The sequence below is a fragment of the Hibiscus syriacus genome, unplaced genomic scaffold (genome assembly GCF_006381635.1).
Source record: "Hibiscus syriacus cultivar Baekdansim isolate YM2019G1 unplaced genomic scaffold, ASM638163v2 tig00116970_pilon, whole genome shotgun sequence".
NCBI classification, from domain to species: Eukaryota; Viridiplantae; Streptophyta; class Magnoliopsida; order Malvales; family Malvaceae; genus Hibiscus; species Hibiscus syriacus.
In genome coordinates, this window is record NW_024063494.1 from 2,221,706 (window position 1) to 2,293,794 (window position 72,089).

Genomic DNA, 72,089 nt, shown 5'->3' on the forward strand with positions numbered 1-72,089 from the left:
TTGGGCTTTAACCATTTAATTATTTCACATAGTATTATTCAATTTATCATTTGTTCACATAAAATATATACTCATAGTATTTCACATAGCATTACCTAAATTTATTATTTATTCACATAGAACAATTACTCATAGCATTTTATATCGTATTACTCAACTTATCATTTATTCACATAGAACATATACTCAATAGTTTTTCATGTAGCATTATTCAAATTATCATTTATTCCCATAGAATATATTCACATAAATAATATACTTATAGTATTTCACATAGAATATATACTCATAGCAATGAAATCAAAACAATGCTTTTAAAATACGATTTAGTTAAACCATTACATAATACAAATCATTTTGTCCAGAAACATTTAAGGTTGGCTCATCGAAAGCCGTCCTCCAATCATGTATAAATTAAGTAAGTAGCACTCACATTTGCCTCACTTAAGTCCTTAAGCAACTTCTTTTCACTTTTACTCTATCTTTATATGTCAATTCGTTCAACGCTTGCTTTCAGTCGAATCTACACGTTAACATGACCATGATGAATATCAGAGCGCAATTAGTTGTTAACCAATCTACATTTACATAACTAAATAAAACACCAAATTCACAGTTTGAGACTGAATATTGGTACTCTAAACCAGTATTGATACTTCCCTTCTATGTTATCGATACCTACCTTAGTATTAATACCCAAATTGCATTCTGGAAGTTCATAATCAATTATAGTATTGATACCATATTGTTGGTATCGATACCCCCAGTATCGATACTACCCCTTTAGTACCGATGATGTTCATCAAATTCATATGGTATCGATGTTGTTTTTCCAGTACCGATACCCTTGCCCAAATTTCACTTATTTTACTTCGAATTTAACCCAATATTCACCTAAATCTCATACGTCTAATTTCATTCATACCCTTAAACTCATTTACACTTATTCCAACAAACTTACATCAATTAAAATACCTTTAACATCTAAAATTCTCCATAAAACAAATAAAACTAAAATTCATACCTAATCATCAACATTGTTCCCAATCATTTCTAACACTTCAAAGATCTTATTTATACATTTGACAAGTCAAATATACCTTTAAGATCTAATTACTAACCAAATTTCATCAACTCCCTTAAAAACTAATTTTACCAAATTATCATTAACTCATCAATCTCATAGTTTTTAGTCATCTTTAAGCTTTCTTAAGCTTTTATACCATCCAAAGATTCAAAACCAATTCAAATTTGAAAGAAACAACCAATTCAAGAATACTTACCTTAGAAATGGAGCTGACAATGGAATAGGAGAAAAGAAGATTAAGAGAATATAAGAGTTTTAGGCATTTCTTTCCTTTTCCTCACATGTTATATAACCTTAAAAATGAATTTTAAATTCATTTCATTCCAAAAGATCATTTTTCCATTCCATTCTTCAATCTTTGATAATTAATCCTAAACAAACATTCCCAAATCAATCCATGAACATTTCAATTTATCAAAATCAAACCACTAAATTTTGAATCCTTACACTTTAGTCATTGACCTGGTGTTTGGGATATTACAATTCTCCCTCTTAAGAAAATTCATCCTCGGATTTTCACTACATAAAAAGATGAGGAACTTTTCTTCTCATGTCCTCTTCACTCTCTCATGTCACCTCTTCTTCTATGTGATATCTCCAATGAACTTTAACTAACGAAATCGGCTTATTCCTTAGTTATTTAGCTTCATGCGCTAAAATCTGCACTAGTACTTCCTCATAGGTTAAGTCAGATTGGACCTCTATCTCTTCCGATGCTATGATGTGAGAAGGACTTGATCTATATCTTCTAAGTATCGAATCATGAAAACATTATGAGTCTTGAATAATCCTCACTTTTTCTTCAACTTCTTTGATTAGATTTGGCCCCACTATGTATAATTATTTCAATTCAAACTAATTTAATGGTGTCCTACACTTTTTTTCCATATAAAATTTCATATGGAATTATCTTGATATTTTACTTTAACTCGCTAACATGTCAACCATTTAAAACAAACTTGATGATAACTCTTTTCATACCTACTTTTAAGCTATTTCATCGTAAAATAAACATTAATCAGACTTAAAGTCTTTAGTTCTCTTTAACTACTTATTCTATGCTTGATAAGCATGAAATTTTCATCTTTTCTCTTAAATCCTTTATTCGATCCAACAACAAATGCTTTAATTTAATTATACAATCAAAACACCATCTTACTTTAAAGAAATCACTTATTCAAAACTCTTAAAGTAGAAATGTCTTTCGGCTTTGTCGAAACAACCACCACACTAACCTTTCATGTTTGCATATGATAAACATGTCATCAATCTCCAAGGAATTCAATTCATTTCCTTTTTTTCTCTCATTCGATACAACACATACTTTTGACTTTTGAGATTCGTATAGATATAATGTCATTCACCATGTAGATAGTGGTGTTCTATTAACAAAGTAACCACAATCATTGTAAATTTGAGATCGCGAGTCAGATGATTTCTTCCATAATTCTTTAATTGCTTTACAGCATAACCAAAACCTTTCCTCTTTTACAATACACATCCCAAACCATTATAAGACGCATTAATATAATTCACATAGTCCTTTCCAGGTTCTAATTATACTGAACTTGGAGCTTATGTCAATATTCTTTTTAACATCTCAAAATTTTATTGGCATTTAATAGTCCAAATAAATAACATGTTTATCCTCAATAAATCGGTCAGAGGGAAAATAATCATTGGAAAATTCTTTATCAACCTTCGATAACAACCAATAAATCCCAAGAACTTTGAAATTCAAAAACATTCTTTGGAATCTATCATTCGACTATATTTTGTGTTTTCTTGATATATATATATATCCTTATCCCCTTAGCTGAGTCTATATGGCCAAATAATATCACCTTAGACAGTCCACATTCACACTTGATCAACTTAGCATGAAATTTTTCTTTCACTCCTTTAATCTTAATCACAAACGCCTTTAGTATAACTTTTAAAATCTGAATAATCTGCTTGGACTAACTATCTGTCTGTATATGGAAAATAATGCTAAAGTTAACTCGAGTTCCTAAGGCCTTGTTCAAAGACTTCCAAACTTTGAAGTAAACCCTAGATCTTTATTAGATACTATTAAGACATATACTTCATGCAGTCAAACAACTTTTTTTATATACATATATAACCCAACGTAATTATCCATAGAATAGTCATCTCAAACTGTAATAAATTGTACTGACTTAACCAATCTACCCACAATCATCCAAATTGAGTCCTTTTTACTGGGTGTTAAAGGCAAACCTGATACAAAGTTTATAGTAACTCTTTTCCTCATTTCCACTGAGAACTGAAAATTGTTTACTTTCATTTCAAATATATTTATTCCCTTAATTTCAATTTACCATCATGCCAAGTTTATAAGTTATACTTGTTTATAACCCTTGTCATACTTGGTCCTCCAAACCATTCATTTTAATTTCTTATTTCATTACTACCTTTGAACATATCCTATAAATCTTAATTTTTTCCTCATTTTCCTGTTCTATCCATAACATGTACATTTATATTCTTCCTTTGTTTAACAAAATAAACTCTAACTTTACCCCTGCATTCATTGTGTTGTCTTCTTCTTTCAAATAAAAATCGACATAACATAACAATTTCGACAACTCTCTTATAATCCTTAGAAAGTCCTATCCTTACTCTTTATTTTGATTTACACCTCTTAATTTGGCCAACACTTCCGTTTTCCTTCTTTAATAAAAAGCTTCCTGATAACATATGTCATCTATTTTTCTTCTTACACCAATACCCTTCTCATACTACTTGTAATAATTATTTATTGCAAATTTTATTGCACTTTTCTAACTTTGGTAGTCTACACTACTAGTAAAGAACAATATTCTTTACTATTCCTTATACTTAAAATTTCTCCACTTGATCCATCAGAAAATAAATTCAAATAAGTATATACATATATAAAGTACTTTTTCCCATTCAACTTGTACAATTTTTGACGGATTTTCCAATCATGTTTACCAAATTTTACTTTGAACAAGACTTGCTATTCTAATTCCTGACTTATAAAAAATTTCCTATCTACACACATATTTCGAAATAATTTTTCTCTTACTTCAAATGAAACTTGCTTGATTTTTCCTCTTTACAACTTTAGAATCATTTTCAAATATCCTCTGTAACATTGCAATTACTTCTCCAACTTACTTCCCAAACTATCAATTTCCAACTAATTTTATTATTACATACCTTGTATTTCCTTGTTTCTTACTAATCCAATTAAATATTGCCTCATTTAATAATAACTTGATTAGTGGAGAGGGGTCATTGAGAGTTTCCAAAAGATTTCGAATTCAGAATAACTTTTCAAAATTCTACTAAATCACTACTCATACATATACTATACTTTTTATAGTTCCACCATTATCTTCCTTCGAAAAGTTTAAACCACTAATCAAAATTCTACTTCATGTCTTTCTTTTATCTTAATCAAATCAAAATATCATTCAGAAAATACAATTATCGTTGACTTTCACGTACGATTGGGAATTCGATTCCATAACACATAAATATTAACGAAACCTAGTTCAACTTCAAAATATTTCGTCAAACTAGCATTTATTTCTTCAAATTCTAATATTCGATCGAAAATTAAAAAGAAATGCTTCTACACTTTTAACTATGAAGCTAGTCAATCCTTATTAAATGATTCTTATCAATACGAATCGTTTTTGCATTCTAATCGTGGAAGTTAATCGTTCGCGATTTTTTCCTATAAAATCTTTCCTTTTCTCAACTCTATTTTTCAATCATCACAATCTTATAAACTTTTATAGTCTTTCTGAATCGTTAACTTTGAACAACTATCTATAAGGGCTAAACAACAAAAATATCTAGTATGTAATTGAACTTATTCTAAATCCTCAATAATGACTTATACACTATTTATCATTGCCTTTATGGCCTAAAAACATTTAACCATCACTCTATATTTGAAATCAATTCTAATTCAAAATTCCTCATCTTCACCCTGTGGCACCTGTTCTTCACTTTACCTAGCTGAGTAAGTGAATTGTTACTACGTCATTAACTCCATCTACAGCTTTACTTCGGGAGCCTTTGTAGTCTGACATCTATTAATATATAATCACCTAACTATACTAGCAAAGAAAACATACTCATTACAATATCATATTAGATATTCTTGTTATTTCGTTGGAATGTACAAACCAGACATCTTTGATAGTCGATCGACCAGTCTATTTAGAAAACTTGACTCAACCTAAACTTTGATACCAACAAATGAACACCCCTGACTCGGACTCAACCTGGATACGAATATGAGGTGTCACATTGACTTTTTAACGCTTTAACTCTTTGAAAATCTGACTAAAATTGACAATAAAAAATACTGAGTATTTTTACATAACTTTAATAAAACGTAGTTACAAAAAACATATCAGAGCCTTTGCTATTTACACATTTATATTACATGCCAACAAAATTTCAAACAACAAAATTCGCATACTATTCAAATAATTCTGATATGATATTCTTCAAATATATATTGTCCCGCCTTTGCTTCCTCTACTTACTCCTCTGAATCTACATGTGAAAACACTCACATGCTAAGTCTTTGACTTAGTAAAGTATAAATGAGTATAATAAAACATTTATGTAAATATTTCATAAGAAACGTTAAAAACATAAACACAATACATTTTATAAATTATAACATATACTATTAAACATTGTTGGGATAATTACCCCAATCGTACATGAACTATACCTTATTCTCATTTCATACATAATGTTTAAAAATTATCGATTTCATACATATGTTTTTTCCATTAACGGATTCACCCACTTCCGTCACGGAAAGTGACATGGAACCCTACAACAACGACAAGTGACACTTTAAAAATATGTTTTTTTTTATTTTTTAGGTAAATTACACCATTCATCACTCTTATTTTAGTCAGTAAAGTTTAAATATTTTTAATTTAATTATTAAACTATAGAATTACTCTTATTTTAATAATTCAAATTTATTTTATCAATAATATTATGAGATGACAATTTATTAATAACTCAAATTTCTTTTATTAATATTTTATTAATAACTTAAATTTATTTTATTAATTTTTTATTAAATTCTAATCCCAATTCCAAACATAATTGATCACTCTTAAACCCCAAACTATCCATTGCACACCCATAAACCCAAATCTCCTACTGCGCTTTATGGTTTTAGAATCAAATATGGAGCGAAAAAAAATTTTACTAACCGTAGACAATCCAATATGAAGAAACTATTTCGATTTAAGTAATCGAATTCCATGGGCAAATGACAGAACCACAAATCCACTACAATTCTATCGATTTACATTAAAAATTTGCAGAGAAAGCAAACACAATAAGGTGAACAAAAACATAGATCTCCAATTCTAGACATTAAAAACTGAGAAACAAACAAATCTAAGCCCTCTCACCTCTAATCCTCCTAGCAAGCTGGATATCATTGGGCATAATCGTAACCCTCTTAGCATGAATGACACATAAGTTAGTATCCTAAAACAGTCCGACGAGATAAGCCTCGGAAACTTCTTGAAGAGCGGCGACGACGTTGCTTTGAAACCTCAAATCGGTCTTGAAATCTTGAGCGATTTCCCTCACAAGCCTCTGGAACAGAAGCTTTCGGATCAAGAGCTCAGTGCTCTTCTGGTATTTCCTGATTTCCCTTAGAGCCACAGTTCCTGGTCTGAAACGGTGAAACTTCTTCACTCCTCCGATCACTGGAGCCGACTTCCTAGCCACCTCCGTGGCTAGCTGCTTGCGTGGAGCACTAACGCCAACAGCTTCCAAGCGCTTCCTCGTCAGTATCACAGGCATGTAAACAAAACAAAGAGAGATGTAAATAAAAATTCAGATTGTAAAATCCTGTAAGCTTTCGTTTACATGGATGATTATAAAATAGCAAAAAAATCATGTAAAAGGAACCCTTACATTTCTTTTCGACAGAGAATAATACAAGGATTTTCACCATTTTTCTTTGAAATCAGAGGCAACACAAAATCTCATTTGTTTTTTAAATGTATTTTTTAGATATGGTTTAGAATTAAAAGATATCAATTTTTATTTTGATTATTTAAACAAAAGCACAATAGAGTGAAAAGAGTAAGGGTTTTGAGGGTTTACCTGCACAGCGTTGAGATTCGTGTGTGAGGTCCCTTTATTTTTTAGTGACCATCAAGGGAGCAGTCGAGAGGTTAGATGCTTGCATGTCATTTTTAGGTTCCGTCTCGAGTGTGTAGGGGGTATTCTTGTGCTCTTTAAGCTTTCGGAATAATTGGAATGCCAAGAGTCGAGGGTACTCTAGGTTTCAATTGGAAAGAAAAGAGGAGTTTAGATCAGATTTTGAAGTGTTGTTTGTTTTAGGACCGTTTAGGGCCATCATCAGTAGGTGTAGTCGACAATCGAAGCAAGAGACGCCATCCATGATTGGTGGCCGGTGGCGTTAGTGATCATATGAGCCTTTGAACGTGAGAAAGAAGATGGGTTTGGGAGAAAAAGGGGGGACGAACGTTTTCTCTGGTTAAGAGTTAGTATAGTTTAATAATTAAATTAATAAATTTAAACTTTAGTGACTAAAATAAAAGTGAGAAGATAGTCGAGTGATGTGTATAATTTACCCAAAAAAATAAAAACATGTTTTTTTAAAGTGTCACGTATCATTTTATTAGTGGTCGTAAGTTTCCACGTCACTTTCCGTAACAGAAGTTGATGAATCCGTTAAAGACAAAATAATCATGTATGAAATCGAAAATATTTAAACCTTATGTATGAAACTAAGAATCATGTATAATTCATGTATTAATGGGGTAATTAACCCAACATTGTTTGATTCATATCCATTTGTTTTAATTAGCCTAACGTATATCACTGAGAACTCAAGGTATGTGAGTACTTTGAGGTTGTGCACTATAATTGCAGTCGAAACTGCCGCGTAGAATTTGCATTGAAGTGCCACGTAGAATAAGCATCGAAGTGTCACATAGATTTGTCCTGAAGGACCGCGTAGAATTGTTCCGAAGGACCACATAGAATTGTCTCGAAGGACCGCGTAGAACCCTCGACTCTTGGCATTCCAATTATACCTCTAATTCTCATAGCACATACTTTGGGCTTTAACCATTTAATTATTTCACATAGTATTATTCAATTTATCATTTGTTCACATAAAACATGTACTCATATTATTTCACATAGCATTATCTAAATTTATTATTTATTCACATAGAACAATTACTCATAGGATTTTATATCGCATTACTCAATTTATCATTTATTCACATAGAACATATACTCATAGTTTTTCATATAGCATTATTCAAATTATCATTTATTCCCATAGAACATATTCACATAAATCATATACTTATAGTATTTCATATAGAATATATACTCATAGAAAAGAAATCAAAACAGTGCTTTTAAAATGCAATTTAGCTAAACCATAACATAATACAAATAATTTTGTCCAAAAACATTTGAGGTTAGCTCATCGTAAGCCTTCCTCCAATCGTGTATAAATTAAGTAAGTAACACTCACCTTTGCCTCACTTAAGTTCTTAAGCAACTCCTTTTGACTTTCACTTTATCTTTATACATCAATTCGTTCAGCACCTCCTTTCAATCGAATCAACACGTTAACATGACCACGATGAATATCGGAGCTCAATTAATTGTTAACCAATCAACATTTACATAACTAAATAAAACACAAAATTCATAGTTTGAGACTGAACAATATCGATACTCTACACCCAATACCGATACTTCCCTTCTATGGTATCGATACCTACCTTAGTATTGATATCCAAATTGCATTATGGAATTTCATATTTAATTACAGTATTGATACCATACTATTGGTATCGATACTACCTCTTCAGTATCGATGTTGTTCATCTAATTCATATGGTATTGATGTTGTTCTTCCAGTACCGATACTCTTGCCCATATTTCACTTATATTACTTCGAATTTAACCCAATATTCACCTAAATCTCATACTTCTAACTCTATTCATGCCCTTAAACTCATTTACACTTATTCCAACAGACTTACATCAATTAAAATCCCTTTAACATCTAAAATTCTACATAGAACACTTAAAACTAAAAATCATACCTAAACTTCAACATTGTTCCCAATCCTTTCTAACACTTCAAACATCTTATTTATACCTTTGACAAGTCAAATATACCTTTAAAATCCAATTACTAACCAAATTTCATCAACTCCCTTGAAAACCCATTTTACAAATTATCATTAACTCATCAATCTCATAGTTTTTAGTCATCTTTAAGCTTTCTTAAGCTTCTATACTATCCAAAGATCCAAAACCAATTCAAAATCTAAAGAAACAACCAACTTCAAGAATATTTACCTTAGCAATGGAGCTCACGGTGGAAGATGAGAAAAAAATATGAAGAGAAGAGTTTTAGGCCTTTCTTTCCTTTTCCTCACATGATATATAACCTTAAAATGAATTTTAAATTCATTTCATGCCAAAAGATTATTTTTCCCTTCCATCCTTCAATCTTTGATAATTAATCTTAAACAAACATTCCCAAATCAATCCTTGAATATTATCAAAATCAAACCACTAAATTTTGAATCCTTACACTTTAGTCATTGACCCGGTGTTTGGGATATTACAATATGCCATCAGCCCAAAATAACTTCTCTAAGGTTCCAAATTCATCCCTCATGTGGCTCAAAAAAAACAAAAGGATCAAATTCTTGCTTCCCATTTAAATACGCAATCACCGTTTCAATATCACCATCTTGCACTTTTTCTCGTTTGAATCTAGATAGATAGTTGTACAAATCCTTCGGAAGAAATCCAACATTCTCAATTGAGCCATCTTCAGTCACGAAATTTCGCATCATCTTACTTGGACCAATTCCAGAGTTGTGCATGCTCTTAATCTTAACTTGGTCTAACACACTAATTCTTCGGAATGACCTACAAAATGAAGCATTAAATAACATTATATATATATATATATATATAGAAGTTGGGTAAACATTTAGTTTTGGATACAAAACATACCTGATGTAAGCAACTTGTGTTGGCTGAACCATTTCATGGTTATGTTCTGCATGAAATTTATCAACTTTTCAATATTGATACCATTCATCCAATTTAAATCTAATAAATGCTTCACATCCAACTCGGACGATCGTTCGTTGTTATCAATTTCTATTTAGATTGTTATTCCACCTATCATCTCTACATCCCTCCTTGCGTCAAACCATTTTCTTTACAATTATGTAACCACCATTTCGACTTTTCACTGTCTGACCGACTCGAACTCCAAACTTTTTTACCTTGGCATAGGTATGATAAAATTCAACGCAATCATCTAAAGTCTTCCACTTCAGCATATTCATATCATTCTCATTGTAATCTTTTAATTCCTTCTCAATCTTATCCCATATTTTTTCGTCAATAAAGTTGTCAATTGTCTTCTCATCAGCTATATGTTTGTCATCATCAATATGATCATCAATTTGTTCTTCTTCAGTATGGGTGTTACAATCGAATTCACTGTCCAATTTGTAACTTGAATTTTGGTTTCTTCATTAGCAGCCATCTCGAAAAAATCTGTATTTTCATAAACATAAACAAAATGAACATTAATAAGATGGTAAATGACAGTATGATTGAAATAACATAGCACAAAGCACGAAATAGACACCCGTACCGATACTCCTATATGGAGTACCGATACACGTATTCAATATCAAAACAGTATACATATATCATAGCAGTACGCATAGGGTACCGATATTGGCATACACGTATATTGATACGAATGAACCAATATACTGGTACGGACGATGGGATAACAATTGGGAAATCAGTATTGGATTTACCAAATACTGCTCAAACGTAAAAATTAGGCTTCGATTGTTCTAATTTGAGTTGTAATTTAGTAAATATGATACTTAATTCGATTATTAGGGTTTTTAAGTACACTAATTGAGGAATTCAGGTTAGGGATCATTAATAAAACTTATTTTAGGGGTTGGTTTCACTAGTGACGACGACGACAACGACAATGACAACAGTGACGTCGGTGGTAGTGACAGTGACGACGACAACAATGACGGCGACGGTGACTTAAAAGATATTAAAATAAACTAAGGTTTATAAATTTTCCAAATTTATATTTGAAATAATTTGATTAAAATAAAATTTATAAAAAGTTATTTTTTAGAATTATTGTATTTTAATTAAATTACACTTTAATTTTTAACTAAATTATAATTATACTTTAAGTACTCTATGATTTAACGATTTTATAATTTAATTTTATGGTACTCATCATTTACCGAGCTCGTCAAATATCATCGAGCGTACCAACTCATCATAATCTAGAAATACATCAAATAGGCCAGTATAATTTTTTGAAATAATTTATATAAATTATATTCTGATTTTTTTTTTAAATTTTTGGGTATAGGGTGGGCCATCGTCTAGGTTCCACCCCTAAATACACTCCTGTATATTAGCTTACTAATACATGAATTTATCACGTCAATTAAATTAACAACTACGTCAATACATTAGCGATCAAATATGAATTACATATGTCAAATAATATATATATATATATATATTTTAAATTTCATGAATTAATTTGATTTTTTCTATAAAAAAACAAAAGCTCTTTTGCCACTTAATAAGAAAAAAGTAATAGAGACCATTTAAGTGGAAAGCATGTTCGTCTCAAATGTTGTGTTATATTTTAAAATGATATCCTTAAAATATTTTATAATAAAGATAATTTTTTAAATTTGAAATTATGAGGATCTATGATGTCTTTTTATCAAAATTCATCTTAAAAACGAATAAAGATACTGTCAAAATCTTCATTTACAATTTCCTCTATCATTTTCCCAAGAACTGAACGAAAAATTTGTTTTCCCTTAGAATGAAAATGTTGTTAGGGAACAAGTATTATACATGGAAGAGCTTAAATGACATTCATGTGTGTCCCCTAAATTTTAGGGCCTTGTGATGGATCACATGCCACACTTGGTATTAATGGTCTGGTGGTAAGCAACTTGATATCGTTTAAGTATATTTTCAGTTTGATACCTTGTGTGTGCAGAAAATCCTCGTTAAAATATTTACTTACCAGAATTAAGTGTACGACATCAACCGATTTATATTAATCAGGACAAAACAACAAAGAATCGAGAGGACAAGTAAAAGAAAGTAGTATAGGTTGGAATAATATATGCTTCACTTATCACCTCGGAACACAAATAATATCAAGAAGGCATAATTTCGTTCCAAATTGATAAGATTAAAAACAAAAGATTCCCTTTTCTTCGCGAGGCAAAAAATTACTCTCCACTAGGAAAATTTATTCTATTTCAGTTTGTGTAAATTGTAAAATTATTTTTATATTTATTTGATATTTTGAATTTTTCATATTGATTTAAATAATAGTTATTAAATTTATTAAGTCAAATTATGTTAGTATTATATGTAAATTGTATATTTACTTTTTACTCTTTAATTTGATAACTTTTAGTTGTTATATAATTTAAAATTTCAATTTAATTTCAAAATATTTTTTTATGTATTGAGATTTAAACATTCGTCTCAATATAGTTTATAATAAGATCAAATATTTTGGTTAATTTTACTCATTTAAAATGATAATATAAAATATTCAGAGTTAATTGCACTATATGTCCCCAAATTATGATTCTCATTTAAAATTGGTCCCTAAACTTTTAAATATTCCAATTTCATCCTCAAATTATGATCCTCATTCTATATTGATCCCCAAACTTTTAAATCTTCCATCATTCCTAAATTCATCAAAATATGTAATTAATTTTAACCATAATTTAACCTAAATTACTTTTTTCAAACATATAATAATATAGCTTGGCCTAAAGATTTTATTAACATGGAACATAATTAGTATATACATATAATTTGAGATGAAATTGAAATGTTGAAAAAGTTTGGGGACCAATTTGGAATAAAGGATATAGTTTGGGGATTAAATTAAAATGTTAAAAAGTTTAAGGATAAATTTCTTTATACAACATTTAAATTAATCTTTATAAGGTGTCAATCGAAATACGATAATGTTGAAGTATAATAAGAGAGATGATAATCGTGAACATCAATAACGTTTAATCTTTATAGTTGAGACGGAGATTCATTGTTGATGATAATAAATATGATTTAGTCTCGAATCAAAAAGAAGAAGGAGAGTAAAACAATTAAGTCACCTCATTTCGGTAAAGGAGAGAAATTCCTTGCATATTTTGTGCCTATGATGTCATATGAGATAAGTAGACGAGTGAATTGCAAAACATAACCTATAAATTCGTTTGAATCATTAAACATGTCACATTAATTTGTTAGTCGTTCAATTTATTTGATTGTGAGTTTGACTAAATAAATTTAGTTGTATCATTTATCGATTATTTGACAAATTAGTGAATGGTAAAGAAGAGTGAATTGCAAAACATAACCTATAAATTCGTGATTACAACGACGAAGGTTTGCACAACATTTCTAAGAGCTTTCATTATCGAAACAAAAGAAAGTACAATGGAAAATTTAATCCGACACTACCAAGCTGCTGCACAACATTGCTAAGAGCTTGAGAGTTGGGATGCTTGACAAACATACCCTCTGCCATAGTTGTTAGTAGTCTGAATTTGATGACAATTTCCGGTATCGGGCTGTTGAACGACAGTGACGGCTTGCGGTCCTTGATAGACGTATTGGTTCGATATCAACATCTTCGGGGCACACCGGTGAATGGCCGCATCTCTGGCCTGCCGGCCATGTGTTGACGGAAAGCCTTCGGGTGCCGAAGCAAGCTTGATCAGATGAGCTATTGAACATGCCATGGAGCTTTGGTGTTCAATTTTTCTTGCATGTATGTTGAGGGTAGCCATTTCGATATTTATGTAGGAAGTTTAGGGATTAGGATATCTAGTGGAAACCCTTTAATTTCCCATTTTGCCCTCATAATTTAGATAAACGAATAAAAAATCAAGGAATTTTGATAGGAGAAAAAAGGAAATGAAAAAGAAGAGGTCATTCGTCTATTAACTTTCTTTGATTCCATTGTTGATTAAGATGAAATTGAAAGGCCTAATCAATTAAAGTTGAAATGTCTAATCATTTTACTTTTTCTTTGGTAATAGTATCTTCAAATTAAATCAAATATGATACTTTGGTAACAGTGTTTCTTTTGAACAATTAAACATTTAAATATTTTAATTTCATCCCTAAACTATGATTATCATTCTAGATTAGTCCTAAACTTTTAAACATTTCAATTTCATCCCAAATTATATGTATATACTAATCACATCTATTGTTAATAATATCGTTACGCCATGTTATATTTTATATGTTTGAAAAAAATAAAATTTGGATTAAACTATGGTTGAAACTAATTACATATTTTGATGAATTTGGAGATGAGATTTGGATCAATTTAGAGTGAGAGTCATAGTCATAGTTTAGGGATGAAATTAGAATGTTCAAAAGTTTAAGGATTAATTTAGAACGAGAATAATAATTTGGGGATGAAATTGAAATGTTTAAAAAATTAAGGATCAATTTGAAATAAGGGTCATACTTTGGGCACATATGATACAATTAACTCTAAAATTAATTTTTAAATATAATTAAGTTATGAGAAAATTTTACGTTATTGAACGTGCCCCATATTTAAAATTTATTTTGAGTTTGGGTAATATAATTGGGTTAAGAAAGATTTTCCATATATGTTTATGGTAAATGGAGAATAAACAAATCTTATGTTGGTGTCAAATTAATCAGATTTCTTTTGGGAAAAGAGTTGGCCTTTCTGAACACTATCTTTTTGGCATAAAAACATTATCTTTTTTCTCGGCAAATATGATTTAATATATATATTATATGGTCGAAGATTGCATACCTTGGTTGAAGTCCCGAAGAAAAATGAGTGCGATTTATTATTTACATTAAGGCGGGTGTTTACAAGGAGAATGTCAATGTCACCAAGGCCATGGACAATGTTATGTTCATCGGAGAAGGTCCGACCAAGACTATCAATACCGGTCACCTGAGCAGCCAATTTGATAAGATTACCACGTTCCACACTCCAACTGTTGGTAAGTAGTACTATGATATTGTTATATCTCTAAAAAAAATCACAAGAGAATACTAAATTTCCACCTATAAAGATTTCGAAGAATCTACTTATTGAGTGGAGTCTTCAAAAGTTCTTTTGAGATATCATGTCAACCTCGAAATTAACTATGTTGGAGGGTCGTCGGGAGCCCAAACTCCTTAACTATTGACATTACTTTAATAACCAAACCTGATGGTTGATTGTCGTATATCTATTAGCCTACTAATAGGTAAGTTAATCCTAAGTTTGATACCAATCATCTTACGGTCAGAATATCTATACTCGAGAAACTGAAAAATAATACTTCTCTCCAAATTCTCACCTAAAAAACTATTTTCTCAATGTCACCTTCATTTTTGAACATGAAGTCATCAGTTAACAATTAATCTTTCATACTCTCCTCTAAATCAGAAAGAATGAACCTTTAATCACCAACAAGACCAAATATATTTATATATATTTTGTACGCATATATATCTCGTTTAGTACTGATATGTGCGTTTTATTTTTGGTAGCTGTGAATGGGAAACATTTCGTAGCAAAGAACATTGGATTCGAAAATACTGTCGACAATGTTGTTATATTATAAATATTAATAGGTACATCAATGACGATAATAATAAATGATAAAACAATGGCCTTAGGTTTGTTGCCAGTTTAGAGCCCAGGGATCATGTCGGTAATGATGGGAACTCCAGTTTCCGGAATCCAGTCATCGGAATCGAGGTATACGCCGGGGGCGAATTTCTTTATCTCAGTCGCATCGAGTGTCTTGATACCCTCCCATTTGACCCTGCCGTCGGTTTTAGCGCCAGGTCCCCTGTTGCCGAACTCGACGTAGTACGAGGTAGCCAGGCCGTCATTGCCATTCATCGGGATGTACCCCTCCGGTTGGATGATGTCGTCGATCTGTGATTGCATTATGATAACAGTCGCAAGATGCCTCCATGGTCTGTTGAGGTACGACTTGTTCTTGTCCTTCACTGGGAGGTAGTCCTTATCGCCGGAGAAGGTGCAATTTTGGAACACGAAGCCGCCTTTTGACTCTAAGCTTTCCTTCCCCTCTGCAACGATGACGCAGTTTTGGTTGTCCAGCGGCTTCCTGACGATAAGTTGACAGTTTTGGAACACGGCCCTAGCGTCGCCAAAGATAAAGTCTATGGTTCCGGTGATGACACAGTCGCGGTAGAATTGCCGGTCCTCGTGGGCGTAAAGGGTGTCTTGGTACCCGTTGAAATGGCAGTTATAGAAGGCGGCCATATCACCGGAGCCCCTGAAGGCGACCGCTTGATGACCCACCGGTCCGATGGAGTTCTCGAAAGCGATGTCCTTGGCTATGAAGTTCAAGCCAGCCACAGCTACAAAAATCAAACAAAGTCGAAATTAGAGATTAGTGATAAAAATGAATATTGTTTATGGATTTACGAATACGTTGTCATATGTCAAAGAAAATTTCTTGAACTTACCAACCGTTGCAGTGCGGAATGTCGAAGGTTTCGGCAGTGTCTTTTCGACGCTGACACTACCGGTGATGACAGTCTTGGTCGGACCGTCTCCGATGAACATGACGTGGCCAACAGTCTTGGGGATGTCGATCCTCTCCTCGTAAACTCCGGCCTTAATATGGATAACAAATCGTTCAGTATTCTTCTTTGGGACTTCAGCAAGAGCCTTGGCGATGGTATCAAATTTTCCAGTTCCGTCTTTAGCGACGACGACGTTAGGGGTAATCTCAGCAGGTGTTGCCTGCAAGAGTTTCCGGTCACCGTAGCTCATCCATTCAGGGAAATCGCCCGACAAAAGCTTACGATTAAAGGCGGAGGAGATATCAATGTCGTCGATGTTGAATTCTTTCAATATCGACGGTAACCCGTTCAAAATGTTGAGGCCGTTCTTGGTTAACTCCTGTGACTTGGCTATGATCTCCTGCATCTTCTTCGCCGCGTGACTGTCCATCTCGGCGTACGAGTCTACACACGTCTCTTGGCTGGTAAGGGCGCCGCTCAGCCACACCTGGAGGGTCAAGAGAACATCGCCGATCTTAGTCATGTCTTGTTCCCCGAGCTTGTCGAACGATCTCTCAAGGTCCACAACAGCCCAATCGAACAACTCCTGGCAAACACCAAAAGCTGCCTTCGTCTTTTCATCCTTCTGCAAATCTTGCACCGTCTTCGAATTCACCATCACGTTCTTAATCTCCGCCACTGTTGCCTTGAACTCCGCCATTATCAGCGCCTTGGGATCCGTCGTGTTCGAGTTCACCATGCTCTCTTCACACGCTTCTTTAAATTTCGTCGGCTTGCAAATGGACCGTATGGCCTTCTTAGAATTCGTCATCTTCTCTTCCCTCTCCTCAGTCTCATCCTTAAGCTTTTTTGCTTCTTGGAGACCAATAGCAAAATACACGGTAAGCGCCGACGCCACCACCGCCACCAAAAGGACAATGATAAAAAGCACGTTATTCACCATTTTTATTAAAAAAACCTTTTTTTTATCTAATTAAAAAAAACCAAAAAAGAACAAGAAATAAAAATTCTTTTTCCTCCCTTGCTTTCCCTTGAACCTCTATACAACTGCGGAAGAAAGTAGGAAAGAAAGAAGAAGATTTATTGCAGCTGCGTGGGGCTGCTTATTCCTTATTGCTTAAAGCCCCTTGAGCTTTTGTTCTTGCTTGAGTAATCTGCATTTCCATTGCCCTATTTATACTTGAAGGATATCACCATTTTTAGTTTTGGATTCCTTTTCTGTGGTGCAGAGATCCCTGCGGAGGGTGACGATTTGTTGAAAGTTTTTAAAATTTTATGGTGTTTAACTCTTCTTCTTGTTCTAAAATATCGGGAGTATGTTAATGTTAATAGTTCAATTTTTTAATTAGTATTATATAAGATTTCATTTTAAAAAAGATAATTCAATAAATGGATAATATGGTATTTTGAATGAAAGGACTAAATTAAATTAATTAATTATATGAAGGTTGAAGGGCTAAACTGAATGGAAAGACAATCTATCATCTTTGTATGTTAATTTACCCTAGTAATGCGTTAGTCACCAAATAATGAGAGATTATTGTAGTGACATTTTTCTACCATGTCATCAATCCACCTGGATAAAGTCTTGTCAATGTTTTTTTTTTCACATTATTCGTACATAATTTTATTTTTCAAATCAATTTCTTCATTAATACATATAAAAAGTAGAACTAAATTTAGAGATTATTTCTAGGTTCATCATTAATGTTATTTTCTTCTCCAATAACTTATTATAATAATGTCATTCATGTATACGAATAAACTTAGTAATTAGTTGACGTTTCATTTCGATGTTGCAAAAATACTACTCGACTAAAAGGAATTAAATGTAGGAGTTCTTACATGTGGACCAATGAAGATGCGACACGTGAAAATTTGTACTCGTAACCTATACTTTGAGTCCACAATAATCTTATTTTTCAAATTAATTTCTTCATTAATAAATATCAAAATTAAAGGGTTTATTTTTAAGTTCATCATTAAATCTTCTCCAACAACTCATGTCAAAGTTTTGAACATAGTCTAGATTACACCATGAATTTCTATAAAAAAAATATTGGAGATTATCATATTATAACCATGACATTCATGTATACAAATGAACTTAACAATTAGCTGACGGTTCATTTCGATGTTGCGATTGAAAGGAATCAGATGTAGTTCTTGCATATGAAGCAATGAAGATGCGGTACGATATTATGAAAATTTGTTTATCTGAATTTGCTCGTAACCTATACTGAGTCCATTAACTTCACATTATGATGAATTTGTATACGCTATTTGTTTAATGCCAGAGGCGAATTCTGCATACAAAATGAGAGGTATACTGCAAAGTGTACCATTGAAACAAAAGCTACAGAATGTATACAAATCTGTATTTTTTTAACTGCAGTCCAGCATTTTAAGTCCTCACAATGAACTATTTTTTTCCAGTTCAATATCAGGGTCTACAATTCAATGGAAGTCTATGTTCTCCAAATTGTCGCGGCAAAGTCTTCGCTTGTTGCAGTTCATGCGATATAAGGTCTAAAACCACTTTACACTACACTCGAATCCGGCTCGATAATAGATCGTAATCCCCTGTGAACCATCATTTGCGAATAGAATTCAGCATGCTCCTGAAGATTAAGACAAATAACATATTAATTGATCCATTTCCGGTTTCAATCAGGCTTGATCCTAACTGCATCGGAGAATAGGGTAAGCAGACCAACCCAGTCATGTTAGAATTTAGACTCGAACTATTTAAGCTATGCTTAAATGCAAGAGCATTTATATATGTTGCATCCTCAACTCTTGATCACAGACTTCGTATATTCATTTGAGCAATCAGCAAATGCAAAAAGACGTATACCTTTACCGTGACTATCACGGTTGCCACCCCATTTTCACGCGATTCGTGGAATAGTTTTCTTGCATCATCAGGTGTAACGGATGGAACAACTTGGGGCAAAACCTTTGCAACTGCAAGAAAATAACAGACAAGTACAAGATAAAAATAAATATGCATGAAAGAACACAAATTGGTTGAAAAGTTTTAACAACTTAGTTTGCTCCATAAGGTAGTGAATTTCCTCATAACTGGAGCATTAAAACCTGCAAACAGATGAATCAGATATCGGCCTCTAGACTATTTTTTTCCACTTCAAATAACTAGACAGTCCTTGTACTATATTGCATTTTAGTCCTGCACAACGGAGCTGAATAATTTTTCCTCCATGTTTCATACATAGCAGCACTAATTGAAACCATCCAAATACTGATTTTGACTTCTAAAATTTGAAAAAACAAAAACTGTTAATGAAAGCAGCAAAAGAATTTCTATTATTAAAGAACATTGAACCTATACGTTTTCAAATTTAACCTATATTTTTAGTTATGCTTGAAGTTATGTAAATAAATTACCTAATATTTCTGAATGGCGAGCATCGTCAACCAGCAAAACTCTATAACTGTCTCAACTGCCAGTACATTTTCTATCTGTCGAGCGCCCGATATCACCACCTGTTATTGTCAGAATAAACATGGTAAGTGAGTTATCCATCACTGGAAAACTCAAAGAAATTTCAGATGAGTTAGGCCATTAATGGCAGAAAAAGTGTATCAGCATTTGATCCAACTCACACAAACATAAAGAACACTGTCATTCCCATATATAGAAGCATCCATCCACAGCGAATAACTAAAAACTCAATCTTCGTAGGCTTTAATCATCCAAATATACTAAACACTCAGACTCCATATCCCAACAACATAACAACCAAGTAACAATGGTTCAACTTCGCTGGACGGACGTCTATTTTCGAACCTCCGATATGCTAGTCGACATCATTTTGCAATTGATAAACAAGGCAAGAAAGTTGTACAGCTTAAAGGAAACACAGATAAAGCTAAAATTGATGGGAAATTGAAGCAAGAAACGAAAATGGAACCAAGTAATTTATAAAGTAAACACCAAAGACTCAATCATTTCACTTTCACCAATTATAAAGACTCAATCTTTCGTCCCCATCTCTCTTGTCAATCTTCTAAACAATCACTTGATTAAAATAACCATAGTTGTCCATTCCAGAAAATAAACGAAAAAGATTCACATCCAAAATCCAATTTGGAATTTCCCATTTTATAGCTTCAAGAACCAAACTTCAAAAGCTGAAAAGCAAGGAACACGAGAAATCGAACGGACCTTCAAGAACTTGTGTAGAAGGGTCAAACTGGGATTGATCGAAACTGGGTCGTTCCAAAACACCAGCACCACCGGTCTTGAAAGAACCGAACCTGGCTTTCACGCCCGTAAGTTTCGAACCCATTTTCGCTGCCAATGGGTGGTGGGTTCCGTTAGCACCCCAGAGTTTCCCCGTAGTTGGTGCCCAAGGGTTGCACTCAAACTTCACCGTAACAAACGACGACGTCGTTGCAAGTCCTGCAACAACCGCCATAACCAGAAAATTTTGCCTTTCTTCTCTCAACCTTTGCCTTTTCTCCTTCTCGCTAACAGATTGCAACGATAAGTTTGTAAGTAATGAAAAAGGGAACTGGTGCTCAAACAGTTTTGTGAGATATTATTCTTATTTTTTTATTGTGTAAACTCCCCGTTTAGTACCCAACTATCACTTTTATTTCATTTTGATTACCTAATTATTTTTTGTTTCAAAATTATGCCTATCGTTACCTTTTAATTTCATTTTGATCACTTACCGTTAAAAATTTAACAACGATGCTTACTTTATTGATTTAATATATTTTAGTCACTCAATCGTTAACCCTCTCTAATCCCAATAACAAAAGTTTAACTTAACATTTAAAAAATAAAAAAATACTATGTGTTTGTATATTATACATGTTCTTGGATTATATTCATTCTTGAAATGATTCAAAAAATTTAACTTGATAGATCAAATACGAAAATAACTAAGTAATTTTCATTTAACCTTATGCTTTTTTTAGCATTTTAGCCTATAACATTTCATTTTAAGGTAAAAATACTCTATTTTCGAGCGTTAATCGTTTGTTAACTCCACGAAATGGTTTCTTTGCCCAAAATGAAACTTTGTGAGCCAAAACAATAAAAAAAAAGATTGAATGATCATTTTAATAAACATTGAAGGGGTAATTTTAGCATTATTCCAAAATATATTTGAGACATGGTTTACTCTCTAAGTCTCTCAAAGATCTTTATACCTTTCTCTTTTGTTTTAAAAATAATTTTTGTCGTATGTCGACTTTCAGAAAATTTATTACGAGACAAATGCAACAGCTGATTTCATACTAAAAATGGTTTGACCACTTTTATTATTCAAAAAATATATATTCACTAAAATTTAAGGTAAATTATGTAAATGATCTTCTAATTATAGGGTATTGTTTTGTTGAGTCCCACAATTGTAAAGTATTATTTTGTTGACTCCCTCAATTGTAGAGTATTATTTTGTTGAGTCTCCAACTATTAAAAGTTACAAATGGTCACCTGACTATTCAAACGTTTCAAACTCATCATTTTCCGTTAAAAATTTGACGATTGTTTGAACTGGACGTTAACATGTTAACTGGGATATGATAAAATCTGATCACAAAATTGTCTGAGCTACATTTTGTGGATCGACTCGCTGTTTATATTATGTCATCGAGCTAGTTCTTGAAATATTATGTTGTCGAGTCAATGCTTGAAAGCAACAACGATGTCGTAAAATTTTTAACGAAAAAGTATGATTTTGTAACTTTTAATAGTAAGGGACTCAAAAAAATAATGCCATATAATCGAAGTGTCATTTTATAACTTTTAATAGTTGAGGACTCAACAGAGCTACGCCTTATAATTGGATATCACTTGTGTACTTTACCCTAAAATTCAATATAATAAAATATATTTTACCTTAATTTTTCAAATAATCTAATATGTGAATATTTATTTTCAAAATTAATTATAAATTTCTAGTTAAAAACAATATTTCACATGAATTTCTAAACTTAGAGAGATTTGAGGAGGAGGAGGAGGAGGAGGAGGAGGAGGAGGAGGAGGAGGAGGAGGAGGAGGAGGAGGTGGATACCTAAAAATAGTGGCATCAACCCCATGCAAAAGGAATCATATTTTTAAGTATAAACTTTAAAACCAAACTTTTATTAACAACGATAATTTTTTTGAAGTTAAATTGTGTAACATCCCAAATTTTCTAACGAACGAAAGGTGTCATCAATCAATAAATATTGACGCTCTGAACCATCACTGATGAGTTATGAGTCTTGAATTTGTATTAAATTTTAGGTCATAAAATTTATTGAGAATTGAGACTCAACTGCATTGGATTAAGGTGTGAAGGACCAAATTACAAAGAAAAATAAACTATTTAACCAAATTGAGACATCATATCATAAGTATAAATACTTAATATAAGAGTATTAATATCTTTCAGGTGGCATTAATACCCCTTGTAAGTTATTAATGCTTAAATTCGTTTTCTTGACAATCATATCATCAAAACTAGATGAAATATTTATAATTTTCGTAGATTATTGATATTTGAACTGAAGTATCAATATTCGAATTTCGATATCGATACATTCGAAGTGAAGTGAATATAACCCGTTGATTATGTTGAAATCTTATGACATAATATGAACTTTTCATACCTCAAAGTGATACTACAATGTTTGTCGAGACAGTATTTCGTCCGGCGAAAATAAGTGTCGTTGCTTTCTAAATCTCGTTTCGAAAAAGTAAATGTTTTTCTTCTGGTATAAGATAAAACATAATTTGTGGAGTCGCCACCAATAATTTTATTAAGGTGTGATTGGTCACCAAAAATGTTATGTTATTTTAATAAAATTTATAAAAATAATATTAAAATAACACAAAAAGGGTCTGTTTACCAGAAAATGAGTTCGGGAGTCGGTTACGTGTAGGGAAGGATTAGCACCCCCACAACGCCCAAAATTGGTACCTTATTTATTAATTAATGTCTTTGCAATAAATTAACAAATTTATATTTAATTTCAATTTATAATCCCATTATTCCATATTTAATCACATAATTATATTTAAAGAAAATTCTAAGTAAAAATAGAAAATATTCTAATATTTTCAATCGAAGAGAAACTATTCCCTAAAATGTTTTAGGACGAATATTTCTTTTTCTGATCAAAATAATGAAAAAGTGATAATTCTTCCAAAGAAATAATATTAAAATAATTTGATATGACCAAAAATAAAATAAATATATTTTTAAGTTTTTTTAAGTAATATATTATGATTATTTAAAAAATATGTTAATGAATAAAATAATATAAAAAGCGTTATTTATTAATTATTAAAATAAAAAATGTTTATTAAAAATATTAATTAACATAATATATTTTGAAAATTAATATTATAATTACTTAAGGAATAAAATATATATATAAAAAACATTATTATATATTAAAACCAATAATCATGAGATTAGTATTTAAAAATAATAAAACAAAAGTTAGTGCTCTTATTAATTTAATTGAAAATGAAAACATGACAAAAATTAGTGGAATATATTATAATGCTTCTAACTTTTTATTAATTTTAATAATAATAGCACTATGGATTTTTATTATTATTTTAATTAGTCATCATTTTTATTATATTTTAAACATTATTATACATTATTAGGATATATATGTGATAAAAATAATAAATAAGTATTAAATTCGAAATAAAAAATAAATAATAACCTAAATAATAATATATGAAAAAATAATATAAATTATTAATCAATATTCGAAATATTATAAAATATATATATTAAAAGTCCTAAAATATTATTTAAATATATGTAAATATACGGATAGTGACTAAATGAAAATAAATAAAAGGTGGAGACAAAATTAAAAGCTATAGAAACCTGATTTGGTGACTATAATAGAAGATTATAAAATACAGGGACTATGGACGTGATTTAACAATCTTGAAATTGCACACACACTCCCTTACCAAAATGACGTAGTTTTGATAAATGTATAAATACCCCAATTTTGACTCAAGATAAGAAATTCTTATCATTTTCTCAATTTTGCTTCTCTTTCTAAAGAGAGAGAAGCTCTCACTTCTCTCTAAATTCTCTCACCGGAGGGAGCTCCGGTCACCGCCCGACCACCACCAGACACTATTCTGGCCATTATTCACGGTGGTCGAAAAAAATAAAAATAGCTCAAATCGTAAATCGGTTCACCCTAGACCCGAAACTATCATCCTTTTTTCCTAAAAAACTTCAAAACGACCTAGATCTAAGATTTTACCTTCGGTAAAACAACTTTTCCGACGACGTTTGGGCTTCGACGAAGGTAAGATCTCCTTTCTTTTCTTCTCCTTCTGGTTTGTTTGTTGCTTGTTGGTGTTGTTTGCTCTCTTCCCGTTCTTCCCATTTTTTTCTTCCCCCTTTTTTGTAGGTTTTTCAAGGCTTTTTATAGGCCTCGGAAGGCCTTGGACCACCGTTCATTTTGGTGAGTCATCGGATCTACTATGGTGACTCACCATAGGGAGCGAGGTGTGCGGCTCTCCTACATCTTCTGGAGTCATCTGGTGAGATCTGATGGTCACAGTGGCGGTGGTGAGGTGTCACTGGAGGCGTCGTCATCGTAGTGGCAGTCACCGATTGGGGCACCTGGAAGCGGCAGCCGGGATAGCTTTAGGGTTGGTGAACCCTAAAGTTTTTCCTAGATTAGATCTGAAAACGGGCCTCTGTATTTGTAAACGGGCCTCTGGGATTGGGCCTTTATTTTTATTATATTATTTGTAATAATAATATAATTATTATAATAATAATAGCATAAAAATACGGGATGAAAATGACTGTCGACAACTACCCCTCTGTGCTCATTTTTGTGTTAACAAGAATAGAGCAAAGATAAAAAGACAAGGAATTTTCGTCTAGTTGACTTCATGTTTTGATGGGAAATTCGTTCCATTTTTAATGAGAGAGATCCAACTGGTGTATGACACTGTTCCTTCATGATGAGGACGTCTGATCATTTTTGAAGATATTTGATATAACACAGTTCCTTCGTGATGAGGACATCTGGTTATCTGAGGATGACTCGGTTCCTACGTGATGAGGAGTTCTGGTCAGTGGATAACATTGTTCTTTCGTGATGAGGATGTCTGGTCATCTTTAAATATATTTGAGATAACACGGTTCCTTCGTGATGAGTATATCTGGCTATCTAAGAATGATGTTGCTCCTTCATGATGAGGAGTTCTGATCGCTGGATGACATTGTTCCTTCGTGATGAGGACATCTGGTTATCTAAGGATGATGTGACTCCTTCGTGATGAGGAGTTCTGATTGGTGGATGATTTTGTTCCTTCGTGATGAGGACGTTTGGTCATCTTTAAAGATTTTTTAGATAACACGGTTCCTTCATGATGAGGACATCTGGTTATCTAAGGATGATGTGACTCCTTCGTGATGAGGAGTTCTGATTGGTGGATGACATTGTTCCTTCGTGATGAGGACGTCTGGTCATCTTTAAAGATATTTGAGATAACACGGTTCCTTCGTGATGTGGATGTCTGGCTATCTAATGATGATGTTGATGGACACAATATCCTTCGTCGTGAAGTTAAAATCGTGGATGCATTGCTGCTGGTGGACACAATATCCTTCGTTGGGAAGTTGATATCGTGAATGACCCATTCGTCGTGAAGTTGAGCCTAGAATTGGATATCCTTCGTCGTGAAGTTGAAATCCAAGGGTTGCATTGTTGTTGTTTCGAGTCCAATATCCTTCGCCGTGAAGTTGAAATTAGCTCTAAATGAAACTGGAAAGCCCCTTCGCTGTGAAATTGAGCTTTGAATTGGATATCCTTCGTATTGAAGTTGAAATCCAATGTTGCTGACACAATATCCTTCGTCGTGAAATTGAAATCGTGGATGGCCCCTTCGTCGTGAAGTTGAGCCTCGAATAGGATATCCTTCGTTGTGAAGTTGAAATCCAATCTAAAGATGAATGTTGCTGGTTGACACGATATCCTTCGTCATGAAGTTGAAATCGTGGATGGCCCTTTCGTCGTGAAGTTGAGCCTTGAATTGGATATCCTTCGTCGTGAAGTTGAAATCCAATCTTTGATTGTATTTCTTTGAGTTCAATATCCTTTGTTGTGAAGTTGAAATTGACTCTGAATGATTTGAATTGGATATCCTTCGTTGTGAAGTTGAAATCCAATCTTTGGTTGTATTGCTTTGAGTTCAATATCCTTCGCTGTGAAGTTGAAATTGACTCTGAATGAAACTGAAAAGTTGTTTGTTGAGCCCAATATCCTTCATTGTGAAGTTGAAATTGACTCTAAAAGTCTTGTCTTATCTCTTGGGTGGAGTCTTATGCTTTGCTTGTTCCTGTATGTGGGATTTGACTTCTACCTTCCATTTGTAAGGTACTTTGTCCCTGCATCTTCATGTGAAAAATGTATTTATGCAAATGCAAACAAATGTAATGCATGATCTTTTATGAAAATAATGTTCTTATGAATGCAAAATGTCGATTCAATCTTCGTTTGACTTCATAGTGACGAATTCAATCTTCTTCCACTTAATAATTCCTTTCAAGGGTTTCCTCCAAATATTAGTGTAGTAACTTATGCTATCAAGCTTGCATTTATGAAGAACCATCTGATCAAATTGTATCTTTGTGTCTTCCTTGTCTCAATTTGCATTAAAGTCTCAGAAGAAATGTTTCATTTACGGATCTATTGCTGCAGTCAGAATTATGAGCTCAGTGTCCCCATTTTATCCTTGAACTTGTGTGAAAATCCAATAAAGCTTTCATTTTTGAAATGATAATCTATCATCTTTGGAGAATGTAGATGTAAATATGCCAAACACATCACAAGGAGAATTTATCCTAGTTCTTTTGATGTCTCCACATCTAATTGAAACTTGAGCAAGCCATTCAGACCATATCATGTCAAGATGTTTAACAACAACCTATGGTTCAACCTTAGTTGGCTCCATTAGTTTCTTGTTGTTAAAATTTCAGCACTTCTTTGTGGAAAGAAATCTTCATCATATCTCACTTTTAACCTTGGGAGTTGTAGCAAACAACCTTCATCTCGGATTAACAAATGAAAACATCATATGATCGCAACACTGGTTCATCACCATAATTACTGGTTCGTAACATTTGACAACACATTTATTCTTTCCTGTGACTTCTACCCAAAATTTTTCAGTGAATCTCTTTGCATAGCATTCGGAGCTTTTGTAGGACGTCACTTAAGAACAAAGCTCGTTGGGAATACAAGTGGGATGCCTTAACTTGTCAGCATCAATGTAAGTGAAATTACCAGTATAATGCAACCGTATGATGAACAAAATGATCATCTATAGTCATCTCCATTGTCTCTATTTCATCATTTTCATTCTTCATATCTTTTTGTATCATTGGAAATATTTGTTCAAATCAATGATCTTTTTAAAGGATGATATGGGCTTTCAGCATGCCCCAGCGTTTGCTTCTTATTGATATGAGCCTTCAATAATGCCCCTCATGGATAATTTCTGTCTGAAATGTGCCTTCAAAATGTACCAAATTTTCATTTCTAATCAAAATGGACCTTCAAAATGTCCCAACATGATGATGTGAGTCTTCAAGATGTCCCAATCATTGATAATATGGACCTTCAAAATGACCCAACATGACGATGTGAGTCTTCAAGATGTCCCAATTATTGATTATATAGACCTTCAAAATGGCCCTCATTATTTCTGGTTGAAATGAGCCTTCAAGATGTCTCAACATTCTAAGTTGTAAGGTTCACTCTCAATGTTCATTTGATTTGAATCTTGTGATCCTCATAATGTCCAATTTTAATAATGCCCCATTATGGGTATTCGTGGCTTTCTTGGTGTCAAATCTCTTAATCTTGAATGCTCTCATTCTAGTGTTACTAGATAGTAGTGTTGTCAAGTAACTTGAGGGATTCTCTTCATGTTGTCACTACAAACTTAAGAGGTGATTAATTATTCTGACAAAAATATTTGAGATATGTGACTCTTTCTGATGAGGCGATCATCTTTTTCTTGACTGTTTTCCCCAAAGGGAATGGTTTTGGTTCTTCATTTTGGTTCTTCAAATTTTTTATTTCTCAGGCCACTTGCTTTCACAAATATGAAATGTTTCATTATTCTTGCCTTGCTCATTCTCCTTCTCAGCAAGAGTAGAATATGTATCAACTTGCTTCAAGATTTTTTTTCTCATTTGAGACCATCCTGTTTGAAAATGTTCTTCCTCATTTCTTATCAAAGAATGAAAGAATTTTGTAAAATATTACCCCTTACAGGTTCACAATAGAATCAAATCATAAGCATGAATTCAAAGAATATCGAAAGAATCAGTAACTTTTACATTTTCAAAGTTATAGTTCTTTGACAAGTATGAAGATTGAGAGGTTAGTTTTAGGTTGGCTTCCCTATTTTCTATGGTTACATCTTAGTGAAGATGTCACTCCTCTTTCACTCTTTTGTGAACATTGTCACATACCTCGTTTTCTTGACTTGGTATCTTTAACTGGATGCATTCAAAATGACACAATCTAGTATAACAATTACTAGACCTTCTAAATACTTCCATTTCAATTCTCTGAAATATTTGATTCTATTCAAAGCAGTGTGAAAACATTGATCTAATACGAGATTTCTGTGTGCATATGTGTGAAATAGACTATAACAGTTATTATTTCATTTTATTTACAACAACTTCTTTTGGCTAGCTGAATTCAACTTTATTGACATTAGCCTATATTGGGATAGCTGAGGGGTTTATCTTATCACAAAGTCTTCGACTTGACAATAGCAAACACCGAACTGTCAGGTACCCGAACAATGCCATATTTTGAACATAATCTATTCATAAAGCCGAGGCTTTTGAGTTTCCTTTAGAACCAATTGCCGTAGTAGAATAGCTAAGCTTTTATTGAATAATGACTCTTACTTTTACAGAGAACCTGTTATAGTCTACGTGTTAGGTGAAAGTCAGAAAATCTCATTACCAAATTTCAATTAACCATCAGCTAACTTTAGACTAGATTTGTCAAAGTTTCATCGTCGAACCTCATCAATAGAAAAGTAATCTAGCTAGCTTTGCAATGTCACAAAAGATGCCCCACGTTGTATGCTTCTAAATATCAATACCAAACCTTTTGTCTAATTCCTTACATTGGAGAAAGCTATCTCATATTTGTGGAAAGTTAATATTTGAGGAATGTATTTCTTCTGAGGTAAGGTCAGATCCTTTTTTTTCTTGGTATTCAATCTTGATAATTTTTTCAAAGATGTATAACTATAATCGTAAAGAGCTTTTAATCTAATGATACTCAAAGAATTTCAAGATTTCAAAGTTGATTCAATGCTCATAACATTATAAGCAACACAAATTTATTTATCACAAAAAGACGGAGAAAGGAACAAAAAACATGTTCAAACAAGATGCTGAAAATGAAATGCAACTGTGGAAGATAACAACTTCCACTTGTTTATTAGGCTTGCCCTATCATTCCTAGAATGTTGGGTTTATAATTGGACCAGAGTCTTTGTCCTTACTTGCCCCCCATCTTTTGATCATTTCTCTTATCTGGGCTCGTTTGGATGATTTCTCAGACGCATCAGTTACTACTTCTTTTCTTAGCAGTTTTTTGTTCAGATATCATCTCCTCATTTATCAATTGGAAGTTGGGCTCAAAACAATTCTCATTGGTGACAATAGCTTTGTCTTGGTTCTGAACACATTACAATTGTGATGGGCGTAGTATTTGTTAGGTTCTCTAAACTGTCTAAAGCCCCATCTGTCCTCAGGAAGTCTAATATGGTGTTTGAGATGTTTCATGGTGGCATCTTCCTAGTTTATTTTTAAACCTATGGGCTAATCTCGAATTACATCCATGTGAACCTTTTTGCTTTGATTTCTTTTTCCATTTTCATACATCTGATATTCTTCACAGGATTTGATCACATTAGTCTCTATCGAGACAATGATTTCTGAGTATTGAACCTTAACCCCTTCTTCTACCTTGCACTTTTGAATTGCTTGCTCTAAAGGTTCTTGGAGATTTCCCTCAAGGTTACTAGGAACCTTAGCTAAACAATTTGGAGTTCCAGTCTCGTTTATCCAAGGAACCTCCTTATAGGTCCATTTTTCAATTGGAGGCCACTATGGCTGGACATATCGTGGAGTAATTAATTCTGCTGAGAGCATTTTTGAATACAAATTTTCACTCGAAAAGTGGAAAGGATGGAATTAAAAACTTTGCATATTCTTTTTCTTCTTGATCAGCCTTTGACCCTTTTCTATGCCCATCTTCTTTGGGTAAAGCTTATCTCTCACAAGGGAACTTTTTCTTTCATTGATTCTTCATTCACCATTAATTCACCAATGCCCCCTGGGACCAAATCTTGAAGCTGTCTTGAATTATCATGCTCCTTAATAGGTTCTTGATCATCAGACAATATCACTTCGAACTCATCATTATCATTCAGAACCTTATTCACAACCTTCACAGCGGGATTCTCTAAGGGTTTCTCTCCATGGATCACAACATTCATCAGGTCCATTAACGTGGTCATTTGTTCTTTTGAATCATCTTGGAAATATTTCGCATGATTAGTCATTTCTTGTTGAATCTTGATAATTGCTCTTGTAGTTTCTCGATTCTACCAACCCTTGCTAAAATCTTATTCATGACTCTTATCATTCTCTAGGAAGACCAAGTTAGCTCCAATTTAATTTCGAAAATTCTGTCATGAAATCCTCCACGAATTATTCCCATATTTTTATGATCAAATGCATGTAAAATAGTTTGAAACAAAATGAAAATGCATGATGTAAGATTGAAAATGAAATATAACTATGCAAAGATGTAAATGTAAAAAATGAAAATGTAAATACAAACGTAAAGATGCGAATGCAAATGCAAATATGTGAATGTAAAATGAAAATGTAAAAAATACATAAATGCAAAAATTAGAATGTGAATTGTGTAATGCAAATGCATGTATGCAAAAAGGTGTTGATACTGAACTGATTTCTTAGAACAACTTTTATACTAAAACGAAGTTTTAAACATATTGCAGATACATCTGTATTATTTTCTACTTCATGTAGGACTCTTCGTTCTATATTTCTAGCCTTCTATATGAACATCAATAATGAATCAACACCATGGTATGAAAAATGTAATGCATAATGAAAATGATAAAAACAAACAAAGGAAAATTAGGTAGAAATATCATAAAAATCCTAACCTCATGTAATCTAGTTCCATGCTTTATTTGGAGTAATAAATCTAACCGCATGATTTCTAGTTAGCATGCATTTATTAGGAAAATAAAGTAAATTAAGACTCAACATGCTTTTCCTTGTGTGCTAACCTTACGAGATTCTCTTGGGTTAGGCTCTGACTAGATTCGAGTTCTAGGTTTAGTATATGCTGGGTTTGGATCTAAGGTAAAAGGGTCATCGAATTGTCCTTTGTTGGTGCCCCCTTGGACTACCAAACCCTCAATCATGCTCCATCACAGACTTTCAAACCGAGTTCAATTCGAAGGAACACATTTCTTTATGTCCATACGGAGGTGAAACCCACACGAGGAACATAAGGTGTGAGCTCAAGGAATGGTCTCCTATCCCATACGGAGGTGAAAACCACACGAGGGAGTAGTTTCTCATTCAAGCTAAATAGGATAAGAGCGGAGTTTTAGCTCATGTCATGATAATGCAGTGCACAGTGTGTGATGAAAAGCATAAAGAAAAACAATGTATAACATAGAAATTTATTCTTTAAATCTAAAGACATATAATTAAACCTGAAAATATTAACAAACAAGTTAGTACAACTATTTAATTGTTAATAAATTCACAAAAAATGGTTATTAAAATAATCAAGAAAAAAATTAAATTAAAACAAATTTATAATTTTATTGCAAAGATAATTAATTAATAAATTGGTGGCTTGACTCTCTAAAAAAATAGTTCCCAGCGGAGTCGCCAAGCTGTCGAGACGGTATTTCGCCCGGCGAAAACAAGTGTCGTTGCTTTCTAAATCTCGTCTCGAAAAAGTAAATGTTTTTCTTCTGGTATAAGATAAAATACAATTTGTGGAGTCGCCACCAATCATTTTATTAAGGTGTGATTGGTCACCAAAAATGTTATGTTATTTTAATAAAATTTATAAAAATAATATTAAAATAACACAAAAAGGGTATGTTTACCAGAAAATGAGTTCGGGAGTCGGTTACGTGTAGGGAAGGATTAGCACCCCCACAACGCCCAAAATTGATACCTTGTTTATTAATTAATGTCTTTGCAATAAATTAACAAATTTATATTTAATTTCAATTTATAATCCCATTATTCCATATTTAATCACATAATTATATTTAAAGAAAATTCTACGTAAAAATAGAAAATATTCCAATATTTCCAATCGAAGAGAAACTATTCCCTAAAATGTTTTAGGACGAATATTTCTTTTTCTGATCAAAATAATGAAAAAGTGATAATTTTTCCAAAGAAATAATATTATAATAATTTGATATAACCAAAAAATAAAATAAATATATTTTTAGGTTTTTTTAAGTAAGATATTATGATTATTTAAAAAAATATGTTAATGAATAAAATAATATAAAAAGCGTTATTTATTAATTATTAAAATAAAAAACATTTATTAAAAATATTAATTAACATAATATATTTTGAAAATTAATATTATAATTACTTAAGGAATAAAATATATATATAAAAAACATTATTATATATTAAAACCAATAATCATGGGATTAGTATTTAAAAATAAAAAATAAAAGTTAGTGCTCTTATTAATTTAATTGAAAATGAAGACATGACAAAAATGAGTGGAATATATTATAATGCTTCTAACTTTTTATTAATTTTAATAATAATAGCACTATGGATTTTTATTATTATTTTAATTAGTCATCATTTTTATTATATTTTAAACATTATTATACATTATTAGGATATATATGTGATAAAAATAATAAATAAGTATTAAATTCGAAATAAAAAATAAATAATAACCTAAATAATAATATATGAAAAAATAATATAAATTATTAATCAATATTCGAAATATTATAAAATATATATATTAAAAGTCCTAAAATATTATTTAAATATATGTAAATATACGGATAGTGACTAAAAATGAAAATAAATAAAAGGTGAAGACAAAATTAAAGCTATAGAAACCTAATTTGGTGACTATAATAGAAGATTATAAAATACAGGGATTATGGAAATGATTTAACAATCTTGAAATTGCACAGACATTCCCTTACCAAAACAACGTAGTTTTGATAAATGTATAAATACACCAATTTTGACTCAAGATAAGAAATTCTTATCATTTTCTCAATTTTGCTTCTCTTTCTAAAGAGAGAGAAGTTCTCACTTCTCTCTAAATTCTCTCACCGGAGGGAGCTCCGGTCACCGGCCGACCACCGCTAGACACTATTCCGGCCACTATTCATAGTGGTCGGAAAAAATATAAATAGCTCAAATCGTAGATCGGTTCACCCTAGACCCGAAACTATCATCCTTTTTTCCTAAAAAATTTCAAAACGTCCTAGATCTAAGATTTTACCTTCGATAAAACAACTTTTCCGACGACGTTTGGGCTTCGACGAAGGTAAGATCTCCTTTTTTTTCTTCTCCTTCTGGTTTGTTTGTTGCTTGTTGGTGTTGTTTGCTCTCTTCCCGTTCTTCCCATTTTTTTCTTCCCCCTTTTTTGTAGGTTTTTCAAGGCTTTTTATAGGCCTCGGAAGGCCTTGGACCACCGTTCATTTTGGTGAGTCATCGGATCTACTATGGTGACTCACCATAGGGACCGAGGTGTGCGGCTCTCCTGCATCTTCTGGAGTCATCTGGTGAGATCTGATGGTGACAGTGGCGGTGGTGAGGTGTCACTGGAGGCGTTGTCGTCGTCGTGGCAGTCACCGGTTGGGGTACCTGGAGGCGGCAGCTGGGATAGCTTTAGGGTTGGTAAACCCTAAAGTTTTTCCTAGATTAGATCTGAAAAACGGGCCTTTGTATTTGTAAACGGACCTCTGGGATTGGGCCTTTAATTTTATTGTATTATTTGTAATAATAATATAATTATTATAATAATAATAGCATAAAAATACGGGATGAAAATGAATGTCGACAATGTTGTTATATTATAAATATTAATAGGTACATCAATGACGATAATAATAAATGATAAAACAATGGCCTTAGGTTTGTTGCCAGTTTAGAGCCCAGGGATCATGTCGGTAATGATGGGAACTCCAGTTTCCGGAATCCAGTCATCGGAATCGAGGTATACGCCGGGGGCGAATTTCTTTATCTCAGTCGCATCGAGTGTCTTGATACCCTCCCATTTGACCCTGCCGTCGGTTTTAGCGCCAGGTCCCCTGTTGCCGAACTCGACGTAGTACGAGGTAGCCAGGCCGTCATTGCCATTCATCGGGATGTACCCCTCCGGTTGGATGATGTCGTCGATCTGTGATTGCATTATGATAACAGTCGCAAGATGCCTCCATGGTCTGTTGAGGTACGACTTGTTCTTGTCCTTCACTGGGAGGTAGTCCTTATCGCCGGAGAAGGTGCAATTTTGGAACACGAAGCCGCCTTTTGACTCTAAGCTTTCCTTCCCCTCTGCAACGATGACGCAGTTTTGGTTGTCCAGCGGCTTCCTGACGATAAGTTGACAGTTTTGGAACACGGCCCTAGCGTCGCCAAAGATAAAGTCTATGGTTCCGGTGATGACACAGTCGCGGTAGAATTGCCGGTCCTCGTGGGCGTAAAGGGTGTCTTGGTACCCGTTGAAATGGCAGTTATAGAAGGCGGCCATATCACCGGAGCCCCTGAAGGCGACCGCTTGATGACCCACCGGTCCGATGGAGTTCTCGAAAGCGATGTCCTTGGCTATGAAGTTCAAGCCAGCCACAGCTACAAAATCAAACAAAGTCGAAATTAGAGATTAGTGATAAAAATGAATATTGTTTATGGATTTACGAATACGTTGTCATATGTCAAAGAAAATTTCTTGAACTTACCAACCGTTGCAGTGCGGAATGTCGAAGGTTTCGGCAGTGTCTTTTCGACGCTGACACTACCGGTGATGACAGTCTTGGTCGGACCGTCTCCGATGAACATGACGTGGCCAACAGTCTTGGGGATGTCGATCCTCTCCTCGTAAACTCCGGCCTTAATATGGATAACAAATCGTTCAGTATTCTTCTTTGGGACTTCAGCAAGAGCCTTGGCGATGGTATCAAATTTTCCAGTTCCGTCTTTAGCGACGACGACGTTAGGGGTAATCTCAGCAGGTGTTGCCTGCAAGAGTTTCCGGTCACCGTAGCTCATCCATTCAGGGAAATCGCCCGACAAAAGCTTACGATTAAAGGCGGAGGAGATATCAATGTCGTCGATGTTGAATTCTTTCAATATCGACGGTAACCCGTTCAAATGTTGAGGCCGTTCTTGGTTAACTCCTGTGACTTGGCTATGATCTCCTGCATCTTCTTCGCCGCGTGACTGTCCATCTCGGCGTACGAGTCTACACACGTCTCTTGGCTGGTAAGGGCGCCGCTCAGCCACACCTGGAGGGTCAAGAGAACATCGCCGATCTTAGTCATGTCTTGTTCCCCGAGCTTGTCGAACGATCTCTCAAGGTCCACAACAGCCCAATCGAACAACTCCTGGCAAACACCAAAAGCTGCCTTCGTCTTTTCATCCTTCTGCAAATCTTGCACCGTCTTCGAATTCACCATCACGTTCTTAATCTCCGCCACTGTTGCCTTGAACTCCGCCATTATCAGCGCCTTGGGATCCGTCGTGTTCGAGTTCACCATGCTCTCTTCACACGCTTCTTTAAATTTCGTCGGCTTGCAAATGGACCGTATGGCCTTCTTAGAATTCGTCATCTTCTCTTCCCTCTCCTCAGTCTCATCCTTAAGCTTTTTTGCTTCTTGGAGACCAATAGCAAAATACACGGTAAGCGCCGACGCCACCACCGCCACCAAAAGGACAATGATAAAAAGCACGTTATTCACCATTTTTATTAAAAAAACCTTTTTTTTATCTAATTAAAAAAAACCAAAAAAGAACAAGAAATAAAATTCTTTTTCCTCCCTTGCTTTCCCTTGAACCTCTATACAACTGCGGAAGAAAGTAGGAAAGAAAGAAGAAGATTTATTGCAGCTGCGTGGGGCTGCTTATTCCTTATTGCTTAAAGCCCCTTGAGCTTTTGTTCTTGCTTGAGTAATCTGCATTTCCATTGCCCTATTTATACTTGAAGGATATCACCATTTTTAGTTTTGGATTCCTTTTCTGTGGTGCAGAGATCCCTGCGGAGGGTGACGATTTGTTGAAAGTTTTTAAAATTTTATGGTGTTTAACTCTTCTTCTTGTTCTAAAATATCGGGAGTATGTTAATGTTAATAGTTCAATTTTTTAATTAGTATTATATAAGATTTCATTTTAAAAAAGATAATTCAATAAATGGATAATATGGTATTTTGAATGAAAGGACTAAATTAAATTAATTAATTATATGAAGGTTGAAGGGCTAAACTGAATGGAAAGACAATCTATCATCTTTGTATGTTAATTTACCCTAGTAATGCGTTAGTCACCAAATAATGAGAGATTATTGTAGTGACATTTTTCTACCATGTCATCAATCCACCTGGATAAAGTCTTGTCAATGTTTTTTTTTTCACATCATTCGTACATAATTTTATTTTTCAAATCAATTTCTTCATTAATACATATAAAAAGTAGAACTAAATTTAGAGATTATTTCTAGGTTCATCATTAATGTTATTTTCTTCTCCAATAACTTATTATAATAATGTCATTCATGTATACGAATAAACTTAGTAATTAGTTGACGTTTCATTTCGATGTTGCAAAAATACTACTCGACTAAAAGGAATTAAATGTAGGAGTTCTTACATGTGGACCAATGAAGATGCGACACGTGAAAATTTGTACTCGTAACCTATACTTTGAGTCCACAATAATCTTATTTTTCAAATTAATTTCTTCATTAATAAATATCAAAATTAAAGGGTTTATTTTTAAGTTCATCATTAAATCTTCTCCAACAACTCATGTCAAAGTTTTGAACATAGTCTAGATTACACCATGAATTTCTATAAAAAAAATATTGGAGATTATCATATTATAACCATGACATTCATGTATACAAATGAACTTAACAATTAGCTGACGGTTCATTTCGATGTTGCGATTGAAAGGAATCAGATGTAGTTCTTGCATATGAAGCAATGAAGATGCGGTACGATATTATGAAAATTTGTTTATCTGAATTTGCTCGTAACCTATACTGAGTCCATTAACTTCACATTATGATGAATTTGTATACGCTATTTGTTTAATGCCAGAGGCGAATTCTGCATACAAAATGAGAGGTATACTGCAAAGTGTACCATTGAAACAAAAGCTACAGAATGTATACAAATCTGTATTTTTTTAACTGCAGTCCAGCATTTTAAGTCCTCACAATGAACTATTTTTTTCCAGTTCAATATCAGGGTCTACAATTCAATGGAAGTCTATGTTCTCCAAATTTGTCGCGGCAAAGTCTTCGCTTGTTGCAGTTCATGCGATATAAGGTCTAAAACCACTTTACACTACACTCGAATCCGGCTCGATAATAGATCGTAATCCCCTGTGAACCATCATTTGCGAATAGAATTCAGCATGCTCCTGAAGATTAAGACAAATAACATATTAATTGATCCATTTCCGGTTTCAATCAGGCTTGATCCTAACTGCATCGGAGAATAGGGTAAGCAGACCAACCCAGTCATGTTAGAATTTAGACTCGAACTATTTAAGCTATGCTTAAATGCAAGAGCATTTATATATGTTGCATCCTCAACTCTTGATCACAGACTTCGTATATTCATTTGAGCAATCAGCAAATGCAAAAAGACGTATACCTTTACCGTGACTATCACGGTTGCCACCCCATTTTCACGCGATTCGTGGAATAGTTTTCTTGCATCATCAGGTGTAACGGATGGAACAACTTGGGGCAAAACCTTTGCAACTGCAAGAAAATAACAGACAAGTACAAGATAAAAATAAATATGCATGAAAGAACACAAATTGGTTGAAAAGTTTTAACAACTTAGTTTGCTCCATAAGGTAGTGAATTTCCTCATAACTGGAGCATTAAACCTGCAAACAGATGAATCAGATATCGGCCTCTAGACTATTTTTTTCCACTTCAAATAACTAGACAGTCCTTGTACTATATTGCATTTTAGTCCTGCACAACGGAGCTGAATAATTTTTCCTCCATGTTTCATACATAGCAGCACTAATTGAAACCATCCAAATACTGATTTTGACTTCTAAAATTTGAAAAAACAAAAACTGTTAATGAAAGCAGCAAAAGAATTTCTATTATTAAAGAACATTGAACCTATACGTTTTCAAATTTAACCTATATTTTTAGTTATGCTTGAAGTTATGTAAATAAATTACCTAATATTTCTGAATGGCGAGCATCGTCAACCAGCAAAACTCTATAACTGTCTCAACTGCCAGTACATTTTCTATCTGTCGAGCGCCCGATATCACCACCTGTTATTGTCAGAATAAACATGGTAAGTGAGTTATCCATCACTGGAAAACTCAAAGAAATTTCAGATGAGTTAGGCCATTAATGGCAGAAAAAGTGTATCAGCATTTGATCCAACTCACACAAACATAAAGAACACTGTCATTCCCATATATAGAAGCATCCATCCACAGCGAATAACTAAAACTCAATCTTCGTAGGCTTTAATCATCCAAATATACTAAACACTCAGACTCCATATCCCAACAACATAACAACCAAGTAACAATGGTTCAACTTCGCTGGACGGACGTCTATTTTCGAACCTCCGATATGCTAGTCGACATCATTTTGCAATTGATAAACAAGGCAAGAAAGTTGTACAGCTTAAAGGAAACACAGATAAAGCTAAAATTGATGGGAAATTGAAGCAAGAAACGAAAATGGAACCAAGTAATTTATAAAGTAAACACCAAAGACTCAATCATTTCACTTTCACCAATTATAAAGACTCAATCTTTCGTCCCCATCTCTCTTGTCAATCTTCTAAACAATCACTTGATTAAAATAACCATAGTTGTCCATTCCAGAAAATAAACGAAAAAGATTCACATCCAAAATCCAATTTGGAATTTCCCATTTTATAGCTTCAAGAACCAAACTTCAAAAGCTGAAAAGCAAGGAACACGAGAAATCGAACGGACCTTCAAGAACTTGTGTAGAAGGGTCAAACTGGGATTGATCGAAACTGGGTCGTTCCAAAACACCAGCACCACCGGTCTTGAAAGAACCGAACCTGGCTTTCACGCCCGTAAGTTTCGAACCCATTTTCGCTGCCAATGGGTGGTGGGTTCCGTTAGCACCCCAGAGTTTCCCCGTAGTTGGTGCCCAAGGGTTGCACTCAAACTTTACCGTAACAAACGACGACGTCGTTGCAAGTCCTGCAACAACCGCCATAACCAGAAAATTTTGCCTTTCTTCTCTCAACCTTTGCCTTTTCTCCTTCTCGCTAACAGATTGCAACGATAAGTTTGTAAGTAATGAAAAAGGGAACTGGTGCTCAAACAGTTTTGTGAGATATTATTCTTATTTTTTATTGTGTAAACTCCCCGTTTAGTACCCAACTATCATTTTTGTTTCATTTTGATTACCTAATTATTTTTTGTTTCAAAATTATGCTTATCGTTACCTTTTAATTTCATTTTGGTCACCTACCGTTAAAAATTTAACAACGATGCTTACTTTATTGATTTAATATATTTTAGTCACTCAATCGTTAACCCTCTCTAATCCCAATAACAAAAGTTTAACTTAACATTTAAAAAATAAAAAAAATACTATGTGTTTGTATATTATACATGTTCTTGGATTATATTCATTCTTGAAATGATTCAAAAAATTTAACTTGATAGATCAAATACGAAAATAACTAAGTAATTTTCATTTAACCTTATGCTTTTTTTAGCATTTTAGCCTATAACATTTCATTTTAAGGTAAAAATACTCTATTTTCGAGCGTTAATCGTTTGTTAACTAATGATTTCCATCCACGAAATGGTTTCTTTGCCCAAAATGAAACTTTGTGAGCCAAAACAATAAAAAAAGATTGAATGGTCATTTTAATAAACATTGAAGGGGTAATTTTAGCATTATTCCAAAATATATTTGAGACATGGTTTACTCTCTAAGTCTCTCAAAGATCTTTAGACCTTTCTCTTTTGTTTTAAAAATAATTTTTGTGGTATGTCGACTTTTAGAAAATTTATTACGAGACAAATGCAACAGCTGATTTCATACTAAAAATGGTTTGACCACTTTTATTATTCAAAAAATATATATTCACTAAAATTTAAGGTAAATTATGTAAATGATCTCCTAATTATAGGGTATTGTTTTGTTGAGTCCCACAATTGTAGAGTATTATTTTGTTGACTCCCTCAATTGTAGAGTATTACTTTGTTGAGTCTCCAACTATGAAAAGTTACAAAATGGTCACCTGACTATTCAAACATTTCAAACTCATCATTTTACGTTAAATATTTGACGATTGTTTGAACTGGACGTTAACATGTTAACTGGGATATGATAAAATCTTATCATAAAATTGTCTGAACTATATTTTGTGGATCAACTCGCTGTTTATATTATGTCATCGAGCTAGTTCTTGAAATATTATGTTGTCGAGTCAATGCTTGAAAGCAACAACGATGTCGTAAAATTTTTAACGAAAAAGTATGATTTTGTAACTTTTAATAGTAGGGGACTCAAAAAAATAATGCCATATAATCGAAGTGTCATTTTATAACTTTTAATAGTTGAGGACTCAACAGAGCTACGCCTTATAATCGGATATCACTTGTGTACTTTACCCTAAAATTCAATATAATAAAATATATTTTATCTTAATTTTTCAAATAATCTAATATGTGAATATTTATTTTCAAAATTAATTATAAATTTCTAGTTAAAAACAATATTTCACATGAATTTCTAAACTTAGAGAGATTTGAGGAGAAGGAGGAGGAGGAGGAGGAGGAGGAGGAGGAGGAGGAGGAGGAGGAGGAGGAGGAGAAATGAATTCTAACCTTTGTCTTTTAATATATTATTTTTTTATTTTTATAAATGTAATTGAATTAGAAAATTATATGGTTTAAGGTTTATTTTATTACTCAAAGTACACGGGTTAGAAAGCATGTTGAGTAGGATTGCTATTTATTAAAAAGCATGTTTGGGTAACTATCACGATGGGTAGGTATTTTTCCAAAATTTTATTAACTCATTACCTGTACTAACTCATTTTTTTTTTTTATTTTTGTTATTTACATTCCATCATTCAAGATTGAGGGTGTTGATCTTTAGTTAATCGTCAAATTAGAAAGCTTTTAGTAATGGATGAAAAGTATTTGAGTCAAATTGTTCAAAATTCTGAGGTACAACAATGGTCTGAAGCACTGCAAAGACAAGAAGGGGACAGTTTGCAAGCCGATCATGTGTCAGAATTATTGGGTTATGCTCCTATTCCTCTTAAAAGAAATGACGTCCAAGACTTACGAGACATTTGGGAAAAATGGGAATCGGGCAAGAAACTGCAGTTTTACCAATGTTATGGGGACATTTCCTATATGTTGTATGTTGACATTGAGGATGAGCTACTCCAAGCCTTGATTCAATTTTGGAATCCAGGGTACAACTGCTTCACTTTCAATGAAGAAGATATGGTTCCTACCATCAAAGAATATTGCCTTGTTGCACATAGAAGAGGCTCAAGAGAATCGGATTTATTCCAAGTCTATCAAAACTCAACCCTTTAGAATCAAATTAGAAAAAATTACAGGAGTGTGCGAAGAATGGGTGGTTGCTCGTACCAAACAAAAAGGCGAAAGCGAAGGTATTTCTTGGACTGCTATTAAGGAAATCATTCAAAGTCATCATGACGAGAAAATACGATTTGATCTCTTTGCAAATGGGTATTTATGGCTTAGTCGTCTTCCCGAAGGCCTTGGGATATATTGAGGCTGCAGTTGTGGATTTATTCGAATAGTTACCAAAAATGATCAACCATATTCCTGTGATTTTAGCAGAGACCTTTCGATCCTTGAATGCTTGGAGGTGACCGATTTTCAGGATGCGCACAACTACTATAAATCTAGATACGTAGTCATTTTTTGGAGAATTGAAAAGATCTCATATTATCATTTTAGTACCAGCTACTCACCTTTGAGAGAATTCCTCAAGCAAGATTGGCCGAAAGGAGTCACTAAAGATATGTGGATAGATGCCTTCAGAAATATGCGAGGCAAAGACATCGTTTGGCTCGCTCCTTGGAAAATACAAAGTGAGCTCCTCTATTAATATGGTGACTACAATTGGGTGATGCTGCTTGGTTTATGGGGAAGAATTGGGTATGCACCACTTTTCGTTATGAGGTAATATGAAGGCCGTCATTTTGTCCTAGTCACTGTTGGATCGCACTCATATGAGTTCATGGTTCACGGAAACAATTATAAGAAAAACATCCTTGAGGCAGTTAGAGCATGGAAGAAGACTTTCCGTACTAGAGCTGAGGCAGCCAAGGTGTTGTTGACGCCAGATTATGAGGAGTGGAGGTAGGCTAGAAAGAATGAAAATATTCCTCTACCTGACCAAAATGAGGATGTCCCTATGGAGGAAAGAATTTGGATAGTCCCATCAGAGGTAGAGATCTTGAGAGCAGAGTTCGAAGTTGAGAAAAAAGGTTGTTCTAAAGAACTGGAACAGATGCGATGAGACAAATACATGTTGAGTATCGATGCTCACTTTCATACTGCACAATTTACAATGCTAAAAGTGAGAAAAGAAAAAATAGAATCGGATTTAAAAGATCTGAAGAAGGATTACTACAAGCTGTAAAAATCTAGGTCCACAGTTGGGTCAAGCAGAGCGTCAGCACAATTAACCAAAGAGTTAAACGTAGAGAAAAATCGAGTCAAAAATTTGAAGGTAAGAAACGATCGTCTACTCAAGAGCTTAGAGAAAGGGAAGCAAAAAATAGAAGAGCTTGAGCTTGATAAGAGGGAGCGAATCATAAAATATAAAGATGAGAGCCAAGAAGCTATGAAAGAATTAAAAAGGGATAAAGATCGTGTCAAAGAACTGGAAGAAGAAAATAATAACATTATTGAGGGGTTCGAGGCTGAGAAGACCATCATGTTCAGAGGATTTGAAGCCGAAATGAATAACATGCTTGCCGAACTTGATGTTAGAGGAAAAAGAATCGAAGAATTTGATACTGAAAGGAAGAGATGAGAATTGGAAAAGCAAGACTTCAATACTATGCTTGAAGCAATACAAGAGATAACCAATGGCTGGATAAAAAGGTGTGGAGACAAAAATACAAAAGTGCAGAGTCTCAATTGAATGATGCAGGAAACACAGACGAGACTTGAAGAGGATATGGCTCAGTGTCGAGCTAAAAACACAGAATTCAGTGATTACATCCTACAACTCGAAGAATCCTTGTTCCGAGAAATTGTTCTCCTGGGACCGAGTGATCTTCAGGAAAGTCTTGAAGAGAATGCCTTGCTTCGAAAGCGAGTTCAACATCTGGAAAGTGCACTGCAGAGTTGTCAAGTACAAATTAATGAGTTAGAGCGAAATCTTCAAGGAACTACTGAACTGTGGCAAAAATCAAATGATTTCTATGAAGAACAAAATACAGCCAGAAACAACATGGTAGCCGAGGCTATAATACAGATAAGTGAAGTTGCCAGATATATTGGAGAACTAGCTGTCGAAGCAAAGGTCATTGTGCACAATATCAATCCGGCTTCTAAGTACGGGAAGAAGATGTCTTGGCTGATTAGTGAAATTACGGAGCTTAATAGAAGAGCTAGGTCGTATCTGTGAACTATTATGTAATAAAACTTTTTGTTTCAATGGAAGTTGAACTAAGTTGTATCTGTAGAAATGAACTATTATGTAATGAAAACTTTTTGTTATAATGGAAGTTGTTCTATGACAATTAATTTTTTTGGGATCAATACCTCTTGTATACATTCATTCTTCATTGTGTTTATTTATGTATGAATTTTAGATATGTTGCATTACGACATCCATTCATTAATTAAAAACACAAAAAATAATATGATAAGGTTTCCAATCGTAGTTACCATGGCCCCTGTTAGCAACAAAGAAACACAACATCCTTACTATACCAGGAACGTGAGTAAGCAGATGGATGACAAATTGGACCATCTCGAGAAATAGCAGAAAGATATGGAGGCAGAAATGAGAAGTAAATTTGAAAAGATTGAGGCCGACATTGACAGTTCACAACTGAATATGCTGCAGAAATTAGAGGACCTATTCAAGAAACATGCCGAAAAGAGTCATGCTGGAAATCCCGCCTCCTCGAACCAAGATTCCATACCCCCTCCAGGGATCACAACAGAATCTTGTCCTCCTCTTGGTTTCACACCTATACACATCTCTGCTCGCTCTTCGGTACCTCAAGAAGTACGATCTCATGCATATGTCAGCAATGAGAATCAACAACACCAAACGGGATCAATATTCCCAAATAGCTATCAGCCTGTTCCAGGTGTAAGGCTAGGAGAATTTAGTACTGAGCACCTAATCCCAGATTTAAATGAGTTGATCGAAAAAGAGAAAGCCAATGAAGAAATAACTCAACAGTTGAAGAATTTAAAAGAAAGGGTAAAATTGGTAGACGTGGTTGAACCATTTTATGGGTTTAACGCCAGAGAGCTGAGTTTGGTCCCATACTTAACCATCCCTATAAAGTTCAAGGTTCCTGAATTTGAAAAATACGATGGTACCATATGCCCTTCATCTCATATCACCATGTTTTGCCGAAGGATGGTTGGCCATGTGCAAGATGAAAAGCTACTGATTCACTATTTTCAATACAGTCTGAAAGGATCTGTCACCAAGTGGTACAACCAATTAACTATGGCTCACATTAAATCATGGAGAGACTTGGCAAAGGCATTCCTAGAACAATATCGCCATGTCATAGATATGGTTCCTGATCGGTGGACTATTCAGAATATGGAAAGGAGAAATAATAAGACTTTCCGACAATATGCCCAGAGGTGGCGTGACGTAGCCGTATAGGTCCAACCCTCTTTACTCGAAAAAGAAGCTATTGTAATTTTTTTCAACACCTTGAAGGCTCCTTACTTAGGGCATCTGCTTGGAAATGCCACCAAAAACTTTGCTGATCTGGTTATCTCGGGGGAGCTCATCGAGAACGCTATAAAAAGTGGCAAGATCGAGGCAGTTGAAGGTTCCAGTTCAAAAAAACCAGTATACCGAAAAAAAGAGAATGAAGTTAATAATGCAAATCTCTACAACAAAAATGCTGAAAAAAGTGTCACAATAACCCAACCAAGAGCTTAAAGAAATGACACGAACACCGTAAAAAATGATTCCAGGGGACCTCGCAAGGATAATGAGAGAATGTCATTCACACCACTACTAGTACCCTACTATGAGATATACACCTTGTTGTTAAAGGCGGATGTGGTGTGCCCCTATCGTTTGACTCCTCTGTAATTATCGTACCCTCATTGGTATGACGTAAATTCACACTATGATTACCACGACGGAATTACTGGTCACTCTATTGAGAACTGTTTGGCCTTCAAAAAGGTTGTACAAAATCTGATTAATATTGGGGGATTACAATTTGACTCACCAGATGTATCGACACACCCATTACCGAATCATGGAGGTAAAGGTGTGAATGCAGTCCATGAGGACAATAGGAGAAAAGCGAAGACGGTTGTTGATGAAATCAAATCTCCCTTCAGTTGGGTATTCCAACAACTTTATCAGGCTGGCATGATTCAACAATATTCTAAACCAAAGCCCAATGAATTTGGAAATTATTGTGAGTATCACTAAGAAGAAGGATACAAAATTTAGCTTTGCCCTGAATTTAGGGGATTACTACAAAAGTGGATGGACAACAAGGAAATAGAATTCTTTGAGAGATATGAGGAAACAAGAGGAGAAAATGTCTGTACAACAGAAAATTCCAAGCTAATGCATAAGACAAACAAGCTCGTGGTCATCACTGTGAGACCATCTATAATGAATTATGTGACAGTGAAGCCAAAAGTTGTTATCACAGCCCCTTCACCATTTCCATTTAAAGATACCCGCAAGGTGCCTTGGAACTGCACTGCAAATGTTTCAATGATAAGCGAATCTGGTTTGCTATAGGAAACAAAAGTAGTTGGAGAAAGCGATAAAACACCAGGAAACAACTTGATGAATGAAATAGTGAGTAAAGTAGGGCACTTTACAAAAAGTGGGAGGTGCTACTCTTCTGAAACATCAAGAGAAACAGACAAAGTGAAAGCAAAAGGAAAAGCTGCAGTGATACCACAACAGATATTTAATGATGAGCCCCCACCACTAATCAATGAGCCGGTAACTGAAGTACAAGCACAAGAATTCTTGAAATTCTTAAAACATAATGAGTATAGTGTAGTAGAACAGTTACACAAGCAACAAGCACGAATTTCAATTCTGAATCTGTTAATGAATTTAGAAGTACATCAGAATGCTCTACTCAGAGTGCTCAATCAAACATTTGTGCATGAGGATATAACAGTGAACAAGTTGGATCGAATTGTGGGGCATATCGTTGCAGACAATTATATAACTTTCACTGATGATGAAATTCCTGATGGTGGAATGGGATCGGTAAAAGCCCTCAATATCACAACTCACTACCATGGTCATGTCTTACAAGGTGTTTTGATTTACAATGGGTTAACACTCAATGTTATGCCTATGGCCACATTATGAAGATTACCAGTGGACAGCTCACATATGAGGGCCTACCAAAATGTTGTTAGAGCCTTTGATGGAACCTAGCGGGATGTGCTTGGAAAGATGGAGGTACTACTGTTGATTGGACCAACTGTCTACAATATTGATTTTGTGATAATGGACATCAATACATCATATAACTGCTTGCTTGGGAGACCATGGATTCATTCTGCCGGGGCAGTCCCTTCGTCCTTGCATCAAAAATTGAAATTTGTGATAGATGGCCAGTTGATCAGTGTTGGGGTAGAGGAAGAGATCATTGTTTCCCTGACGACTGACACCCCATACGTTGAGACCAATGAGAATGCCCTAGAGTGTTCCTTTAGAGCCTTATAATTTGTCAATGCTACTTTCATTACTGAATGAAACAAGATTCCTCGTCCTCGTTTATCTGATTGCACTAAGATGATTGTGCAAGAAACTCTAGGAAAAGGAGCTAAAATTGGAAAGGGTCTCGGTAGATGCTTGCAGAGGACTTGACATCCCAAATTTGTCATGATGAAGAGAGACCGCTTTGGGCTTGGGTTTGAGCCTGATTTTCAGTAAAGAAAAAAAGAATTAAAGAAGAGAGGTGAAGTAAGAAGAGCAAGACTGAAAGGAGAGGATATTCCGTAGGATCATATATCCTTCCCTCCCCTAAAGAACCCATTCAAGTTTGGAGGAGTGTACGATATGGAGCAACAGTTAGCCAGAGCAATTGATAAAGGAGAGCAGATGAAAGACAAAGACTTGTTTGACGAAGCCATGGAGGGTTTGGTCATCAACATGATGACTGGGGACAACAAAGCAGGAAAATATTTGGCTGGAATCCGTCCTTGTTTCCCAAGAGAAACGCTGAAAAATTGGACTAGAGAGGATCTCCATGTAGTGTTTAAGATTGATTCAGAGTAATACCCAGAACTAATCCTTATAATTGTGTCTACGAGTATTAATGAATCTTTTTATAAGGGCAGTTATGTTAACTCTACTTACTTTCAATGAAAGACATATTTTTCGTTTCTCAAATGGCCATTGTCGTAACCTGTTTTCGCCCGGGCACGAAAAAAGAAAATGGTGAATAAATAAATGGTTCTTATTGAAATGTTTTAGAGTCGCCATTGACTTTTTGGGTTAGGTAAGTCAAATACCTAAAAATCATCTTTTAAAAGAGTTTTCAAGAAAACATCATTTAAAAGATAAGCCGATCTGCGTATAACCAAAAATTCATTCTTTTTAATAATAAAAGGGATTCGTGGTCGTTACGTTTGGGGAAGGATTAGCACCCCCATAACGCCCAAAATTGGTACCCGTTGATTATATATTGTCTCTATTAGAGGAAATCTAAAAATTCGAATATTAATTTATTTTATGATTATTTTATTTCATATTCAATTGCCTAATTATATTTAAAGAAAACTCTAAGGAAAAATAGAAAATATTTCAATATTTCCAATCGAAGAGAAACTATTCCCTAAAATATTTTAGGACAAATATTTCTCTTTCCGACCGAAATAATAAAAATCTGAAATTCTTCCCAAGAAATAATATTAAAATAATTTGATAATAACCAAAAATAAAATAAATACATTTTTAGGTTTTTTATAAGTAATATATTTATTATTTTAAAATATTTAAAATATAATATTTAATTACTAAGACAATAAAAAATATTAATCTTTAATTAAATTATAAAATTAATTAAATTAATTAACATAAGATATTATGATATTTAAAAAATATGTAAATGAATAAAATAATATGAAAATGTTATTTATTAATTATTTAAAAAATAAAAAATGTTTATTAAAAAAATATTAATTAACATAATATATTTTAAAAATTAATATTAAAGTAATTTAAGGAATAAAATTTAAAAGCACTAACATTATTATATATTAAAACCAATAATCATGGGATTAGTATTTAATAATAAAACAAAAGTTAGTGCTTATATTAATATAATTGAAATTATAGTATCCAATGTAGTGCTCTTTAAAAAAACAAAATATTAAAGTAAAATAATATATTTAAAAAAAAACGTGAATAGTATTAAAATATAATAAAAAAATAATACTCTTTCTTTTCAATTTGTTATTTATTTATTTATTTTATTTTAAAGCTAGTATAGATTATTATGATATCTATGTGATAAAAATAATAAATAAGTATTAAATTCGAAATAAAAAAATAAATAATAACGAAAATAAAAATATATGATTAAATAAAAAAATATAAATTATTAGTCAATATTCGAAATATTATAATATATATATATATATATAAAAAGTGTAAATAATCCTAAAATATTATTTAAATATATATAAATATACGTTTAGTGACTAAAATAAAAATAAATAAAAAGTGAAGACAAAATTAAAAGATATAGAAACCTGATTTTGGTGACTATAATAGAAGATTATAAAATACAAGGATCATGGACGTGATTTAACAATTTTGAAATTGCACACACACTCCCTCACCAAAACGACGTAGTTTTGATAAGTGTATAAATAGGCCAATATAATCCTAAAATTATTACTTCCTTCTCATTTGTAATTTTTTGCTCTCTCTCTAAAGGGAGAGAAGCTCTCCCTTCTCTCTAAATTCCCTCACCGGAGAAAACTCCATTCACTATTCCGACCACCGGCCGGTCACTATTCCGACCACCGGTCGGTAACTATTCACGCTGCCGGCACTATTCTGGTTACTATTGACGATCGGTAAAAGTAAAATAGCTCAAATCGTAGACCGGTTCAACCTAAACCCAAAACCACCCTCATTTTTTCCTAAAAAACTTCAAAACGGCCTAGATCTGAGATTTTACCTTTGGTAAAACAACTTTTCCGACGACGTTTGGGCTTCGACGAAGGTAAGATCTCCTTTCTTTTCTTCTCCTTCTGGTTTATTTGTTGCTCGTTGGTGTTGTTTGCTCTCTTCCCGTTCTTCTCGTTGTGTTTTCGTTGTTTTTTTTTCTTTGCAGATTCGAAGGCCTTTTATAGGCTTCAAAAGGCCTTAGAACACCGTTCATTTTGGTGAGTCACCGGATCTACGATGGTGACTCACCATATAGATGATGAAGTATGTGGCCATCTTCACTTCTTCTGGAGTCTTCTATGCGACGGTGACGTCATGGTGGCGTCGGAGTAGACCACTTGGAGGCGGCAGCGTCGTGGCAACGTCGGAGTGGACCATCTGGAGGCAGTGGCTGAAATATCTCCATAGGGTGGTAAACCCTATGATTCTTCTAGATCAGATCTGCACAGTTAGATCTCTCCAGATCTAACGGTTGAAGATGATGGCAACTGTGATGAGATATGAAAACCCTAGAATGGTCTTGGGCCTCCATTTGGTTTGGGTCGGTTCTGGACTGGATTGGGCCTGTGTTATAAACGGGCTTGTAATGTATTTGGGCATGATTTGTAATAATTTATAAAATAATAATAATTTTAATTATAATAATAAGATATTATTAATAATAATAAAAGTAAAATGAAAAAAATTAGTGTCTACAGCCATCATTATTTACATTTTCATTCTTCATTCTTTATTCTTCATTCTTTACATTCATTTCATAAATTTTGGTCTTTTCTCCCAAATATATATTCGATTCAATTTTTCCCTTTGTAGGTGTCATAATATCAATAGCTTGAATGTTTCTAAATTTAATACTGAGATAAACTTGGAGCGACTCATATGTCTGGAAGAAATCAATAAGTGTCAAGATGAGTTAGAATGTGATGTTCCTAACGAACTATTAAGATTGGTGGAAAATGAGGACAAACAGATCTTACCTCACCAGGAGGAGACTGAAATTATAAACTTGGGAACTGATGATGAAAAGAGGGAAGTAAAGATCGGCAGTGCAGTTTCAATTGAAATAAGACGAGACCTAATAGATCTGCTCCAGGAATTCAAAGACATCTTTGTGTTATGCTAGGGTTGAGTACAGACATAGTGGTGCACAAGCTCCCGATAAAGCTTGAGTGTAAGCTAGTTTAACATAAGCTTAGAAGAATGAGGCCAGAAATGCTGTTAAAAAATTAAAGAGGAAGTAATGAAACAGATTGATACAGGGTTTCTTCAGGCAGTAAAGTATCTGGAATGGGTCGCTAATATAGTCCTAGTGCCAAAGAAAAATGAAAAGGTCCGCATGTGCGTGGATTATAGAGATCTCAACAGAGCTAGTCCAAAAGACAAATTTCTGTTGCCTCATATTGATACTCTAGTGGATAACACTGCTAGGCATTCGTGGTTTTCTTTTATGGATGGCTTCTCTGGCTATAACCAAATCAAAATGAACACTGAAGACATGGAAAAAACCACTTTTGTGACTATGTGGGGCACAATTTTCTATAAAGTTATGCCATTTGGTTTGAAAAACGTTGGGGCAACTTACCAAAGAGATATGGTGACTCTTTTCCATTACATGATACACAAAGAGATTGAAGTGTATGTGGATGACATGATTGCCAAATCCAAGACTGAGAAGAACATATTCAAAACTTGAGGAAGCTTTTCAAAGATTGAGAAAATATCAATTGAAACTCAATCCAACTAAATGTACCTTCGGGGTAATATCAGGGAAACTCTTGGGCTTTGTGGTTAGTCAAAGAGGAATTGATATCGATCCAGACAAAGTAAAGGCCATTCAAGATCTTTCGTCACCTCGTACACAAAAAGAAGTATAAGGTTTTCTGGGAAGGTTAAATTATATATCTCGATTCATTTCACAATTAACTGAGAAATACGACCCAATTTTCAAATTGCTTCGAAAGAATAACCCCGAAGTTTAGAATGACGAGTTCCAAAAGACTTTGGAGATAATCAAGAAATATTTGTCCAATACTCCAATTTTGGTATCACCAGAGCCTGATAGACTGATAATCCTTTATCTAACGGTCTTTGAGAATTCGATAGGGTGTGTGCTGGGGCAGCATGACGAATCTGGAAGGAAAGAGAGAACCATCTATTATCTAAGCAAAAAATTCACTGATTGCGAGAGTAGATACCCGCCAATTCAAAAGCTATGTTGTGCTTTAGTATGGGCTACCCGGAGGATTAGGCAATACATGTTGTACCATACTACTTGGTTGATATCTAAACTTGACCCATTGAAATATTTGATGGAATCACCGGCTCTAACTGGTAGATTGGCTAGGTGGTAGATGTTGTTATCAGAATTTGACATTGTGTATGTAAACCAAAAAGTAATCAAAGGGAGTGTCATAGCGAATTTCCTTGCAAGTCGTGCCTCGGATGATTATGAGTCCTTAAACTTTAATTTTCCCGACGAAGATCTGATGTGTGTCACAACCGAGGATGAAACAACTTCAGATGATAAGTTTTGGATGTTTTATTTTGATGGGGCATCCAATGCTTTAGGACGAGGAATTGGAGTGATACTGATTTCCCCAGAAATTGTCTATTATCCTTTTACAAGCAGATTGAAGTTATTTTGCACCAATAATATGGCAAAATATGAGGCTTGTGCCATGGGGTTAAGAGCAATCATGGAAAGAAAAATTAAAGTGCTCAAAGTATATGGAGATTCCTCACTAGTGGTGTATCAATTACGAGGAGAATGGGAGACAAAAGATTCAAAGTTAGTGGAATACAGAAGATTGATCCTTGAATTGGTAAAAGAATTTAAAGATGTCACTTTCAATTATCTCCCTCGAGAAGATAATCAAATGGAAGATGCTTTGTCCGCACTGGATGCAATGTTTCAAGAAAATAGAAAAGCTGACATGATGCCAATTAAAATACAAATATATAAAACCTCGACACACTGTTATAGCCTAGAAGAAGAGGTAGATAGTCGTCCATGATATTATGACATCTTACAATACATCAAGCATCAAACTTACCCACAACAGGCGTCTGAGATTGATAAAAAGACAATAAAGAGAATGGCTGCTGGATATATCTTGGATGGGGAAGTTTTGTACATAAAGGGTAGTGATCAAGTCTTGATGAGATGTGTGGATGCCCGAGAAGCAAAAAATATACTTGAAGATGTGCATGAAGGGATATGTGGAACACATGCAAATGGGCTTTCTATGGCCAGAAAGATCATGAGATACGGTTACTATTCGACTACTATGTATTCAGACTGTGTTGATTACGCAAGAAAATGTCACAAATGTCAAATCTATAGAGATAAGATCCATACACCTCCGTCACCTTTGCACGTGATGACTGCACCATGGTCGTTTTCTATGTGGGGAATGGATGTCATTGGGGCAATTACACCAAAGGCTTTGAAAGGACATCACTTCATACTTGTGGCAATTGATTACTTCACTAACTGGGTTGAGTCTGCCTTGTATGCCAATATCACGAGATCGACAGTTTGCAAATTCATATAGAAAGAGATAATTTATCGGTATGGGCTGCCAGAAAGAATCATCACAGATAACACCACCAATCTGAATAACAAAATGATAGTAGAACTTTGTGCTTAGTTTAAGATAAAACATTCTAATTCAGTGACTTACATTCCAAAGATGAATGGAGCAGTGGAAGCAGCAAATAAAAATATTAAGAGGATCATTACAAAGACCACTAATACTTACAGAGATTGGCAAGAAAAATTACATTTGCTTTGTACGCATATCGAACTATAGTGCAAACTTCGACAGGGGCAACGCCTTTCTCTTTAGTCTACGGGATGGAGGTAGTCTTGCCATTGGAAGCAGAAATCCCATCACTTCGAATTTTGAAAGAGGTGGAGTTGGATGAAGATGAATGGGTTCAGGCTTGGTTTGACCAGTTGAATCTCATTGAAGAAAAGAGATTAAAAGTTATTTGACATGGTCAGATGTATCAGAAATGAATAATGAGAGCTCATGATAAGAAGGTTCATCCAAGAGAATTTCGAGAGGGTGATTTGGTGCTAAAAAGATTCTTCCAATTCATAAAGATTTCCGAGGGAAATGGATGCCTAATTGGGAAGGTCCATATGTTGTCAATAAGGCCTTCTCTGGGGGAGCGTTGATTTTGGCAGAGATGGATGGGAAAAAACTGAGAAATCTAGTAAACTCAGACTCTGTTAAGAAATACTATGCTTGAAGAAGAAAGAATGAATGAATAAAAAATGAAAAAATAAAAAATAAAAAAATGAAAAAAAATGAAAAAAGAGGAAAAAAAGGAAAAAGAAAGAAAAAATGAAAAGAAAAGGAGGGTTCGAGATGAAAATCCACAAAGGACATCTTGAAACCAAATGAAGGCTTTGAGTTGAAAACCTGAAAAGGTGGCTCAAAGGCATTTTGAGATTAGGCATCAGGCAAATAAACCCTCTTGAGAGTCTGATATTTTGAGAGAAGCTTCACATCTACAGATATTCTGGCAATATTTGAAGTCCTCTAGACATAATCTCAATTCAATGCTCCAAGTTACATCAAAATGGACTGGTTCAGAAACACTCATGTTAGTGATCCATAAGGGACATCTGACTTGTAGTTCTAAATTTCCACTATTTATATGATTGCCATCACTTTGTAAATTCAATTTCTTGTCAATAAATTTGAAGTTTGTTATTTCAAGCCTAATTCTATTTGTTTTGTACATACACATAAACATATTGTAAGTAGATTGATATGACATTAAAAAAGAAAATAAAAGATTTCTTGGTATTACTTTGAACTAATATTTCCAGTACAGAGAGTCTAAAGTAAGTCAAGACTCTAATACTCGTGTATATAGTTGAATAGTGTAGGGTAAAACATAGCCAAGGTAAATGCATGTGAGCTGAAATCTCGAAAAACACATTGAAAACAATGATATTTTGGTGTGTGCTAAGACAAAATCTTATCAAGAAATTATCTACCTAATAGAGATGAGCAGTTCAAATGGAAGTAAAAAATGATTTGTATGGGAATAAGAAAAATGAGAACTTGTATAAAGTAGATCAAGCAAAGTGTGGAACGCAAATGAAAGATCAAATGGTGCATTTGAATTGAAGATTTGCAGGACAACAGAGCTCACAATTTTAAAACAACATCATGCATACATCAGTAGGCATATATAAATAGGAGCATACTCACCCATTCATGTTCATTGAAATGCTTTGATAGAAATGCAGGGATATTCAACAACAACTATAATTCACCCCAGAAGGAGGTGAATCACTATTTCCAGAAGAGTTCATACTGAGAAGAACTCGTCCTAAAGGAGAAGGTTCGTAATGAGAAGAGCATGTTCCTTTCAAATCCCCCAGAAGGAGGTGAATCAACATTTCCAGAAGAGTTCATAATGAGAAGAACTCGTCCTAAAGGAGAAGGTTCGTAATGAGAAGAGCCTGTTCCTTTCAAATTCACCCCAGAAGGAGGTGAATCAACATTTCCAGAAGAGTTCATAATGATAAGAACTTGTTCAACCTTAGCTCGATTCATTGCATATGGAGTTGAATCAACAATACCTCACTCGAGGGCTTAACGTTTTCAGTGGAGAGTTCATAATGAGAAGAACTCAGCCGATGAGGGAAAAGAAGTTCATAATGAGAAGAAATTGTTCAACCTTAACTTGTTTCCATCGCATACGGAGTTGGAACAACACCAACATTTCGTTCATCACAGAATGAGATGGATCAAATATTGTTATCTAAACCCATCCCATAAGGAAAGGGGCAGCTGTAACCACCATTTTTTATACCCCAACAGAACCCTAACCTAACTATACCCTAGGGATATGATTCAGCCACCACCGCCATTTCCCAAGTCTCCTCCCACAACCGGCCAAGCCTGTCAGAGTTATCAATAAAACCCCAAAATATCCGGAGCATTAAAAACACTCCATCATCAACACAGTAACATCACAGTAGATCTAGGATTATTTTTATTTGTTTTTTAAACCTATGTAAAATTGGTTATAATAACCAAAATGATGTAACCGAGGGAGGGATCTCTTCCTCTCGTTTTTCTCAGCAGAAATACTAGAGCCCTTTTTTTAAGGTATGTTTCTTCTCATTTTCGTTTTTCTTTGGTTTTAAAAAAAGATAATAAAAACTAAAACTACGCCTAAATAAGTTTTTTTAGGGAAAGAAAATAAGTTAAGAGTAAGTTTACCTAGAGTTTTTGTGTTCCTTGTCGAATAAAGTCGTAGGGGAAGCGATTAGGGCGGGTAAGTGTAGTTTGGGTAGTAGTGCCGTCGTGTGTGGTTGCTCTTTTTGATTTCCTTGGTGAGAGGCTGTCGTGAGTTGAGGGAGGAAGAAAAGAGAGAAAGAGTTGGGGATTAGAAACCACGGGCAGAAGTGAAATCTGGAGGGGGGAGTTGATATCTTAAGATTTGTGGGTAAACCATGCTAAGGTCCTTGGACCTTTAGCGTGTTTTACATTATGTCCACTAGTTTTAGGTTAAATCATCTTATTGGTCCTTTACGTTTAATGTGATTTGTGTTCTAGTCATTTTTAGGGTTAATCGAGCCGTAGTTCTTCTAACTTCAGCGCGTTTATGTTTTAGTCCCCATTTCTTTTTTTTTCTAAGATTTACAAATCAAATACTTGGTTTTGTATTATTTTAATTTAGTCATCTGTTGTATGTATTTTTTTGTGTGTTCGAAATTGGGTATTGATATTTATAATATTCCATTATGGTTCTATAGTTATGGTTTTATTATGATTATAGTGCTTCTGTTTTGGTTATGTTCTTGTTTCATGCCATGATATTTGTTTATTAATGTTTAAGATCCTAAGGTTACTATATATTTATTTTTATCACCATGTAATGAGTAGATTCATATGCATATTATTTATTTTACCATTAAAGTATGTTTTAGGTTTTTTATATTTATTTTGTTTGTATTATTATTATATATTACTTTGTATATAATGTTATAACATGATATAAATATTTTATTTTATATTTTTATTATATTTTAGAATAAATATTAGGTTCTATGTTTAATATAATATTTAGAAAATATGTATATAGTTATAAAGTAAAATAAAGTTAAAAATAGATTTAAAATTGCTCTTTTAATTTATGTGTTTATATTTTTCTCTAAGTGGTTCAATGTATCATATTTTATTTTGTTTAAAAGCCTCATTAGCATAACTTAACCAATTACATAATTGAATTAAGGGTATTATTTATGTTTTTTTAAAATATTAAGAAGGGACAGTCTTAAGACAACTAGATGTCATTTTCCCATATTTTAAAATAAATAAATATCTCACTAGTAAAACCTAAAAAAATTGATTGCATTGAAAATTAATTAATTTTGAAGGGAAAAGTCAATATTCACTATTTTAAACTTATCGAGACAATTTGCTAATTTTATTAGAGATTAAGTCTTGATATTTTTTAAATTATTGAATATCCCTTATCTTTTCTAATAATATAATTCGGATTAATGAATTTAATTTCTTTCTGTAGTTGAATAAAAATTATTTTAATATTGAATTCTTAGAAAAAATTATTATAATCCTTTTATTTAGTTGGAAAGAGAAATATTCGTCCTAAAGTATTTTAAGGAGTATTTTCTCTTTAATTGGAAATAAGAGAATATTTTATATTTTTCTTTAGAATTTTTGTATGGTTAAATTCGAAATAATGGAATCATGATTTAAATATGTATTCGAACTCTTAGATTTCTACTATTTAGAGACAATATATAATCGATAGGTACAAAATTTGAGCGTTGTGAGAGTGATTATCCTTCCCCACACGTAATCGACCCCCGAACCCTTTTTATTACTAAAAAATAAATTTATGGTTAAACGTGGATCAGTACATCTTTTAAAATGACATTTCTTTTACAAAATCGAATTTTCACAAAATGAGTCGAGACTCAACGTATCGCCGGAAATCGGTTGCGACAGCGAGCATCTTCAACCAACAAAACTCTATAACTGTCTCCACTGCCAGTACATTTTCTATCTGTCGAGCGCCCGATATCACCCCCAGTTATTGTCAGAATAAACATGGTAAGTGAGTTATCCATCACTGGAAAACTCAAAGAAATTTCAGATGAGTTAGGCCATTAATGGTAGAAAAAGTGTATCAGCATTTGGCGATTTGACCAAACTGACATATATTTACCGAATATTTACCTTTTTAGCACCTTTTGATATATATTTCCCGAAGTGGCACCCTTTCGGCTGAGCTGGCGAAAGGCGCGTCCCCGGGGACACGCTTTACCCGTGTTTTCGCTGAGTTGGATGCCACGTGTGGAAGGCGTATCCCCGGGGACGCGCCTTCACGGGATTCTGATGACTCGATTGCCACGTGTGGAAGGCGCATCCCCAGGGACGTGCCTTCCATTAAATGCCATAAATGCCCCCATCCGTTTTCCCTAACTACCCCTCCTCCTCCCCTATATAAACCCCCTCAACCCTCCCTCATTCTTCACACCAAAATCATATTCTCCTCTCTTATATAACTCAAATTCTCCAACTATTTGAGTTTTAAATTTGTTATTAGTGGTAAGAAATTTATTTTTATGTTAGTATTTTTTTAAATAGTTATTATATTTTATATTAATATATTTATGTAAATATTATTTTTTTATTAAAATAATATTTATATAATTATTATTTATTTAAATTTATTAATTAATTATTTTTTGTGCTAATTATTATTTTTTGTCTACAGTTATAATGGAAAGTGAAACGCTGTTGCGATTGGATGCTGATCATATCTCCAGACATTTTAGCGATATGGTAATATTTTTTTATAATTAATGTTAATATTTATTGTTATGTTTAATTTAAATTTATTATGAATTTATATTAAATTTAATTTTTTATAATGCAAATTATTTAGGATACTGATCGTATTTTAGAGACTTTTATTAAAAATCCACGTATACCGACATCGGAACGTATTTTGCCATATTTGGCTTCTGCCGGGTTCGGGTATATTGCAACAATTATTGACGGTTGCAAACTCGAACCTGTCCTAATTTCTGCACTGATTGAGAGGTAGAGGCCTGAGACACACATTTTTCACCTTCCATGTGGAGAGGCCACAATTACATTGGAGGATGTCTCTATGCATCTGGGGCTTCCCGTTGACGAAAATATGATGTGTGGTATGGCGGATGGTGATTGGCAGTCAATGTGCATTGATTATCTTGGAGCTGCTCCGCAGAGTTTAATGGAGATAGAATAGTTTTATCTTGGTTGAAAGCTAATCTTGAGGTTTTAAATGAAAATGCTTCAGAGGATCAAGCAAAGGCATGTGCTCGGGCATATATTCTACGAATAATTGGAGGAATATTGATGCCCGAAAAATCTCGCAACCAGGTGCATTGTATGTGGTTGCGGCATCTGATCGATTTTGATGAAGCTGGAAAATATAGTTGGGGCACTGCAGTTTTGGCATTTCTCTTTAGACAAATGTGTCGGGCGACAAATTATAAGAAAACTGCTATCGGTGGATGTCTCCTGCTTCTACAATCATGGGCGTGGTTCCACATGCCTTTCTTATGCCCGATCGCGAATGAACCATACGTATTCCCCTTATTGTTAAGGTAATTTTGAACTAAATTTTGATTTAAATATTTTCAATTAAATAGGGTGATATTTAGTTTATATTATATTTCATAGGTGGTCGATGAAAAAAAAGAACCATAAAAGTATACCTACTGGGTTAAAGGAAATTCATTTACTTATTGATACGAAAGCTGGGTCTGAGGTATGTTTTTAAATATGTTTAATTATTAATATTTTAATTTAAAATGCTAGATATAATTAGAATATTTTATTTATTTGAATTGTATATTTATATTTCAGTTTCAATGGATACCTTATGTGAGCGATGAAGTGAAGGCTTGCATCCCACCCCACCTTAGTGGGTCATTAGAGGTATGGATATCGGTTATACCTCTTATATGTTATGCTATTATTGAGTGGCATCCAGTTGATCGCGTGCTCCGTCAGTATGGTTGTACGCAATATATTCCTGGAGCACTTAGGAATTTAGACGACATGCATAACATAGATAGACGAGGAAAGAAAGAGGTTAACTGGGTGGTGAGACACAGAGATTGGAATGCGCTTTGGGAGAACCGATATACACTGTTGGCCCCTCGACAATATTACGCTGAAACTGGTCATATGGTACAGATAACTATATGGACTGGTTTAATGAAAATGGGAAGCCGTTTCTACTTTCGGCGGAAGAACGAGGGGTTAACATTCCTAGGCCCCGAGAAAGACGTCAACCGTCTCAATATCATCGTCCCCTGAAGCGTGGACAGAGAGAAGGCGCTACCAGTTCTGCATCAGTCCCACCACAACATCCTTATCCGTCGATGCCGCAGGGGTACATGCCCAGCCCTCCACTTCATATGCCAAGCCCACCAGTTCATATGCCATCTCCGCAGGGTTACATTCCGAGCCCGCAGGGTTACATTCCTAGCCCGCCAGGTTACATTCCGAGCCCGCAGGGTTACATTCCTAGCCCGCCAGGTTACATTCCTAGCCCGCAGGGTTTTATACCATATGGAGGTGCATATACGACTATGTTTAATGATCCAGCATATGGTTCATATGCATTTTATTTGGCTGGTTGTGCTTCTCCGCAGACACCTCAATCTCCATCTGGATCACAGACATCGATGCCAATGTTTCCACAGTTTTCACAGTTCCCGGGGAGCGGTGGGATTGTTACTAGCACTCCTCCAGGGTCGTTATTTTATACAGGCCCTTCAGCCCCTTCAGCGTCATCTACACCAAATGAAGAAAATGCTGCTGATGATGATAGTGAAGATGAGGAGGCTGAACAACAAGTTCCACGAAGAAATCCTCCATGAAATAGACAACCACCGCCATGTGGAACTCATTCGAGAAGACGACATCAGTGATCCAATTGTATTTTAATGTTATTTAAATACTTATATTTCAGAATTTTATGTAATTTGGTTATGTTATTTAAATGTTTCATGGTTGTTACATACATATTTTTAATGTTATTTTTTATTCACATTTAACATTAAATGTTTGATAAATGTTTTTAAAATAAAAATTATATTATTCGAAATTTAAAATAAAAATAAAAATAATATTATTCGAAATTTAAAATTAAAATATAAATTATAGTATTCGAAATTTAACATTAAATTTCAACTTAATATTCCAATTGTATTCGAAATTAAAAGTTATATTCCAATTATAGTTCACAATACTTAAATTGAAATTAAATTTATCCATACATATGATTTTATCATTAACATATATATTAAAACGTATACATTAAAATCAACTTATCACTTCACATTTATTCGTAAAAACATCTCGATGCTCATTCCATACAATTTCAATGTCACAATCAACTTATCACTTCACATTTATTCAATGTATCCATAACATTTTATCTAATTTATTCAAACTTCACATAACGTTTTAATTTAAGTTATGAACTTAAATTAATCTATATGTATAATTTATTCTTAACTTGCTGAACTTTCAAAAGAAGTTAAATTTTGGTTATAATTTACATGATTTCACAATCCATCTAGTGTCCCTGAGGGACATGAGTGACATAATAGGGCAATGATAACATATTCTCTGACAAAATAATGGAAGGCGCGCCCCCGGGAACGCGCCTTCAAGTCCCCTGAGAAATAATAGGTACTGATATGAATAGTGTCCCCGAGGGACATGAGTGACATAATAGGGCAATGATAACATATTCTCTGACAAAATAATGGAAGGCGCGCCCCCGGGAACGCGCCTTCAAGTCCCCTGAGAAATAATAGATACTGATATGAATAGTGTCCCCGAGGGACATGAGTGACATAATAGGGCAATGATAGCATATTCTCAGACAAAATAATGGAAGGTGCGCCCCCGGGAACGTGCCTTCAAGTCCCCTGAGAAATAATAGGTAATGATATGAATAGTATCCCTGAGGGACATGAGTGACATAATAGGGCAATGATAACATATTCTCTAAAAATGAGTTGTCTTTTTGCTGTTGTTTTGTATGATGGAGAAATTAAGGAAGCTGAAGAGGGGGTTGTTTTTGAGTCAGATCATTATATCCCCTTAACCTTGAAGAGAAACATCACAATTGAGGAGTTAATCACAAAAATTTCGTTAAAGATTCGTGTAGCAGGCCAGAGAAGACTATCTTCACTTCAGTACAGATTTCCTACTGAACTTTTTCCGCTCACGTATACATCATTTCAGCTTTCAAATGATGATGATGTTTCTATGATGGTTGATGCTCATATGGGGAGTTCACAATCTCTTATTGAAATGTATGTCATTTTTATTGAGGTTCGTGCAACTCGTGGTCTCTTATATTCCTCTCACTTTGGCATTGCATATCAAGCTGATCAAGTTGATAGCCCGACACAACTGATCTGTAATGATTTCACATCATTAATGGCGGATCCAACGCCAGATACCATGCCATCAAGTTCAATAGGAAGGCATTCATCTACAAATGCTTATGATCTCAACCCATGTGGCTTCACCAATAATCCATATGGCAACATCTCTTCTACTTCAAGGGGCAGACATTCATCTGCCAATGTTTTCGACTTACATATGGAAATGCAAACGAGATGGCAGTCTATTCACATCCCACATGATACAATGGCCTCAAGTTCAAGGGGAGGACACGCAAGCGGGAACTTATTTGACCTCAACATTGGATTATCGGAGGAACCCTCATCTCTACCAGAAGAACCTCTTCGGGAGCCAGGTGTAGATGGTGCTGAAACGGGATTATTCGTTGAACCTGACTCACCACAGTTTAACGTACACTCTGATGATGACGAGGATGACGTACCGATAAATACAACACCAGCCGAACTTCCTGCACATATGTATGAGGCTGATTATGATGCAATGTATGAGCCTGAATTTCCAGATCTTCCTGATGTTGGCAACTATGGACTTCAATCATTAGTCAATGACGGTAATTTACATATTAGAATGAAGTTCGCATCGAAGAAGGAAGCAATGATGGCAATAAAGAGTTACAATATTCGTAACTCAGTTAAGTCCCGAGTTGATCGATCTAACACGGAGAAATATGTCTGCTACTGCATCCAACGTGACAACGGATGTCAATGGATGGTCCGTGTATCAAAGAGGAAGAGGAAGAACAACTTATGGGAACTAACCAGATACAACGGTCCTCATACATGTTGTGCAACAGGTATAAACCAGGATCATCCCAACTTGGACTCCAACATTATTTGCCAAGCAATCATGCCCATTGTGAAGCAAAGCTCTCATATAGCTGTTACAGTGTTGATTTCTGCTATACAGTCACAATATGGGTACACTGTCTCATATAAAAAAGCGTGGTTGGCAAAACAGAATGCCATTTGCAAACTTCATGGCGAATGGGATTCCTCTTACAACGAGCTGCCCAGTTGGTTTCATGTTGTGCAAAGACTTAATCCCGGGACAATTGTTGAGTTCGAAACTCAACATCATTACGTGAATGATCGAATGGTTCGCGATCGCTGCCAATTTTACCGTGTCTTTTGGACTTACCCTCAGTGTATTAATGCAGTCAAGTACTGTAAACCAGTTGTCCAAATTGATGGTACTTTCTTGTATGGGAAATACAAGCAAGTTTTATTATTGGCTGCGGTCCAAGATGGAAACCGCAATATTCTTCCTGTTGCGTTTGCCCTCGTTCAAGGAGAAGACACTGAGTCTTGGGCTTTTTTCCTTAAAAATTTACGTTTACATGTTGTCACCAGGGAACGAGTATGCATTATTTCAGGCCGAGGAGCCGGGATAAAAGCAGCAATGGACTCTTTGGGTACAATGTATAGACCTCCACATGTTCAACATCGTTATTGTGTCCGTCATACTACTGCAAACTATTACGAAAAATACAAGAAGAACGATGAACGTCAGTTAGTCGTGCGGATGGGTATGTTACTTTTTCCCAAATTTTTTTATCAATTTCTTATTACTTATTTATACTTCATATTAACTATTACATATTCCTAATGGCTTAGGTTACGAACTCTTACCTCAAAGGTTTGAGTCGATACTACAAGAGTTGTTTGGCAAAAATAAGAAGGGGTGCGAGTACATTATGGACATCACAAAGAAATGTGGACAAATGCAAATGATGGGGGGGTATCGCTATGGTCATATGACAACAAACTTGGCTGAAGCAATAAATTCAACCTTAAAGGGGGCGCGTCATTTACCAGTCACGACGTTGGTTAAAACGACTTATTTTCGTTTGGGTCAACTCTTTGCAAAGCTCGGTGGACAAGCTCTTACTTGGATGCAAAACGGCCATATTTACCACCCAAGACTAGTAGTTGATTTACAGAAAAAGTGGCTGCATCAAATGGGATGTTAGTTACAAATTTTTCTCGCACCCGTGAATTGTTTCGTGTAACCGAAATGCCACGTCCGCTGTAAGGTATTGGAGCTAACTCTTTCAGAGTTAATCTACAAGAGAGGTGGTGCGATTGTGGTTTCTTTCAAGCACTCAAATATCCATGATCTCATGTCATTGCAGCTTGCTCACATTCGCATTTGGACTACAAAAATTATGTTGATCCCGTATACCAACTTTAACAAGTATTCAAGGTATATGAATTTGAGTTTCCGCCCATAGGAAACGAAAGAGACCCAAATGAGATTCAAACTTGGCTTACAATTGTACCAGATCCATTGCTATTGAGGGACTCAGGTTGTTCAAAATCTACTAGAATACATTGTGATATGGATATTCGGGAGAAGTCAACCGAACAAAAACGATATGGGCATTGTAGAAACATCGGGCACAATAGAAAAAAAATGTCAAGCTCTGTTATCATCATATAACCGTTAACTCTTATGTAATTAATATTGTATTTAAATGAATGTTTTTGTTTCTAATAATTTAATGTTATTACATTTATATAATTTGTCAATGTATGTACACCTAAATAATTTTTTTTAACTTTTAAATACATAAATATTTTCAATATATTTATTTAATATAATAATTAATATTATTAGTTATAAATTTTTTTAAAATATAATAATAATTCCACCTTCTAAGTAGAGAAAAATATTAAATTAAACAAATTAAAAGTTATTAAAAAAATTATGTATACGATGACACATTTCATGTTCTGATTGGATGATTAAATTTATTAAATTAAATTTTCAATAAGACTAATTTAATAAAATATGTAAGTCTTGAAGATTAAATATGTAATTATACTAATTTATTAACTTATGCATCAATATTTTTGTTAAATATTGATAAAAGATGACTAAATTGATAATATTTAAATAATTAACTGATAAAATTAATAGATCGATAATCAAAATCAAAAATAATAATATAACCATATGTGTAATATTATAATTTCATACATTTTTCCTATAACTATAATAAAATCAAAATTGGTTTTCATATATTATTCTATCATATTAATGTAGATAATTCACTCCACCTTTAACACACATTAACAAAATACATTTGATAATTCTTACATTATAATCGAAACACTTTATATAATATATTACTAATTTATAATAATAATAATAATAAAATATTTATTATTAAACAAAATACCAGCGTGGCAGTGATGGCACGTCCCCGGGATGCGTCTTCCACACGTGACATCCAACTCAGCGAAAACACGAGTAAACGCATCCCGAGATGCGTCTTTCGCCAGCTCAGTCGAAAGGGTGTCACTTCGAAAAATATATATTAATCGATACTAAAAAGGTAAATATTCAATTAAATTTTGGTCAAATCGCCTCGGCATTTGATCCAACTCACACAAACATAAAGAACACTGTCATACACGTATAGAAGCATCCATCCACAGCGAATAACTAAAGACTCAATCTTCGTAGGCTTTAATCATCCAAATATACTAAACACTCAGACTCCATATCCCAACAACATAACAACCAAGTAACAATGGTTCAACTTCGCTGGACGGACGTCTATTTTCGAACCTCCGATATGCTAGTCGACATCATTTTGCAATTGATAAACAAGGCAAGAAAGTTGTACAGCTTAAAGGAAACACAGATAAAGCTAAAATTGATGGGAAATTGAAGCAAGAAACGAAAATGGAACCAAGTAATTTATAAAGTAAACACCAAAGACTCAATCATTTCACTTTCACCAATTATAAAGACTCAAATCTTTCGTCCCCATCTCTCTTGTCAATCTTCTAAACAATTACTTGATTAAAATAACCATAGTTGTACATTCCAGAAAATAAACGAAAAAAATTCACATCCAAAATCCAATTTGGAATTTCCCATTTTATAGCTTCAAGAACCAAACTTCAAAAGCTGAAAAGCAAGAACACGAGAAATCGAACCGACCTTCAAGAACTTGTGTAGAAGGGTCAAACTGGGATTGATCGAAACTGGGTCGTTCCAAAACACCAGCACCACCGGTCTTGAAAGAACCGAACCTGGCTTTCACGCCCGTAAGTTTCGAACCCATTTTCGCTGCCAATGGGTGGTGGGTTCCGTTAGCACCCCAGAGTTTCCCCGTAGTTGGTGCCCAAGGGTTGCACTCAAACTTCACCGTAACAAACGACGTCGTCGTTGCAAGTCCTGCAACAACCGCCATAACCAGAAATTTTTGCCTTTTTTCTCTCAACCTTTGCCTTTTCTCCTTCTCGCTAACAGATTGCAACGATAAGTTTGTAAGTAATGAAAAAGGAACTGGTGCTCAAACAGTTCATATCGTGAGATATTATTCTTATGTTTTATTGTGTAAACTCCACGTTTAGTACCCAATTATCACTTTTGTTTCATTTTGATTACCTAATTATTTTTTATTTCAAAATTATGCCTATCGTTACTTTTTAGTTTCATTTTGGTCACCTACCGTTAAAAATTTAACAACGATGCTTACTTTATTGATTTAATATATTTTAGTCACTCAATCGTTAACCCTCTCTAATCCCAATAACAAAAGTTTAACTTAACATTTAAAAAATAAAAAAATACCATGTGTTTGTATATTATATATGTTCTTGGATTATATTCATTCTTGAAATGATTCAAAAAATTTAACTTGATAGATCAAATACGAAAATAACTAAGTAATTTTCATTTAACCTTATGCTTTTTTTTAGCATTTTAGCCTATAACATTTCATTTTAAGGTAAAAATACTCTATTTTCGAGCGTTAATCGTTTGTTAACTAATGATTTCCATCCACGAAATGGTTTCTTTGCCCAAAATGAAACTTTGTGAGCCAAAACGATAAAAAAAGATTGAATGATCATTTTAATAAACGTTGAAGGGGTAATTTTAGCATTATTCCAAAATATATTTGGGACATGTTTTACTCTCTAAGTCTCTCAAAGATCTTTAGACCTTTCTCTTTTGTTTTAAAAATAATTTTAGTGGTATGTCGACTTTCAGAAAATTTATTACGAACAAAAACAAATTTCATAATAAAATGGTTTGACCACTTTTATTATTCAAAAATTATATATTCACTAAAATTTAAGGTAAATTATGTAAATGATCTTCTAATTATAGGTATTGTTTTGTTGAGTCCCACAACTGTAGAGTATTATTTTGTTGACTCCCTCAACTATAGAGTATTACTTTATTGAGTCTCCAACTATTAAAAGTTACAAAATGGTCACATGACTATTCAAATGTTTCAAACTCATCATTTTCCGCTAATTTTTTTTTTGTTAAATACTGCCATATAATCGAAATGTCATTTTATAACTTTTAATAGTTGTGGACTCAACAGAGCTATGCCTTATAATCGAAGATCACTTGTGTACTTTACCCTAAAGTTCAATATAATAAAATATAGTTGATAACTCCATAAAAGACTATTTTTAGTCTTTTTACTTAAGTTATTGTTCTTATAAACAATGTGGTCAAAGCATATTAGTTGAATTTAGTTGCATTTAGGTTATAATTGCATGTGGTGGATAAGTTTTACCTAGGCAAGATTTATTTAGTTTGACAGATGTTGTTGGTGAAAGGGCTTTTGTGGATTACATGTGTGCAGGAATTAACTTAGGATGAACATTTATGTCGTGACAATATATTTTACAAGGACCAATGGAACACATAAGACAAAGACAGTAAGGAACAAATTTATCTTGCTAAGGTAAGATTTATTTTGCAAGTCTAAAACAGATATGAAGAATTGCTTATGTCACCTGCCAGCTGTACGACTGACCTCACGTGCAATCAAGCTCCAAGATTCTGACAAATTCCAGCTGCCTTTCCATTTATAGCTTGGAAAAGTTAACACGGGTATTTAGGGAATATTTAATTATAAGAAACCCTAGGAAAATTCCCTTAATAAATACCCAGTCACAGTCGTCAAAAAAGGGAGGTGAAAGAAGAAATAAGAGATTTATCTGAGGCGTGGAGTGAACAGTTGCTTCGCTTTACCTTCCATCATTCTCTAACCCGACCATCCTTGGTTTCCTCCATAGCCAGACTATAGCAGAGCGGAAGTCAGGCCTCGAGAGAGGCTGGCCGCCAGAGCAGTCGCGGTGTTGGTTAGAGATGTCACGGCAGAGCCCCCTGCTTGGGAATCGTTCTTCTTTTGTTCTTAATTTCTTTAATTTGTTTTGGGGTTTGTATTAAACAATGATACTCTTGGATGACTTTTTGGAAACACAATGAATTGCTTTACTTTGTGTTAGTTTTTGTTTTGCCGAGATAATTATTTTATGGTTTATGAATGAAGCATTATGATTTTGCTTATGTTTGTTTTGTTCATTGTTTTAATATTTCGCTTTGACAATATAAGAGCTTTCGAGATATTGCCTAGGGCCTAGGTGAGACACGTCTGGACATTTTAAGAGCTTCGAGAGATTACCATTTGTCTGGAAATTGATTTTTAAATTTGAGAGAATTAAGACATATCTACGTGAACAATGGAATGGATCCAGGATGGTGATGTTCTAACTTGACTACCTTAGAGATAAGGAGAGGGTTCAATTGACTAAAAGGGATAGATGCTTGAGTATGATAGACAACGATTATAGTTTACGCTGAGGGGTATTGCTACATAAACAGTCTAACAAACTAAGGGTTGTAGTTAACGTTGAGTAGTATTGCCATAACATCCGTCTAAGAATACTCGGTAATCCTGTTGGGCAGCCTAAGCATATCATAACAAATCCTTCTAGACTTAGAATAATTTCTTGTCATAGAAAAATACTAACCTGAGTGATCTATGAAAAGTCTGAATATATGAGGTTGTTTTGAATATATTTGAATCAACGTTTTTCTTTGGGTTGTCTATTTTTATATTGTTCCTTTTGCATATTTACTTTGCCTCGACCAAACTTTTCTACAAAAATACTTCATAGTATTTTCTTGCTTTAGTAACACTTTAACACTTGTTAGTATAATCTATTGCTAACTGTTTTTCTATCTTGACAAGAATTCAGGAACTAGCTCGTGACACCTAGTTCTAGTTGTGGTGAAACATCAAAATCCTACCAATCCCTGAGGAGATGATAAGTCACTTACCCTTTATTGCTTGATTCGATTGTGTATACTTGCACAGATTTGCTTGCCTTAGCATATGCATTTACAAGCGATCAATATTTTGGCGCTGTTGCCCGGGATTGACAACTGGCGACGTTTTTTAGAATTTTTTCCATAAAGAATTTTATTTCTTGTCACATTTTACTTAGTTAGCTTAACTAGTTTAATTAATTTTGTTTATTTTCCCTTGAAGGTAGAGAATATATGAACCAACAAAAATATCAAGGCAACAACAATATGGAAGATCAGGCAGATCCTGACGTAGCAGCAAATAATTTTCCTAGAGAAGTTGCAAGACCACTAGCAATACGAGACCATTTGAATCCAATTCTTGACGATCTTAATCCAGGCATCACAGCACCTGAAATACAGGCAACCCATTTTGAACTTAAACCGGTGATGTTTAACATGCTAAACTTCATCGATCAATTTAGTGGCTCACCTAATAAGAATGCCAGACAACATGTTTGTGACTTTCTCGAAGTGTACAATTCATTCAGAGATGTCACGGCAGAGCCCCCTGCTTGCGAATCGTTCTTCATTTGTTCTTAATTTCTTTAATTTGTTTTGGGGTTTTTATTAAACAATGATACTCTTGAATGAATCTTTGACAACACCATAAACTGCTTTACTTGGTGTTAGTTTTTGCTTTGCCGAGATAATTATTTTATGGTTTATGAATGACGCATTATGATTTTGCTTATGTCTGTTTTGTTCATTATTTTAATACTTTGCCTAGAAATTGTAAGAGCTTTCGAGAGATTTCCTGGGGCCTAGGTGAGACACATCTGGACATTGTAAGAGCTTCAAGAGATTGTCGTTTGTCCAGAAATTGATTCTTAGATTCGAGAGAATTAAGACATATCAACGTGAACAATGGAATGGATTCGGGATAGTGATGTTCTAATCTGTCTACCTTAGAGATAAGGAGAGTTTTTCAATCGACTAAAAGGGATAAATGCTTGAGTAGGATAGACAACGATTATAGTTTACGCTGAGGGTATTGCTACAACAATAGTCTGAAAAACCAAGGGTTGTAGTTAATGCCGAGTAGTATTGCCATAACAACCGTATAAGAATACTCGGTAATTCTGTCGAGCAACCTAAGCATATCATAACAAATTCGTTAGAATAATTTCTTGAGAATAATTTCTTGGCATAGCAAAAGACTAACCTGAGTGCTCTGTGAAAAGTCTAAATATGTGACGTTGTTTTGAATATATTTGAATCAACGCTTTTCTTTGTCTTGTCTATTTTTACATTGTTTCTTTTTCATATTTACTTTGCTTCGACCAAACTTTTCTACAACCATGCTTCATAATATTTTCTTGCTTTAGTAACGCTTTAACACTTGTTGGTATAATTTATTGCTAGTTGTTTTTCTATCTTGATGAGAATTTAGGAACTAGCTCGTGACACCTAGTTATAGTTGTGGTGAAACATCAAAAGCCCTATCATTCCCTGAGGAGATGATAACTCACTTACCCTTTATTACTTGATTCGACTGTGTTTGCTTGCACAAATTTGCTTGCCTTAGCATATACATTTACAAGCGATCAATAGTTTACCTTAAAATTTCAAATTTCAAATAATCTAATATGTGAATATTTATTTTCAAAAATAATTATAAATTTCTAGGTAAGAACAAATTTTCACATGAATTTCGAAACTTAGAGAGATTTGAGGAGAAGAAGAAGGGTGGATACCTAAAAAGAGTGGCATTAACCCCATACAAAAGGAATCCTTAACTAAAACTAGTGATTTCATTCATGTACAAATAGGGATTGGAAATGCCATATTATTCAAGCATAATAACAAAAGCTTAAGGGGCTCTAAGCAAAGAAAGCAGCCCCTCACGGTTGTTTGCAATCAAATCTTTCATTCATTTTTTCTTTCTT

At 34.0% G+C, this 72,089-nt stretch overlaps 3 protein-coding genes and 2 long non-coding RNA genes across 5 annotated transcripts; all 5 read right to left on the bottom strand.

Annotated features, from left to right (window-relative positions):
• Positions 1-6,405: 6,405 nt before the first annotated feature.
• On the bottom strand, positions 6,406-6,937 carry LOC120191622 (histone H3.2-like). Its single transcript, XM_039194536.1, has one exon. The coding sequence runs from the start codon at positions 6,935-6,937 to the stop codon at positions 6,617-6,619; it is 321 nt and encodes a 106-aa protein (XP_039050467.1). The 3' UTR covers positions 6,406-6,616.
• Positions 6,938-15,916: 8,979 nt separating this feature from the next.
• Positions 15,917-17,964, bottom strand: LOC120191524 (pectinesterase-like). The gene is made up of 2 exons (XM_039194466.1): positions 16,751-17,964; positions 15,917-16,642 (listed from the first exon to the last, which is right to left on the bottom strand). Exons 1-2 carry the CDS (start codon positions 17,751-17,753, stop codon positions 15,942-15,944), a joined length of 1,704 nt encoding a protein of 567 aa, XP_039050397.1. The 5' UTR covers positions 17,754-17,964; the 3' UTR covers positions 15,917-15,941.
• A 1,272-nt stretch (positions 17,965-19,236) lies between these two features.
• On the bottom strand, positions 19,237-21,308 carry LOC120191488. Its single transcript, XR_005522699.1, has 4 exons — positions 21,000-21,308; positions 20,219-20,317; positions 19,668-19,777; positions 19,237-19,431 (listed from the first exon to the last, which is right to left on the bottom strand). It is a non-coding gene; the product is annotated as an uncharacterized LOC120191488 (long non-coding RNA).
• A 13,675-nt stretch (positions 21,309-34,983) lies between these two features.
• On the bottom strand, positions 34,984-36,890 carry LOC120191623 (pectinesterase-like). Its single transcript, XM_039194537.1, has 3 exons — positions 36,545-36,890; positions 35,889-36,461; positions 34,984-35,781 (listed from the first exon to the last, which is right to left on the bottom strand). The coding sequence occupies exons 1-3, from the start codon at positions 36,888-36,890 to the stop codon at positions 35,081-35,083; spliced, it is 1,620 nt and encodes a 539-aa protein (XP_039050468.1). The 3' UTR covers positions 34,984-35,080.
• Positions 36,891-38,348: 1,458 nt separating this feature from the next.
• LOC120191497 lies at positions 38,349-40,357 on the bottom strand. The gene is made up of 4 exons (XR_005522700.1): positions 40,135-40,357; positions 39,355-39,453; positions 38,805-38,914; positions 38,349-38,568 (listed from the first exon to the last, which is right to left on the bottom strand). It is a non-coding gene; the product is annotated as an uncharacterized LOC120191497 (long non-coding RNA).
• Positions 40,358-72,089: the final 31,732 nt, after the last annotated feature.

Coding starts and splice junctions, on each gene's coding strand:
- LOC120191622 (XM_039194536.1), bottom strand. CDS start 6,937: ATGCCTGTGATACTGACGAGGAAGCGCTTGGAAGCTGTTGGCGTTAGT.
- LOC120191524 (XM_039194466.1), bottom strand. CDS start 17,753: ATGGTGAATAACGTGCTTTTTATCATTGTCCTTTTGGTGGCGGTGGTG. Junction 16,643..16,750: donor ATTCCGCACTGCAACGGTTG/GTAAGTTCAAGA, acceptor TGATTTTTGTAG/CTGTGGCTGGCTTGAACTTC.
- LOC120191623 (XM_039194537.1), bottom strand. CDS start 36,890: ATGGTGAATAACGTGCTTTTTATCATTGTCCTTTTGGTGGCGGTGGTG. Junction 36,462..36,544: donor AAAGACGAAGGCAGCTTTTG/GTGTTTGCCAGG, acceptor GACATGACTAAG/ATCGGCGATGTTCTCTTGAC. Junction 35,782..35,888: donor ATTCCGCACTGCAACGGTTG/GTAAGTTCAAGA, acceptor TTGATTTTGTAG/CTGTGGCTGGCTTGAACTTC.